At 33.4% G+C, this 70816-nt stretch overlaps 2 protein-coding genes and 2 long non-coding RNA genes across 9 annotated transcripts; 3 read left to right on the top strand and 1 right to left on the bottom strand.

The window, feature by feature from the left end:
• Positions 1 to 18482: 18482 nt before the first annotated feature.
• LOC145958537 (uncharacterized) lies at positions 18483 to 23433 on the bottom strand. Its single transcript, XR_014434348.1, has 3 exons — positions 23378 to 23433; positions 23162 to 23281; positions 18483 to 22150 (listed from the first exon to the last, which is right to left on the bottom strand). It is a non-coding gene; the product is annotated as an uncharacterized LOC145958537 (long non-coding RNA).
• Positions 23434 to 29090: 5657 nt separating this feature from the next.
• On the top strand, positions 29091 to 30318 carry LOC145958534 (uncharacterized). Of its 2 annotated transcripts, XR_014434347.1 has the most exons (4): positions 29091 to 29102; positions 29601 to 29659; positions 30017 to 30085; positions 30181 to 30318. It is a non-coding gene; the product is annotated as an uncharacterized LOC145958534 (long non-coding RNA). The 2 variants fall into 2 exon arrangements; XR_014434346.1 differs by lacking the exon at positions 29091 to 29102 and having other exon boundaries at positions 29144 to 29659.
• Positions 30319 to 30589: 271 nt separating this feature from the next.
• Positions 30590 to 32807, top strand: LOC145950777 (uncharacterized). The gene is made up of 6 exons (XM_083062513.1): positions 30590 to 30748; positions 30790 to 30936; positions 31377 to 31430; positions 31805 to 31867; positions 31980 to 32078; positions 32361 to 32807. The coding sequence occupies exons 1-6, from the start codon at positions 30590 to 30592 to the stop codon at positions 32472 to 32474; spliced, it is 636 nt and encodes a 211-aa protein (XP_082918639.1). The 3' UTR covers positions 32475 to 32807.
• A 142-nt stretch (positions 32808 to 32949) lies between these two features.
• LOC109793904 (receptor-like protein EIX2) lies at positions 32950 to 47756 on the top strand. 5 transcript variants are annotated; one of them, XM_083076032.1, is made up of 3 exons: positions 44024 to 44142; positions 44250 to 47056; positions 47527 to 47756. In XM_083076032.1, the coding sequence occupies exon 2, from the start codon at positions 44357 to 44359 to the stop codon at positions 47045 to 47047; it is 2691 nt and encodes an 896-aa protein (XP_082932158.1). In that variant the 5' UTR covers positions 44024 to 44142; positions 44250 to 44356; the 3' UTR covers positions 47048 to 47056; positions 47527 to 47756. The 5 variants fall into 5 exon arrangements, with proteins under 5 accessions (XP_082932154.1, XP_082932150.1, XP_029126279.2 ...); XM_083076028.1 differs by having other exon boundaries at positions 32950 to 47056; positions 47578 to 47756; XM_083076024.1 differs by having other exon boundaries at positions 32950 to 47056; positions 47575 to 47756.
• The last annotated feature ends 23060 nt before the right edge of the window (positions 47757 to 70816 follow it).

The raw sequence follows: 70816 nt of genomic DNA, 5'->3' as shown, positions 1-70816 counted from the left end.
GGGTTCCTACGGGAAACCATATGAGAAACAGGAAAAATAGGAATGTTTTCTGTTTTACTTTCTGATTCTTTCGTTATGTTCCTTATTGGATGTGATGTATGAATATGTGATTGATTTTGAAAATGAATATATGTTTTAATATGAATTATAGTACTCTGTGGGTTCTTGAGAGAACCCTATGAAAAATAGACAAAATATGAATGTTTTCTGTTTTGCTTTTTGAATGCTCTGTTGCGTTAGCGTAAATATGTATTTAATTTAAAAATTTGATATGTTTTGATATAAAATAGAGTGATCTGTGGGTTCCTGTGCGAAACCTATAAGGAATAATTATGAATAAGACTGTGTAAAATATGAACAAATGACATGAGACATGATGTGAATGAGAATGTGCTAATGTGAACACTATGACTATGAGAATGTGAAATGTGATAAGACATGAAATTCCTTGACAAGTAAAGAGTCCATGAGTTTGTGAACGTGTGACATGCATCATGCGAATATATGAGCTAACAAGGTGTACCTTAGGGTCACTGGTGATGTAACATGCTAACAAGGTGTACCTTAGGGTCACTGGTGATGTAACAAGCTAACAAGGTCTACCTTAGGGTCACTGGTGATGTAACATGCTAACAAGGTATACCTTAGGGTCACTGGTGATGTAACAAGCTAACAAGGTGTACCTTAGGGTCACTGGTGATATAACATGCTAACAAGGTTTACCTCATGATGATATGATGAGATGATATGATGAGAAATGTGATCATGAGATACGTGACTGGCGCCACATGCATACATTTATGAGTCGAGTCCATGACATCCTTGCATAATGAATGATTGTGCATGTATTATATGTAAAAATTGAATTTGTACCTAAATAATGTGTAGCTATGACTGTGCTTGTATGATTTGTGTGTGTGTTGCCTAACTGTTATTTTTACACTTAGAATCGAGTGAGATGTTTCTCACTCCCTTGTTGTCCTTTGTATGTGTTTAAAATTGTGTTGCAGGTGATCATCAACATGAGAATGTTGGTGATGAGGCTTAGGCTTCAGTTGGGCATGCTCTGATAGGATATGTGACATCGGGGCATAGCTAAGCGTAATTAGGACTTCATTATTGTATTTTGTTTTGGAAGAACTCATGTTTCATTTTTTACGCATTTGATCATGTTTTAAGTTGATGAATGTGAATTCTCTACTCTCATGTTATTGGAATTGTTGTTTTAATTCTAAAGATTTTTTTTAACCCAATAAGATATTTCTTTTAATTATTATATATTTATGTTGGGGTAGAGGGTGTCACACTTTCCAAGCTTAATACCAAGTATTCTTTTAACCAAACCTCTCTAGGCTCAAAGATAAGTATTCTTTCAAACAACCCTCACTAGGCTCAACATTAAGTTCTTTCACACAAGTCTCTCCTAACTCAACCCTTACAACAAAGGTAACAAATGATTACAATATAATTTTATCTTTTCTAGACGTGGTGTAATAAGCAATATTGAAAACATAAGTAATCTATAAAGAAGTATATACGAGATTTATTATAATAAGTGTTTCTTTGTAGTTTTATGCTCTGTATATTTTAGTATGCTTCTTTATGCAATTTTCTTGATGAGTATTACTTCTCTATGTTTTTTCGTTGTTCGTTGTCTCTATCTCTATATCTCTTTTCTATAGTTTGATTTGTTCCTTTCATATTAGCTTCAAAAAAGATCACAGTTATGACAGTTTTGAGTTCAACTCACAATTTTCTTCATGAGTTATTTTGTCTGTCTTCTTTGTTCATTTAAAAAATTACCATTGTTGCATTTAATGCGAGAATTAAATGTGTTTTAGTAAGGTTTGTATCTCTTATCTAATCTAGTAGGTTACTTATTATCATTTTTTCTAAAATGGGTATGGTAGAAGTAATGTTAGCATAGAGCAGTTGAAATCGGCATATAGAAGTCTTTTGTAAAGCCTTTTTCTACTTTATCTGTGATATTCAGGATTTTTCCTTTTTGCTTCTAACAAATAATTTGTCTTTTCCTCTAATAAATTTTGAGATTCGCAACATTTCTTTCTAGTTTGATTTGATAAGGAATAAAACATTAAATGAAATTTAATGTTAGTTTCACTTAGAAGTATATGTTTAATGCATAAACAGACAGACTGTATGCTTCATTTGATTTTCTTCATCTTATAGACAATATATATTTTTCACATGTCGTCTGATATAGAATATCTTTGTAGATATTTATCTTAAAATAAAATATTTTGTTTGTTATTATTAAAACTTGAGGGATCCATGATCATCTTTTGACTTAACATTAGGGTTTAAATATATTCGAGGGTTATTGAATTAACTATATGATATATGAAATTGAATGGAAATTGGTAAAATTTACTTGGAGAATGTCAGTGAAATCAATCTCTAACTGTCCTTATTATCTAAATTTAAAATTATTCATTAATTTATTGCACGATTCTTACCTTCATATTTTTATAATTTTTTATGTATTACTCTAAAAAAATTTAAATCTATTCAAGTCATCTATCTATTCATGTCATCTATTTAGTACCAAAAATTAAATTAAACAATTATTTCTCAAGTCTCTATGAATTTGATAAATTGGATTTTTGTCCAATTTGCTATTTATGATAATTTGTATACTTATTAAATGCGCAACAAGGTGTAATACCAAAAGAGGTTGGATATTTGCTTGTATTTGTTTCTTTGAATTTATCAAGAAACAACATGAATTGAGAAAATCCTTTTGAGAAATTTGCTAGAATTTATTGATTACTTGTGGAGATTTTGTTTTGTAGGATATATAAATAGAGACAGAAAAATGGGTAAATAGAGAAGAAAATCATAGACTTGAGCACGTTTGGAAGAAAAAAGATAAAAATGGGACAAACTTAAATTCACTCAAGCATTGGAACAAAAGCTTGAGTGGATTAATCTGAGGCACAAAATCAATTGTATTTTTTTCCCAAAATTTAGCTCAAGAAAAATCTCAATGTTCAAGCATTTAAACAAAAGCTCAAGAAATTTTTCAATGCTTGAGCAAAAATTAGTTTCTTTACCTTGAAAATTTTTTTTTTGGCTCAAGCGAATCACTGTCGAAACTAAAAAAAAATTCTGATCTTGCTCATAGATGATTTGGACCTTCATTTGAAAATATCATTAGTTAAGAAATGTCCAAAAACCAGACTCATTCCTAATCAATGATTTTTTTAAAATGTTCAAAGGAGTCGTCACTGATGTTTTACTCAAAACATCAGAACAAGAAAAGATTTTTAAAATTACCAAAATGGTCCTCATACCTAGAATTGGGTTCGGTGTTGGTTACATGTAGGAAAGGTATCAGACACCCTACAACGTCCTATATCGATAACTTATGATGATATTAGCATAATAAAAAATAATAATTTAAATATTTAATCCCCTTATTAATGATTATTTACATGTTATTTTAAATTAAAATTGCTTATAAAATAGGGGTATTGACCCCACACATTTAAAAAGTCGTATATCTACATGATTACTATTTATTTATAATGATTATCATATGAATAAAGTATTAAAGAAAAAAGAAAGAATTTAATGAAAGTACCTCCAAAGAAAATTTTTATAGAATTTCTTTAATGGTGGTTTGTGGGCGCTTTTGAAATATAAAATGCATATATGCAACAATAAGTAAGGAGGAATAGCTTTCCACCTACAATGGTGCTTTCCTTCTTTAGTGTAGAAACTATTAGCAAAATAACTCAATCATATGCCTTTATTATTGCAAAAAAATCGTCTTCACTGCTGGTTGCTTACCTATTCGGTATACAAACCATTAAAAAACACAAAAGAAAAGACCTCACAATCATAAGTTTTTCAATTTCATTTTTCTATCATCAAGTTAAGGTTTCATACCGTAGAGTTTACCTTTAAATAAATCTACCTTTAAATGTTTCTCTTATTGCATGCTTGACTTGACAAAGGGCGTAGAAATTAAGCCCTAGGTCAGAAACTTGTTATCTCCCTTCGCAAGTGTATCAAATCGTATAAGTAGTTTAATAAAAGTATGAGTATCGTTTCCCAAGGGACTTGGGCAACACTTTACAAATTCACTTGTTATACTAACTACCGAAAAGAAATAAGAGTTTGATTTGCTGCAGTAAATAATGTAAGCAAATAATAAGAATTCTTTTTGGTATTTTTGTAAACACTTGGGGTGCAAAACTTGATTCTAAAGCAATATTAATAAATGTTGGAGTTTGACTTCACTAAACCTTCCTCCCATGGTTATCACTAAGCTCACAATAGTTATCATTTAGGATTTATCAATCACTCTCAAAAAGAACCAACCCTAATCTCTTACAAGTTGGTGTCTAAGTTGCTAACTTAAACTATCAATCTCTTGCATAGTTTAACCAAGAAACCAACTTTAAAAAATAGAGCTTAAGAAATACCAATGGCTTTTACTCTATCTCTAGTAGTAAGCACTATTAGCTGCTCTATTTCATTTCAAAGGTTCAAAATCATTTCTCAATCTCTTAAAAACCTCAAGTTCAAGTTAAGGGTGGTCAAGTCATAACAAGCATTATACACAAAAATAGAGCAATAAAATTGAATAACAACTGAGATTGATTACTTAGAGTTTGCACATGAGAATGAATTTAGTTACATTAAACCCCAACAAGGGTGAGATTAGCTACACATAGACATGTAGAACTCTACAAAATGATGAAGAAAGGAAAAAGCTTAATCTTAAAGGTTCTAGAGCTCTCCAACCGCCACACAGACTCCAAGAATGATTCCTCATCTTTTTCTCCTTGAAAATATCTCTTTTAGGTCATAAAAGCTTTTGCCTTATGTGAATAATGACATGTCAGCATAATTCACACTAAGCATGAGATGCCATTCTAAGCTTGAAGAATAGGTTTGTAAAGAAGTGATTTTCTAGAACTCTCGCGCTCAGCTTGAGGATTGAAGTTTGTTTCAGTGACTCTCTGCCAAGCTAAGTCTAAGCGTGGATCTAAGGCTTAGCCTAGAGACTTAACCAAAAATTTCTTCTACTTTGAGTTCACCACTTTTTCCTTTGTTTCCTTTCTTCTTTCTTAGCTTTCTCCTAAACTACAAAATAACAACCAAATACTTGTAAGTTACCTAAAAGCACGATTCAAAGACAAAATGTGATCACCTACCAATTTAGATATGTTTTGAGTTAAAAAAAAGATCTAAAGCAAAGAAAATTGATATAAGTGCTCCAAATTAGGCCATAAACTTAATGTAATCATAGCACTTATCACAACACTTATACTAACTACTTAGACCATGTTGTAGGGTTTTCAATACATAGGAAATCATAATTAATTAGTAGTGTTTGTTCTTTCACTTTTATCATAGCAGAAATTTCATATCTGCAAAATTATAATGGGCAATTACTTTCTAAAAATGTTGTTTGCAATGTTATTGTGCATTTGGCATACTAAACAATTCATTCATGGATTCAACTCTCCATCTCATATTCATTGAGAAAGAGAGATGAGCACTCCTAAGCTTCAAAAAAAGCCTTCGATATGACTTTGGCATGCTATCTATGGGAGGGAAGATGAAAATAATAGTTTGTTACACATAGAAAGGCATTCACTACAACTATGAAACAAGTCATGTCAACGTCTTCATCTTTGTGGTTCAGAAATGCATTATTTGATAGGTACAATCAATATCACTTCATTGATTCACTTACAAAAAATTGAACATGTGGATCTTAGCCATAATTCTTTTATATGATTATCTATGGTTAATTTTGTATATTGATGTTTATTGATATTATTTGAGTAATCCATGGATTCCTATGAGAACATTAAGAAGATGAATTTGGATAATTATGAGAAGATATTATGAGTATGGAATTATGTAAAAATGAGATTGAATTTGTGTAATTGATTGTATAAGAAACATAAATCATGAGAGAGAACAATTGTAAATAAGTTATAATGTGAGTCAATTGTTAATGACTAAGGTGTTTGATGATAGTGATGTCTAAGGAATCAATTTGTGGTATTAATAACGTTGCTAAATTAGTTAAGTTATTAATGTATGCTTAATTTGATAATGATCTCTTAGTGATTATGGCTAAGGTTTCATATTTGGTCAGATGATTTCATAATATGATCGTTGTGCTAATTGATATATATGATTGAGTATGATGAGTGAATATGAAATTGTGATGTGATGATGAATGAATGTTGCAAATGGAACAATTTTGGCAAATTGTGTATATGGTAACAGGTATGTATGATTAATAACTATTTTGAGTATGACAAATCTTACGTGTGACAAATCATTGAATGGAAAATCGTGGAGCATATGTATACATTGAATCCATAATATGAAAGAGTCTATGAGACATATGTAACGACTCGCCATGGTCTCTACATTTCGTGGAATCGCACTACTATTAGTGAACTAAGAGAAATATTAACATTGGACAACACAAACATATATATAAGAATAAAATAACTAAGTTCTATGTACCATAAATATAACATCATATATGTACAATCATCCAAAATAACATCACCTTAGTGTCGGTCAAGCACAACCAACAACTACCTAAGAAGGTAGCACTGACACTAGGACAAAACTCCTCAACACGCAGGGGTCACCTAAACTCCAAGCTAGCCCTGACCTGCTCCCATAGCAAGTATGATCATGGCAGTTCCACCACATGGAAACAGAAGGGTAAGCTAGAGTTCAAAAATCAATCATACAAGTATAGAACAATAATCTATACTACACAATCATCCAACTATTAGTCATGTTCATAGAGTCACACCATGCACTCTATCCAATACTACTCATGCATAAAATACAATCCACTAATCATGAAGCCAAACACCACACACTTCATCATATTAACAATCATGCAATAAATGTATCTCATGAAAGATATCAATGCATATTAATCATCTAATGCATGGCCAGGCATACACCTAGGAGATTTCCCTAACAGCAGAGCAGTATAAGTGACATCCAATCCTACCGAAACCACCCCAACCATTTTCGCGTCTAATGCGCCCGCTCGGTCATAGCTAAATAGGATATAATCCTCACTCGGGTTTACTCGGATGATGTCACTTACACAATTGGAAGTCCAGATCCACCGTCAGGTATAGCACAGTTGGGTACAGGCTTACCACGACCTTGGCATGCATTACCAAGTCACTTGTGGAGTTCGCCCACTGACTATCTGCAAGGATCCACGCACCTTCCCGAGTACTTGGTTAAGGGAATAACCCTCGACCTCATAGCCCGCTCCAACACTAGCTAAGAACTTAGAGGAGACTCACCCAACCCAGTGGCCTACCTGAACACCACTCTCCCAAATCTAGTGGCCTACCTGAGCATCACTCTCATATATTAGTGGCCTATCCAAGCAACACTCTCAAGAAACTCTATGTGAGCTCTTCCAGTACGAAAATATTTTTTCTCTCCTCAAGTCCTAGGCTAGACTCATGCCATAAGGCATCACATGTAATTATGCATCACAAATCATACATGGTCTACCCACCATCATGATCAACAATCATACACATGTCATAAGACATCACATGTAATAATGCACCATATATCATACATGGTCTACCCACCATCAGGATCAACAATCATACTCATATGAACATATAATCATGTCTTATCATATTTAACATTCATATATATCATTACCAAGCATACATATGAATCACACCTCAACATACATCATATATCATACATACATGATCTAAAACTTCAACTTTAAACATGCATAAGCATCAATTTCAATCCAAAAACATCAAACCCACTCACGCCCGGCACAACCAAATCAAGCCCGACCTAACATCCAACCCGAGATCCCTAAGCTCTTCTACGCTCGTCGCGCTCAACTTGCACTCGACCTAATCCCATTCAGAAAGTTCAAAAACTCATCCGAACCAACATATCCAGCCACAAGCAAACACAAAACACAATGCACAAGTTCTATACAACATAAAACCAACATGCATCCACCTGATGCATCAAAATCACCAAAAACTCCATTTTTCTCAAAACCCCGAAAATGAGATTTTCTTCAATCCATCTATGGATTCTCAACATTCATGCATCAATTGAGTTTCTAAACTCACATGCAACCTAAACAACAAACATTCTAGCTTCCCTCACCTGAAGATTGACTCAAAATAGTCAATAACTGAGGAGAAGTAGAATTCTCTTCTGAAGCTCTACCCGGAACTTCAATCCTCACAAGCAAGCTTCCTAGTCTGAATTTCAAGAAAAAGACAGAAGATATTAGTGATCTAGAGGAGAAAAAGAATCATATAGAGAAATTTGGGAGAGAAAGGAGCTCACAGACCTAGAGTCCTTCTCTCAAAAACTTCTCTCTAAAAACCTCACTTTCTACTCAACCACACAACCCCTATTTATAGAAGTTCAAGAGTGGCCAGAACGGCCCATTTCGAATCCGGAACGGCCCGTTCTACACCCCTTCATCATGTGCAATAATCACATGCACAACGGCCCATTTTGAAACCAGAACAACAAGTTCTGGGATTCATCCAAAACGGCCCGTACTCCATCCAGAACGGCCCGTACTCCTTCCAAAACGTCCCGTTCTCCATCCAAAATGGCCCGTTCTCAACTATGATTTATAGGTCAATTTAGTAGTTTGAAACGGCCCGTTCCAGTTTGGGAACGGCCCTTTCTAGGCTACTAAATCACCTATATTGGGCTTTTGGGCCTTCTAAAATAACTTACTGCGTTACAACATGCATCACATGCATGTAAATCGACAAATTGTTAACATGCTCTACATATATATTGATATTGGTACCACATGTATCCAAATCAAGAGTTCGTGTCCATTCCATTCCATACTAGCATGTGTCTGAATTATTTATGATTGATACGTTATTAACAAGTAATTATGTTGGTAGTGAGGATAAATGAATATTTGTGATAGTTTATCATTAATCTCATTATATTGTATGATTGAAGTGGGGTTTAGCTATTTGTTTTTTATTCAATGCCATGAGCTAGAATGAGAAGTTTCTCACTCCCATTGTTTTCATGTCTTGATTGTATGAATGTTGTTATAGGTAATGCTCATCAGGATCTTTATGATAGCGGTGACAAGGCATAATCCTTGTTTTATGAGTGCTTTGATAAGACATGTGACATTGAGGCTTAGATTAGAAATAATATGTTTATTAGTTTTTATGATAGGATTCAAGTTTAGTTTTTTATTTCCACTTAACAGGGAGTCTGTTTCATAGTTTGTTATGCGATACTCTTTACCATATGTTAGAGATTTCATTTGGATAATTTGTGTATGGATTTGGATTAATATTTATAAATATATGTTTTAAGAAATTTTAAATTTATCTATGTATGTGAGGTAGAGGGTGTAGCAATTCTTAGTTATAACTATTGTTGATTGGTTGCCAATAAATTTCTCAACCACTCAATGTTCGTACCAGTCATCTCTAGAGCTACAAACTCTAATTCCATAGTTGATCTAGCAATAATAGATTGCGTAATTGATCTCCATGTAATTACACCATCACCAAGTGTAAACACATAGCCACTAGTGGATTTTGTCTCATCCGAATCAAAAATCCAATTAGCATCATTGTACCCTTCTAGTGCAGTAGAAAATCCACTATACTTATACCATAATGGGTACCTCTCAAGTATTTCAAGAGTCTTGTAAGTGCTTTCAATGGTCTTGATTGGGTCTATTAATATATTTACTTAATCTACCTATTATATAAGTAATATAATGTCAAGTTTACAGAAATGAATAAGATGCAGTAGACTCCTAATTTTTTGGGCATAATAAGATTGAGCAACAAGGTCTCCTCTATTTTTCTTTAAGTGAGAGTTAGCATTATAAGGGGTACTCACTGACTTCGAGTCATAATAATCAAACTTGAGAATTTTCTCAACATAGTGTTCTTGGGATAGTAATATACTATCTCTCTTCCTTATGTTTTTAACTCCTAAGATTACATTTGTTTCTCCCATGTCTTTCATATTTAAATTAGATGCCAAAAATGATTTAGTACTTAAAACTATATCAATGAATGAATATAAAATTATCATGTTATCCACATATAAGCATATTACGACACAATTGTCATTCACATATTTGGTGTACACACATTTATCAACATCACTAGGTTTAAAACCATCACTTAGCAAAAAATCCTTAAAATTTTCATGCCATTATTTCGTTGCTTATTTTAGACCATAAAGAGATTTAAGAATTTTACACACTTTGTTTTCATTGCTAGGAATCACATGCCCTTTAGGTTGAGAATATATATCCCTTCCTCTAGGTTACAATTTAAGAAAGTCATTTTCACATCCATTTGGTGAATTACTAGCTTATAGATAGTCGCTAAGGCTATCAAAACATGAATAGAGGAAATCATAGCAACTAGAGAAAAAATGTCAAAGTAATCTATGTTCAGTTTTGGACTAAACCCTTTAGGCAACAATCTAGCTTTATACTTGTCTATAGATCTATCAAGTTTGTACTTTTTCTTAAAGATCCACTTACAATTAATAAGTTTTGCTCCTTTTGGTAAATAGTCCCTATCCCTTTCCCACAAACACATTATTCTTAGTCACAACAATTTTGTCAAACTCAAAGTAAACTTTAACCCCAACTTTATTGAATAGTGCTATAGAAACTCGGTTAACTCTAATAGTGGGCACATGTAACACACCACTGGAAGCTAGTGTTTTCCCAAATGTGAGTTTTCGAAGTACCTTTTCTTTCCCAAGCTCCAAAGTAGTACTAGAGTTATCAAGGTAAACATATTCTTCTACATTTTTTTTACAAAAGTGTAGAAGGTAAATGCACTTTTGTTAGCATAGTATGTATGGTAGCTCCAAAATCAACTAGCCACTTGCTCATATTGGTCATAACATTAACTTGAGAAATGACCATAACAATAATATCATCTCCTTCAACTAGGTTAGCCCTAGATAGGTTTAGGAGGATTATCATTTCTCATCATTTTATATATACAATGAGATGCATAATGTCTTGGCTTTCCACACACATAACAATTTCCTTTTTTTCTTAAGGAGAGGTTAAATGCAACATTTTGTGGGACATTATTATGAGATTTATTTTTTCTATTGTGATCAAATTTGTTATCATACCTTTTTTGAGTTGGTGGTTATCTTTCACAATATTTGCTTTTATAGATAGTGCCTTCAATATTGCAATAGCACTTTCCTTCTTGTGGGCTTCTTGTATATCATGATATGAGTGATCAAGTTTGATAGCAATATCTGCTTGTTGTTTATGAGTGATAAGTAGTTTAGATACAAACTCATCTTCCAATGTAATATTTTTAGCCTTTAAATCCTCAAGTGGTCTGTGGTACTCATTGATTAGAACTTTGATGTATTTTTCTTTGATTATTGTCCAACGATAATAGTTGTTAATGATGAACATTTTCCTTACCATGTCCTTAATAGTATATTTGAGGATCAACAGTATATTTGATGATGCAAGTTCCTAAATATCTTTTCTTTCCTTGTAGGAGTAGTACACATCAAACAAACCATTAGACAACGTACTCAATAAAGTGTGACAACATACCTTATTGGCTTGATTCTAATCTTTAATCTATATTTGTTGTTGCCTCATAAAATGGTTTTGGAGCAGTAAAGGTGAACATAACTCCATGCATGTCAAGTAACATAAGAACACATTCTTGTTAGGGTCGAAAGTTCTGACCAAAAAAGACTTTGATTTTGGAGGCACCATGCAAAGGCTCGACATACATCGAAGTAGTGTGAGAAGGAGTAGCGGGTGGGTTGAGGATCATGTTGTTAGCCATGATAAGTCCTTTAGATTGTAGTAAAAATAGATCACAAATAAATTTCCTATAGTGTACTAAACATCGTTTTAAAGGATTTATTCACAATATCTATGCAAGTCTCCTATGATACTACAAAATTAACAAGAAAAAAATTTAGAACCTAGAGCGAAAAAGAGAGAGATATACAAGAGAGAGAAGAGGGACATCTTTGCTCGATGTCTATTTCCCTTCAGCAAAGACACTATTTATAGGGGTTGGGGCATAAGGTAAAAAAAACATTTAAAAAGAATAATGGGTAATAAAGCGCTAACAACCAGAAAATAAAAGTCATTAAAATGAGACATTAGGAGTAATTAATTTTAGAAGAAATTAAAATCGTTACTCTCCTGAAGACCCTTAATTTTTGAAATTATTTAAAAATAATATTAAAAATGACCTTAAAATTTGTGAGAAGCCCATGTATCTCGGGCATAGGGGGCAAATCAACTATTTTGCAATACAATAGACCCACTTGGTCCATGTACATGGGCACAAGCCTCACCACTCTTGTTAGCCTCTTTGTATGTCTATATATTACAATTCGATATGTAAACTATTTTTCAAAGACAATACTAGTCAATATAAGACTTCTTCCTTTTGTAATACCTTGTATAGAACACTTAGACATGTTCATTCAACAACTAGTATGCAACAACATATTACATAATGTTTTCACAACATCGTTTGAAAGAGACTCACATTTTAATAATAAAAACTCAATGAGACACTTGATGTCTTTATATAAGTTTTTTAAAATAAATAGAAATAACATACAATAAATAACACTTAGTAGTTTGTAATAAGAGGATGAAATTTATTTGAAGTAATTATAAGGATAAAATAATTTTAAAAGTATGGTGAAAAGTCTTGTATTGGTTTGTAGAATATGTCATTGGTCCTATATGGTTAGTTCAGCATCTCAGAAAGAGCTATCAACAAAGAATTTTGATAAACGAGAAGTTGTGATTTTTGATGGGGTTATTTTATGATATTTGTTTGAGAGGATATTTTATAAGACTTATTTTTTTTTATCAGAGGAGCATAATATAATTTTATTCATGAGTCTCTATTTATAGAGAAATTTGTTATACAAAATCAAATATTAATATTATCCTATTCTAAAATAAGGAAACAAATCCTAAAATAATCAGAACAGATTAAATCTAAATATTTGAAATATAAATAAAATATTCTTATAAAAAACTAACTTAATCTTCTAAAGATATTTAGATATATTCCCAACACTCCTCCTTGACTGAATATCTTTATCACCTAATTTGAGTTTCAAGATCTGCCTTTTCTCTTTTTGATTGGTTTCTTCTTTTTGTGATTTTTGTTGTAATTCTTCTTGAGGGGGACTACTTTAACATTTGTCTCGAACTTCTCCTTTGAAGGTGATTTTTCATCATCTTCATTCTCCTCTTGATCATCAAACTTCTTTTGAAGACATGCATCTTTGTGTTCTTCACTTGTATCTTCATTTATAATTGACTCCTCCTTCTCCAAATTTAAAGCAAAACTTTTGCCTTTCATATGAACATTGAACAATTCTTTGTTGTGTATATCTTTAATCACACAATTTTTATCTTCAAATAACACTTTATAGCCTTTTCCTAATAATTGAGAAACACTCAACAAATTTTGGTTAATATCAGGAACGTATAAAACATCAGATATTAATTTAAAACCTGAATGACTCTTAATGGCAAGTGTTGCTTTGCCTTTTACTGCAAGGTGTGCTCCATTCCCCATTTGAACTTTAGAAATATCAGTTTTGTTGAGTTCTTTGAAGAGTTCTCGATCATAGGTCATATGATTTGTACAACCACTATCAATAATCCAAGCTTTTGAAGGTTTTTTGGTCATAAAGCATGACATTGAAAGTTGTTCTTCTTCTCCCTCTTCTTGTTGATCTTCAACAATGTTGGCTTCTTCTTGTTGCTCATGAGATTTGCATACATGTTTTAGGTGTCCTAATTTTCCACAATTGTCACATTTTACATCAGGTCTCCACCAACATCTTTGTTGTGGATGATTAGTCTTTTTGCAATAAGGACATGGTGGAAAAATTTGAGTGTTATTATGTTGACTATTCTCTTGAAACAATTCCTTCTTCTTGTTTTTGCCACTATTTTTGTTCTTCCATTTTGGCTAAATATGCACCCTCCACAGATCCTTCTTCTCTCATAAGCCTCCTTTGTTCTAATGCTTGCAATGCATGTAACACCTCTGCCAAAGTGATCTTACTCAGATCCTTTGTGTTCTCCAAAGCTGCTATTGAAGCTTCATATCTTTCAAGTATAGTTACTAGAATTTTTTCAACAATTCTAGAATCAAGAAATTGCGTTCCTAGTAATCTACCTTATTAGCAATGCCAAGCAGTTTGTCAGAATATTGTTTGATTGTCTCTGTCTCCTTCATTTTTTGTATTTCAAATTCTCTCATTAAATTTAATACTTGCATGCTTCGAATCCTTTCATCTCCAGCATATTCTTCCTTTAGATAATCCCAAATTGCTTTTTCCGATTTGAGAGTCATGATTCTTGTGAAAACATTTTGTGAAACACAAGCAAAGAGACAACTTTTTGCCTTTGCCTTCTTGATTTTCTTTTCCTTGTGAATTTTCATTTGGGCTACGGTAGGATTGTCTGGCAACGCGGAAACATCATAATCTTCTTCTACAGCTTCCCAGAGATCTAAACCTTCTAGGTATGCCTCCATTCTCACCGCCCAAAGATCGTAACTTTCTCCATCAAAAATAGGTGGGAAAATTTGTGAAAAGTTTGTTTCTGCTTCCATCTCCAAGATCGTAACCTTAGCTCTAGATACCAATGATGGGGTTATTTTATGATATTTGTTTAAGAGGATATTTTATAAGACTTATTTTTTTTTATCAGAGGAGCATAATATAATTTTATTCATGAGTCTCTATTTATAGAGAAATTTGTTATACAAAATCAAATATTAATATTATCCTATTCTAAAATAAGGAAACAAATCCTAAAATAATCAGAACAGATTAAATCTAAATATTTGAAATATAAATAAAATATTCTTATAAAAAACTAACTTAATCTTCTAAAGATATTTAGACATATTCCCAACAATTTTGCACTAACATTATTAGTTACAAATCATGTGACATTCTCACAACTTGTTACGTATTACTAAATTGACCAAATAAGTAAATCTAATATAGATACTTAAGTACCAAAACGTGTTCTTTTATTTTAGGTTTGAAATACTTAATTAATAGAACATGTGTCCAAAATAACAGGTACATGTGAGTAGAATAAACAACCTCAAATATAAAATTACTACACTTGTTAATAAATTTTAATATTATTATCTTAGTATAAAAAAGCAAACAATTTGCATAATTTTTTTTAAATGAAGGGAGCCCATCCCATTTCTAATTAATGTTGTCACAACTAGGCATGACAATCTAACCCGTCCTCGTGGGTACCCGCCCGAACCCGCCCCAATTTGGACGGGAGAAACCCGTGTTTATCGGGTTCAAGTTTGGGTTTGGGTTTTCCCCGATTGATAAAATCGCGTCCCCACCCTCGCCCCCATACCGGTCCCCGCCCCCGCCTCGCTTAATAATATAATTAAAAAATTATTTTTATATATATATAAACCAAAATTAGAAATATTTATATGTAAAAATTTATATTATTTTTCTTTTCTTTTATTTTTTTTAAATTGATCATATTTATTTAAAAGAAAAAAAGAAGAAAAAAAAGAAAAAAAAATAAGAGCAAGGGCGGAGGCGGGGCAAGGAAACCCGAACCCCACCGGGGACGGGGATGGGGACCTAGATTTTACCCCCGGTAAGTATCAAGGGCGGGGGCAAGGGCGGTTTAAATTTGCGGGGGCGGGAGCGGAGAACGTAAAACCTTCCCCCGCCCCGTTCCGTTGCCATGCCTAGTCACAACAAAACATTGTAAAAATATTAGTAAATGTAAACAAATCGTAAAGATTAAATTAAAATGGTATAGCGGACATAAAAATTGATAAAATTTTGTTAATAAATTCAAATGCGCAGTACCTTTTAATTTTGATATTTTGTGGCATTTATCTCTCTATTTGGTTTATATATTTTAAACTCGACAGTGATTAGCTAATATATCCGTCAAGTAGTCCAAGTAACAATGAAATTTCTACCATGACTCTCTGAAATTTCTTTTAAAATATTGTTACTTGCTTGGGATGGAATTGTTTAGTTAAAAGAAATGTTGTGATGACCCAATAGTCAGTCAACCAAGACCACGACTTGTTGCCTATGGCTTTGTGCATCAACATATTGCTCTTTAGGTAAAATTGATGTGAATGCATGGGAGAGCTTGTGTTTTGGGGCTAGAAATTGGGAAATTTAGTTTAACATCACATCATGAGTTGAAATTTGTGAATTTGTCTTTTTCATTTATATATTATTCAATATATCTAATTCCTATTGAAGTGTAACTCATTTTACATTTAAATTCTAATAAAAAAGAAAATTATGGATCCTCAAACTTACATATGTGACGTGTAAAATTTGCTTCACTCATATTCATATAGTAGAGAGAAAATGTAACCTCTCAATATTGATGATAATAACCTATGTCAAGTGTTGATTTATCAATATTCGCAATATGTAAATGAATATTTAGCTTTTCGGTTTTCAAGCTTGCTTTGAGGAATGTGTAGAAAACTATGTAACATGCTTCGCGGGTAGAGTATTAAGCCAGAGTCTAAAGTCATCCATTAATGGAACATTAAGAGAGGGACAAATGATTTTTATAAAATAGTTAGTAATATTTTAAAATAATATGGTATTACAATATAAATTATTTATTATATATTAAATTTAAAATATAATTCAAGCAAAAGAAATATATTTAAATTTTAATTATACAAAATAAAAAATTTATCTTATGTATTTCAAACGCTAAATTACAGTCACCACTTATTTTTAAGGAGAAAAATAATCTTCATACAAGGAAGTGGTTTTGAAATAATTTCAATCATCAATACACTAATGTGCCACATTAGTTATTAATTAAAAGTATTCGTGGCTAACAAATGGAATAATAATGTATAAAATTTAAAAAATTGAGTTACAAAATGTACAATCTTAAAAATTAATAATGATATTTGAAAAAAATATATAAAAAAAAGTAACAGAAAATGCAGTTAAATATATTTTAGAGTTGATAGCAATATTTAGAAGATGTATCGATCAACTGGCCCATGAGTGGAAAACAGGAAAAGTAATGGGCTGATGATAAACACACCTCCACTCTCGTATAAACATACTCCCTTTTTAAAAAAATATATATAAAATGTCTAAATTACTCTTAAAAAAAATAAAATTACTAAATTTACACCTTCCTTCTCCGTACTCCCGTACTCCCGTTCCCCGCACCCCACACCCCACACCCCCCTTCCCCACACCCCACACCCCCCTTCCACTTGTAATTTGTGGCGGTTATTTTGGCAGTTTTTGGCGGTTAAAAACCGCCACAAATTGCATTACCCGCGTCATTAATAACCGCCGGATCTACGATCGCCAAAAACAGTTTGGGTAGACATTTTGTAAACGCTGGCTTTGGGCGCAAGAAAATTCAATCTCTTTGTGGCGGTTTGAAACCCCCACAAAATGCATTTTTATTTGACATGTTCTGACGGTCGGAAAGCGCCACAAAATTGCAGTTCTATTTGACATGTTTGTCATTTTGTGGCGGTTTTACACCGCCACAAAATTCATTTTAATTCTGTCCAATTCAAAGTTTCTGACGATTTTAAAACCGCCACAAAAATACTATTATATTTACTTGTTTACATTTGATGGCTATTTTAGATTGCCAAAAAATATACTTTTTATTTTTAAATCGTCAAAAATACACTTTATTTTACAATAATTTTTTATTTTTGAAATTATTTTAAAAGTGCATTTTTATTATAAATTGGCAAATAATATTCTATATATTTTAGGTATTTATCAAATTATTATTGAAAATTAACACTAACCATATTAATCATTAAAAATTAATGACTATTATATTGTTATTTAATTCAAGTAACTTATATATAAATAAAAATTTTACTTGTCAAATTCTAGGATCACTTATTTTAGTAAATTTTACCTATAATTATAATAATATTTATGTGTTTTGTATGTTTCTTGTTCAAATATAATTACATAAAGAAACATTAAATTAACAACTTTTAACATTATTAAAAAAATCAAGACAAAATCTAGCCATAGGTCTAGCATGACATATTTTTTATTATTAAGACATTAACATCCATCAATTCTAAAACATATCCAACATATTAAGTAACTCAAAATCAAATTCTTTTCAACCAAATATTAACTATAAAAAATTGATTATTCTTTTCAACCAAATATGCATACAGATAGGTCTAACATGAATAGAAATGCAATCTTTGTCCCAGCATGTAGGCAAATAATGTGCCCTGGGATAACTTGAGGTATCAATGAGAATAAAATCTAAAACTGGAGGAAAAAGAAATGCAATTCTACAAGGATCAGATTTAAATTCCTAATAATTAAGGGGTTAGTTAGTTAGATTAATCCCAAAATCATCATGTTATTAGCTGAAAGATCAACCAGGCTATTTTAATTTTACTTTCATTTACTAATTAAGGCATAATGTTGGCCAATCACATAGTTGATAATGAAAGACCATTGTTTTGAGAAATACTCATCATCTAGCAGTGCCAACAATAACTCTAGCCTAGCACTAGTTGAGCAACTATTTGATTGCAAACACCAAGGAACAAATATATTCTTGAATATTTGCATAAAGTCTTTAGTTTCCCCTACTTTATCCCCATCATATGAAAGCTGCCTAGAAACGTGACTTTTGCTCTTAATAAAGACTTCTTCAACAATCATCTCTGGTCCAAATATTGAAACAACAATTGACAGAAGTCTCACAGTATCTGGTGAATCCTTATATTTAAGAAACAAGGTGAGTCTGAAAAAATATGGTAGAAAATATCATTTCCTTTTAAAGTAATCATTTGAAATTAATATGGTTTAACAATACCAAAATCCTATGAAATTTTAGATTCTATTTTTCAGCAGGATAATCAAGAACAGTGGTGACATCATAACTGATTCCCATATATTGCTGTTTCACTTATTTATATTTTAATTGTTCATAGAATCAATCTTTTTGATGACCCAAAAAATATAATCTATTTTGTTTACCACTTGTGTCTAGATTTTAAAAATAACTTATGTTCAAAAGACCTAAAAAAAAATCTACAAAGTAACAACAGAGCACATCAAACCCAAATTCATTTAACCTTTATAAAGAGATAAATTCTATGCATAGATAAAATATAAACAAGTATACCAGAAAACTATTACAAAGTGAGAAAAAGTAGGAATAGAAACTCTGTTCTAAAGAACTGTACCTAAGTTTTGCCCTAAACATTTATCCCCAGAGAGAGAAAGTATCAAACAGTTGGCAGCCAATTCAATTATTTATCACGTAATTTTGCCCATATAAACAACATGATATTCATGGAACATTACAATCTTTATGGAAATGAGTGGTTAACAAACCAAACAGAACCCCAAAGTACTGCATAAAGATTACAATTTCAATTTCTTTTAAGAATAAAAAGACACTATGCAGGGCAAAAGAACAAGATTACATGAAACAAAATGAGTACAGAAAAGAGTACAAAGAGAAAACTTGAATTTATAAAATCAATTCATCACCCCCCCACCCCCAACCGATCAAGTAATCAATAAGAAATTTCCATTCATGAACAGAAATGCATAATTATAATTCTTATATTAATTATAATTATATCAATAATGAGCAGAGTCAGAATCAATAATTGGTGTTACACGGGAAGACTGCAATAGCTGATCTAGGTAAGGCATATCATCAGTTCCAAAAAATTTCCATGGTTGCCCCTTCCTTAGATTCAATGTCTCCTACAAGTAGAGCTGCTGCACCTATTTCTAAGAAACTATGTGCTGTCATGTCTTGATTATTGACAGCACGATCACTGCATTAAATCATGTTAAATAACAAAGTCAAATTTTGGAGCACAATAAGATGGAAGAAAACTAACAGGTAAAGTACCCAACCACGTGGAGGTAATTCTCCGTGCACGCGAATTTTGTGAGCGCAATCGCCGCCTCCCTCAGCACCTCCGGTTCCCTCTCGTTCAGAAGCCTCACCAAGGGCCCACAATAGCCACTTTCTTGACACTAAACCGTGAGCTTACAGTTTATAACAAAATAAAAAAGGAAGAAGATATTACAAAAACTAAAAAGGCTAGAAGAGGAGGTAGAGAGGTCGGATAAGAAAGTGATGAAGAAGAAAAGAAGAAAGAGATAGAAAAGAAAGAAGACGGAGGGTGCGGGAAAAAGAAAGAAGAAGAGGGGTGTGTGGAAGAGAAAGAACAGGGGGTGCGAGGCAGCCTAATACTGAAACCACATTCACCTATTTCTAAATTAGTTATATTAGTAATAAGTGGAATTTTTAAGGGGAGATAGGAGTTGAGAAGAGTATGTCATTTGGTGATATAGAATTAAGACTATGATATAGTATGTCATTAACAATTAGATGATAAAGACACGTATAATTTAGACATACCTTTTGGGTCACCTTCTTAATAGTAGTCTCACTAGTACGTGACATCTTTAGAAATGGAGCAATGCCCAGATTACACAATCACAAGAAAATCTGCATGTATTAATAAAAAACAATTAAGACTTTAATAGACATTATAACATTATAACTAATTGTCTTTTGTTTTATGTATCGATATAGACATGGTACAAGGGATAGTTCCAATAAGCCTTGCTCTAGTGTTACATTTTTGGTTCTGTCAAGTGATTTTTTTTTTAATGGATTTACATGGTTAAGTCCACATTTATCTCTTATGGGTAGTAGCAGCAAAGCAACCAACTTCAAACATATCAAACTTCTAGATTATAATTTATATGTTTTTTATCTAAATTAAAAAAAGTAAAAGATTAATGATGAAAAGTTTATCTAAAACCAAAATCATTATTTTTATAAGTTTCACAAAGGCGTTTTAAAAAATAAACAATTATTTTGCTCCAAATAATGGATACAAACATGCCAGCAGACGATAGATTATGTATATATGTACTATTCTACTTATCTTTCGTTTGTTTTGTTTTGATCCAACTCATCATCTATCAAAAGTAGATCAATATCTTTATAGGCCCTCCTCCTTCAACCTCTCAGTAAATTATGTTGTACTTATTATTGCAAAGAGCATGGAGAAGACCAGATCAACATTGCAAATATAAACCAACAACTATCATGAAGGAAAGGATCACCTATTTTCTATTAGTACTAATAGCATGGAGGCCTAAGAGTACTAGTCCTTAGACCCACAACTTTATTTTTTAGTTTAGGAAATTAGATGTTACCACATCTTAATTATAGTGAAGCTATCAACGTGGTTTCATAGAGTTGCTAAATAATTATGGTTTGTTTTTTAAGTATTTGATTAGTGTATATAGTTGAAAGTTTGCTGAAAAATAATAACTTTTTAAATAAATCTTATTACTTCCGACTAATTTGTCTTTATTTTTTGACTAAAAGATATCCTGAGGTCACCTAAAAAATCTTAGAATATTTTTATTTTGACACAAGAAAATCTTAGATTAAGAAAAGACATGTCCATTTGTAAAGACTACCGACTTTAACAAAGATTTTATAATGAAACAAATAAAATTATAGAACTTTATAATAGAATGAAAGAAAGTTATCATATTATGTCAACAAGAATTATAGAACTTTATAACATAAAATTATAGAACTATGGAATTACATAGCATAACAAAATAAAAAATGGTATATGTTTGAATCGAATCGAGCTCCATGTGTCCAGACCCCCAAATCCATATCATCAAATTTGCAAATTTAAAATCCAAACTAAACCAATGGTCTAAACCAACCTCAAATCCATATCATCAAATTTGCAAATTTAAAATCCAAACTAAACCAATGGTCTAAACCAACCTAACCCAATTCAGGTTGTCGGGTTGACCTGGACACTGGACTCATGAACCCCCCTATTTGGAATAACTTCAAATAAAATCTTAACCAAATTGTTATGATAAAAGTGCAAAGTGGGGAAATGTGTAGAACAATTACCAGTTCCTGTTGCAGTTGTCGCATTTGTTTGGCAGCGACATCTCTTTCTTCCCTCAGATTTTGTAAAGCCTGGCTCTTCAGAAAAGGAAATTTAGTTTAAGCATGATTGGCTAATCTAAACAATAGAAATGGGCATGTAGAGAAGTTTAACTCTCGCAGTAAATGCTATAATGTACGAAATGGTTAACAATGAACGAATAACGTGCAAATGTGCAACATTGGTCACTGTTTTAGAGATGATCAATCAAACAAAGAAGACAGATCTGAAGCAACTACTACCCATTGATTTTGCTGACAGCCTGTTAGACTCGTTATTCATTATAAATATGAATGTAACTAAAAGCAGTCAATATAACTTTCTTAACCTAAAAAAAATGAGTGGGGGTCACAAATACAAAAGTAATTACTTCAAATTCAGTCTGTAAGTATAAGCTATAAACAGTCCCACAAGCGGTCAAAATTATGTATCTTTCACAAGATCATCAATCTTTGCCAAACTAACTTGAGACCTGAGCATAATTTTTCTTCCACACTGCTGTCATGGGCAAATTTGTAGTGTGCATAATCTGCTAGATGTTTTATGCAATTTAAAAACTGAGGAAAAACATCTATAAATTTATATAAAGTAAAAATGGAACAGAGGAAACCAGATACCAGATCTATTATAAACAGTTGATTTTTGATGCAGCACATGTTTAAATTTTCCATCAGAAGGGTCGTACATCAGGAGTTTCAATGTTTAACTGATTTCCATTTTTATTTTGTCTTTACTAATCAATCACATTTTTCTAGCTTTGTCAATATGTTGTTTCCTCCAAATGCAGCAAGTACTGCCCACATGAGTAGTTTGTCCATCAACAAGATGGAACTAATGCTGTCACAAAACCAAAGAATGATGCCAGCAACTGAAGCGACTCAGAAAACGCCTTAATCAGATTTCTCAAGCTTTTCCGTTTCAAATGCTATGTGAAGTTACAATATATGGCATCGTGGCTAAGTACGTAAAATTATGAAATTCAAAACAAAGAATAAACATGGAATTTCACACTGATTTCCACGAAGGGTAGGGGAAGAGAAGAGACTCACAGAAGAGGATTGAGTGGAGTTTTTTCCATCATCTTCAGAGCTTCCTTCAGGTGAGGTCGGAGTGATATATGAAACTCTTAATTTCAATTCCTCTATTAAATTACCACTCTCCTTATTAAACTGCAAGTCAAATTATCAGTATCTGTGATCAATTTTTTTTTTCCTTTTCAAATTATACAGTTGATCCTGTGTAAAGGACAGTGTAGACTCTCTTACAGTATCTGTGGGGAGATCATCGACATCAGTATTTGCAATGACTATTGTTCTCTGTAAGATTGTAGTTCCAATGGGTCTACAAGCTGCCAAGTACCATCATATTCATCACAACTACTAGCCTAAGAACCGCATTTAAATTACTCTAACTCGTGCAGCTTCTCACCATGTTCTGTCAAAAAATTCCAACAATGAGTGGGAAATACCTTGAGTTCTTATTTGTTTAATTCAGTCTTAGATGTGCTTACCAAAGACATAAAAAGATTATCCTTAATTGAATACTTTTTGTAGATTTGATTGAGGAATCAAGGAACAAGCTTAACTGTCAACTTAGGCTTTGGAGACAGACTTTTTCGCTTGAGTAGGAGAACCACAGATTATATGTATTGCAAATTAGTAGGAATCAAGAGGAAAATGGCATAGAAGTAAAAATGGGAGAAGATGTCGCACCATAGGCTTCTAAGGTCAAATGTCTAGGATAAATATTACAAAATGATGGAGAATTTTATGAAGATGCACATATAAGATACAAGTTGGATGGTTAAAATGGATAAAGGCATAAGGGGTTATTTGTAATCACAAAGTACCCATTATGCTCAAAGGGAATTTTATTGTATTGTTATATGTCTAGCTACACTATATGGTAGTGAATGTTAGGCTTTAAAGGGACAAGAAGAGAAAAAAGTGAGAGTAGCAAAAGCAAGAATGTTAAGATGAATGTATAGTCACACAAGAAAGGATAGGATACAAAATAATTTTATTCAAGGAGATATTAGGGTGACACTAATTGAGGAAATGAAAACAAAAAATTAGTTAAGGTGGTTTCAACATGAGCAAAGATCACTCAAAGCACTAGTGGTGAAAGTAGATTACATGGTTTTTTGCAATGTAAAAAAGGAAACAGAGCAAGAAAGACATTGAAAGAGATTGTTACGAGGAATCTTAGTGAATAATATCATTGAGAAATTGGTCTTTAATTGACCTCAATGGTGTCATGAAATTGATGTAATCAATCTCATTGAGTGGAATAAGTAGGCAAGTTGAAGCAGGTATAACAATGTTAGTTTTAAAGCAAAATGTCAAATAAAAAAAAGGTCAAGTAAATACTTTTAAACAATATTTCTTTTAGAGGCAAGCAGAAAATACAACATTTTTATTTACAAGTTTTTGACATCAGCCAATAAGGTGTTATGATTGTGCAAAATCAAAAAATAAGGGAAAGAAAATGTGTCAATCACATAATTTAAACCAAATCAAATAAAGGTTGTGTTGTTATTTTATCTTAGAATGCTAATCCCTATCATCCATGAAACAGAATCTTCTTCTTTCTCGAAATGATGAGAAGTCAGTGTTGAAGATTGCTGACTTTGGATTTGCAAGGTAGCATAATTATTTATACTTCATTCATCTATATTAAGACCCAAAAAAAAATGTTGAAGGTGCTATTTATGATTAATTGCCTGGGAAACTAGTCTCACTATATTATTCATTAGCTGCATTACGATCAATGTGATTGAGAAGTGGAAGATGACACAATGGTTACTTTCTAAGGGTATTTGAGAGACCATTATCTCTCCCAACAACCAAATTGTTATTGCCAAAATACAAGCTAACTAACTACAGTTAATGCTCTGTTGTATTGAATAATGTCAATTGATTCCTTGCTTCCAACCTATTCCTCCACTTGTAGATCTTATTTGTTGCAAGTATTATAATAAAATCAGTACCTTCACAATAAATAGAATAGTTTTCACCAAGGCCATCCAGAATTGGTTGTGTAATTTTCTCAACTTCTTCCTGCCATTAATGTCAGAAAAAAGTTTTTTTTTATATATAAAAAGCTTGTTCGTTTTGGGATAATGCAGTAAATCAAGCAAACCAAAGTCTAACCTTATTAGGATATCTCAAATCATCGATACTCCACGGGAGAAGCTACAACCAAATCCCTGGCAATATAAACTCATAATTAATATTCAAATAAGTATAATCTAAAATTTAAAATCTAATTCTGATACTTAGTTTAACTCAATGGTTATAACTATATTTACAATTTAGGCAAAAAAGTATGCAGCTTAAACAAAATAAGAGGACACAGAAAAGCTAAAAACATAGAATTTCCAAATAGCCTCTTGGAACAAATTAATTGACAAGCAAAGGAATCATAGCAGTAATATTTTACTTCATTGATTCACCACATAACCTAACACTTTTTGTGTGTATTCCTCATATTTCTATTCTAGTCCCAGATTTCCCGATTTCATAATGAGGTTTCCACTACTAGAAAAATTAATATTTGTGACGAATTTTGTGACGGAAAAAATAGCATCGCTAATAGTGACGGATTTTGTGAGGGAATTTTAAGTTTTGTGACGGACTAGAATTTATTGACTTTTGTGACGGATTTTGTGACGGAATATATTCCGTCTCTAAAAATCCGTCACAAATTTCGTCACTGAATAAAAAAAAAAATTTGTGACGGATTTTGTGACGGAAAAATTTTCGTCTCTAAAAATCCGTCACAAATTTCATCGCTAAATAAATAAAAAAATTTGTGACGGATTTTGTGACGGAATGAACTTCGTCTCTAAAAAATCCATCACAAATTTCGTCACTAAAATGAAATAATTTAGTGACGGATTTTTCCCTCTCAAAATTCCGTCACAAATAGGTTAAAATATTTTGTGAAAAATTTGTGACAAATTGTTTCCTCTCAAAATATTAAATTTTATTTATGAAACTTTTATATTTAAGAATTATGCATAATTAAAGAAAATATGTTAAATTTTTTTAAGAAAATAATAAAATTAAAAATATTTTATTTCATTAAAGGACTAAAAAAATTATGAAATTCATTTAATTAAATAAAAAATTGTCAATTTTCAACATAAGAAACTAAGACATTCATTAAAAATATTTAAACAAAAACTTGTGAAATTAAAAAAAAAATATTAATTTAATTTTGGCTTAATTACATTTTTGATCACTCAAGTATTGTAATTGTACAATTTTGATCCCTAAGATTTTAATTGGATAATTTTAGTCCCTAAAGGATTGTAATTGTGCAATTTTAGTCGTTTAATTTTTAATTGAACAATTATAGTCCCTCAAAAATCATAATTGTGCAATTTGAATCTCTCCCATTAAAAATTTAATAATTTTAAAATTTTAATATATATATATATATATAATAATAATTTAAAATTATACAATTATTTGCTTATTTAAGTTAACATATACTATAATTTTTATTAATGTAACAAATGATATATATTTATTATTACTAAATAAATAAAATTTATATATTATTAATAATTTAATATTGCTAATAAATTAATATCAATAATATTTTTAGTATATTTATAGATAAATTGATAATTTGATAAATATAACTTAGTATATATTAATATACTTTTACAAAAATATAAATATAGTTTGTTTGTTTCTCTCAGGGTTCTCTTAAGAACCTACATAGTATTCTAATCCATACAATAAACATCTTACTCATATAATTGTCTCTTACAATTGCATTCTCTTATGGTGTGTTTGGATGAAGAATTTTACAAATTCAAGAAATTTTAAATTCTTGGTATTTGAATTACTTTGATTTCAATTTCTATCATTCTTAAAATATTTTGTTTGGATAATTAAGTCAATTCAAATATCTCAAATTTTAAATTATTAGGTTAGATATGATAATTTGATTCCATCATGATAAAATTAATTTTAAAAATATATTTATATGTTGAGATTTTTAAAATAAATTTTATAAAAATAAATATTAGCTAATTTTTAAATATTTAATAATTTTAAAAATTAATATAAGACAATATTTACTAGAAAATCTTGTTTTTAATTTTAATGTGTGCAAAATATTTTCATATGACAAAGAAAAAGTTTCCAAGACAATAAATTTCAAACAAATAGTCAATTTATCTGCTAGAATTGAGGATTTAGACAATTTTATAATTTGCCACACAATCTATTATATTTTTCATTTATTTCATTCATTGTCAATATAAATTTAATTATAACATTATTTCCAATTAAATTATTTTTATTTTCACTATTTTTTTCTTAAATTGTTATATGCATTATAATTTGTCACATACTATATTATATATTTTCATTTATAGTAAAAAATATGAATTTAAATTTTAACAAAAATATTCTTTTTTAGAATTTGTTTGACCTTTCTAGATTTGTTTTGATTTCAATTTCAATGTTTACTTAAATGAGTGATAAGTATCCTCGATTTCCATATTTCTTTTAGAATTAGGCTATAAATATAACAAAAAATTTAGAATTAGATTGATTTTCTGGATTTTATCTTCTGAATTTATTTATCTTGATTTCATTTTCAATTTTTATATAATCGGGTGATAAATATGAATAAAAAATTATATATAGTTAGCTTTAATTTTTCTAAATTTATGTGTTGTTATATATATATATATATTAATTTCTTTTTTTTTATATTTTAAATTTCACAATGAAGATAAAAACATATTTAACAATTACTTTGATCTCTTGACTTGATTATGTGAATTTAATTTATTTAATTGAATGATCAATATTAAAATATTTTAAGAACTAACTCTAATCTTTTCAAATCACTCGGTTGTTATTTGAGAATAATAATCAATACTACCAGAGAGTTGTTATATGGTATACTTAAGAGTGATTTTTTTTTAAATCTGTTGATCTAGATTGTGTTTGAGAGAAGACATTTAAGTAGCTTATTAAGTTATTTTAACTAGTTTACAAGCTAATTCGATTAAATAAGCTTGTTTAGTATGGGTGTTTATAATTTATTTTTATAAATTAATTGAAATAACTCAGTTTGTAAGTCTTTTTTTTATTCTTTTTACTTTTTTATCCTTATTATTTTTTTGAAATTATTTTTTATTCTTTTTAATTTAAAAACTACTTTATCTTTCCTGTCATTTTCTCATCCTCGTTATAAGAATTATTTCTTGACATTTTATAATTATCAATTATCCTACAAAAAACTTCCAATTCAATTAGCTAGTTCACAAACTTATAATTTTTCAGTTCTTAACTAATAAGTTTTCAGCTCTTAACTAATAATTTTTCAGTTCTTAACTAATAAGTTCTTAAATTATAATTTAAAAACTTCCTGTCATTTGAATTATGGGCCTAATTGCAAAACTAATCAAATTTCTGTTTTGACCTTCGCTCGGTTATTTGGCTCTATCTAGAGCTACAGGACTCCGAATTGAGCAATCTTGATGGCGTTGGAAAGTTAAGAGAAAAAGCTACAAATGTCTCACTAATGTGCATCTCCTAATTCGAAGCCTAAGATGGTCAAAATGGAGCCCAAAAATGACCCACGGAATCTGGAAACGTTTTGGGCCTTATTTTGCAATGTTCAAATCAGTTTGGGCCCAATTTGACCCAAGCCTTCTAGAAGGGCAAAAGGGTAATTTAAGAAACCCTAAAAGAGGGGAGAAGGGAGCCCTCTTCAACGAAAATAATTTCCCTCGCGCGCGCCCCTGAAGCTGAAACCCTAAAAAGTCTCGCGCGCCCCTGGGATAAGCTCATGACCTTCCGCGGGCACCACATCCGGCCTTACGTGGTGGGAGACTAGTGCTTCCCGCTTCTACTGCAAGAAGGTTCTCGAATCCTACACTGAAGTCTCCGACATCGACGCCATCATCGAGCAATCCAACGAACCCCTCCCCGCCGCCTCCACCACCCTCATAAGCCTGTCAGTCTTTCTCCTCTTCCTTCCGCCAATGCTCTGTAACGTTTCTCATCTTGTTTCATTTGTTTAGTGCTGGAACACATGTATCTTTTAAGGGTGTTTGGGTGGAACACGTTTCTTTGCACTAAATTTATCATGTGATAAAAATTATGCTATTGGCTTCTCTTTGGTCTTTTTCTGCTTCTGCCCAGCACTGTTTCGATGGAATGGAATGCCATCTCCAATGTGTAGAGAGATTGGGCCACCTTGTTTTATTCATTATTCTTTTTATATTTATTTTCCTTTTTTTAATGCTTTGGATGATACCTTTCCTCCTTTGTTGTACTTTCCTTTTCCCCCCTCATTAATAGTTTCTTTTGTTTAAAAATAATTATTTACCAAAAAAATAGTATGCCTCGATAAGTGCATGGTCTTGCTGTGATAGATATTCTGGAATTTAAATTTGTTTTTACTTTTCGTGTTTGCATTTTGAATTTCTTTTAAGATAGCCATCTTCTGCAGGAATGTCCTTATGAAAGAATCACAAGAGGTGCAATTACAACAAAGGTCAATTGAAGAAGGTTTTCCTTTGATTTAATATTACAGTGATTATTTTTTAGCCTATAATTATACTCTATCTAGTTTAACATAGAATCATGTACTGGCGGATCTTGTACGGGCATATTTTTGTGATATCTATTATCTAAGTTGATAGAAAAATGTTAAATTGCTATTATGTTCTTGATTAATTTTTTTATTATAATATGCAACTCACTACCAAACATTAAGTTAATTTTTAATGAAAAGAGAATAGACAAAGAAAATGGGGGAAAGTGCCTTGTTTAGCATGTATTTCAAATCAAATAGTCATACATATCCGTTGTTGTTCTCTGTGGATATAAGGTACTGATATTTTGGGTTTGGGTCATCTTTTGCAGAACCTCATCCAAGAATTGTCAAATCTCCAGTATTTTTGAAGTCATGCTCAAAGACTATTGTCCTTGTTTGTACATTCCTTACCTTCATTAAAATAGTTTGACTGTGTGTGGCCTTCATCTCACCCCCCCCCCCCCCCCGCCCCCTCCCCTTTTTTCCTCTTTAGGTGGCCAGTGCAGGATATGGCTTGTACCACACTGTTGCAGCTGATATTTTTGAAACTGTAAGGTCCAGGAATGGATTAACAGTTGCCATAGTTTTGAAGCCATTTAGATTTGAAGGGCTTAGACGACAAGATGAGGTATCTTTGATGCTTTGATTTATATACTTTGTTATTGTAATGATGTAAGAAATCACAACTACAAAACAATAATCTTTCATGTTTTTTAAACATTTCCACGTGCAATATGATAAATATTTATGTGGGTTTAACATCTTATCAATTATGATTACTTAGGAAAATTCCATTGAAGGTTATTGGCTATCTTAATTTTTTTAACTTTATGATTGCCTAAGATTCCTTGACTAATGTTAATGTGTTGCTATTAAATCATTTTTTAGATCATTTAGTCTGTATGAGATGTTTATCTGGTGCCATAAATTCTCAGGTGAAAGTCTTGATGCAGAAACTTAAGGAGAACACCAATTTACTTATTGGTGAGTTATGCTTCATATGCTTGCTTGTTAAAAATATTACTGACAAACTTCTTATCTGGCTCATTGGTCCAGGAATGGTTATTGTTGTCTTTTAACTGAAGGAAATGAATTTGTGTAGGTTGTAGAGACCGCATTGGCTTTGCAAGAAGCAGGGTGCTTTGCTGTTGTTCTGGAATGTGTGCCTGCACCTGTTGCTGCCGCAGCAACAGCAGCCCTTCAAATTCCTACTATTGGAATTGGGGCTGGACCATTTTGCAGTGGACAGGTCAGTTGGCCTGATTGCTCTTTTGGCTAAAGGATGAGTGCGGCCTACATTGGTGGCAGTGGCACCAATTTTGTATAGCTAAATATGCATGATCATTGTTTTATTTGTTTCATCAAATTGTTGTTTTGGACTTTCTGTTTCGTGATTAATTGTTTCTCTTGAATGATATTGCCACTTTCATATGTATGCGTGTAGAAATTATTGAGTTTTGAGAATATTTTAAGATTGATCTTGAGTCTCTTTAGTCTTTACTGCTTATAGCAAGGGATGGAATTCTAATGTGGTTACCCCTTAGTCATTATTCAGATAATTGAACAAAGCATTGCTTGTGAGTTTCAATTCTACTTTACACTTGTTCTTCTGGTGAAGAGACGAAAGAAATCTTTTCTAGGTAAAGCTTAAAGCAGAAGATTTCTAATTTAGTTTCATTGTTCGTGCAGGTTCTGGTTTACCATGATCTGCTTGGTATGCTTCAACACCCCCACCATGCAAAGGTATTTGTAGCATACCTTAACCTTGTTCTTCTTTCAAACATCATAGGATTCATTGCTAATTTTGAGGTGACGTATCTTTTTCAGGTTACTCTAAAATTCTATGTTAGTCTGACTACATTCCCTCAAGCTTTTTTGATAAAGTTTGGCATCATATTGTCATCAATATGGTGCTTTTTGGTCTTGCTATTTAATTTTTTTAGATATCTGATTTACCATTAAAAATATTAATGAGCAATAGTTACAATTCCACAATGATAAATCAAGAGTTAATAACAAGCCTGCTTTGGTTCCCCCTGTCAAGCTCTTTTGCTTGTGGAATTGTTATTGACATTAGGTTAAATATAAACATTGATTTATTAGTTGCTTCTCTTCAGAGAGTAGTAGATGAGAGGACAGCTAAAGCCACAGAACTTGAGCAGAAGGTGGCACTTCTTGAGGTACATGAATAAATAGTTAACGTTTTTTCCTTTTTGAATGTGAAGGCTGATTAGTGATTACTATTCTGAAAGAAAAATCTGCTAAAATGTTTTTGGTAACATCTATTATCAGGTTGAATGTGCAACTTTAAATCAAGAACTACAAGACATGGAAGCCCGTGTGCGCCGGGAACAAAAAAAGTCACCAGAAGAGGCAAATCAAGTAAAACAGGTATTTAAACAGATTATTGAGAAGAAAGTAGGCCATTTTTTTAACTTTATTAGGTTTCCTTATATTTCATACTGTCTACAAAGTTTATCGATAAGTGTATAGCATATTTAGAGTCAATGTCGTTTGTTGTTTATTGCCACCAATTCAAAGCACTTTCGATTTTCTGTATAAATATAACTAGAGCACATATTTTGATTATTTTCTATCTTTTATGCATATTAAATGTCATTGTTTAGAAGTAGACCGTTCCCATTATTGATACGTTTGGTTTCTCTGTTTCAGGCTGAAATGCAAAAAATGAGAGTTGAAATGGCTGCCATGAAGAGGGATGCTGAGCATTACTCACGTCAGGTAATAATTATGTGTTCCTTTAATATTCTCTTGAATAAAATTTAAATTCACCAGTTGGATATAGAAATAAATAAAACCTCCGTGTTTCTTTGTGGGCAAAACTTAGACTTAATGGTCATACTGCTGCATTTCCAGTGAAATTTTCAAGTAACGTCCTCGTGTACTGCATCATTTTCTGTAGTTTTTATCATATAAGCTGTCTTGTTTCTAATTTTGGGGTTAAATAACAGTAAAAACACTTGGTAAAACCATTTCTTTGCCTAAATGTGTGCCTTGTGGATTTTGATCTCTAAATGATGAAAAGTATCATGGCTATGGATATACTCCAATGAAGCTTTATTGTCATAGTTACACTGATAGAGGTCATTCATTTAAGCACATCATTAATCTTGGGAACTCCTCTTGATGTCTGTATTGTTCTTTTATCTTCATTTTAAATGATATCATGCATTTTCATAAAAAAGACTTGATATTTTTGTTTTGATTGATATTGTTTCAATAATAGTCTCTGGTAATCGATTACAATAAATGGGTAATCGATTACCAGAGAACCTTTTATATAAATAACTTTCGAACATATGATTTCCATTGTCTGGTAATCGATTACATGTATAGGTAATCGATTACCAGAGTTTTAAAACAATAGTTTTCTCAAATTCAGTAATCAAACAGTTAGCGAGGGATTCATCCCAGTTAGTGATGGATAAAATCCGTCGAAAATAGCGAGGGATTTAATCCCTCTCAAATAGCGAGGGATTTTACATACCTCTCAATCCCTCTCAAATTGCGAGGGATTTTACATACCTCTCAATCCCTCTCAAATTGCGAGGGATTTAATCCCTCACAAATTGCGACGGATTTTTATTAATTTCTAAACATTTATTGTTACAAATTTGTGACGGAAATTATATTGTTTGTGACGCCTTAATTCCGTCACTAATTGTGACGGAGAAAATAATCCGTCACTAAATATTTTGTGACGCCAAATTTTGTGACGGAATCATTTCCGTCACAAATTCCGTCACTAACTTATTTGTGACGGATTTTATGAAGTTTAGTGACGGATTTTTTCCTTCTCTAATTTTAATTTTTCTAGTAGTGTTCCATCTCATAAGCAAAACGCATAACTAGGTATGTTCGTAAATCAATCGTTAAAAAAGAGTCTTGAGAAGAATGAATTTAAATAAATGAAAGTATAAAAAGTGGGGAAGAATGAAAGCAAGAAACAGAGCAGAGAATACCTAACAGAGAAGAAGGTGTGGCGAGGGAGTGTTGGAACGGAAGGTTCAAAACAAATTAAAAGCGCTGTGTTATTAGCATTCTTCCAATATTTTAAGGGAGGTGTAGGGTGTGAGGGTGCGGGAAAGGGGTGTAGGGTGTGGGGGTGCGGGGAGGGGGTAGGGTGCGGAGAAGGGGGTGCGGGGTGCGGGGAAGGGGTGTAAATTTAGAAATTTTATTTTTTTTAAGGGTAATTTAGACATTTTATATATTTTTTTTTAAAAAGGAGGTGTGTTTATATGAGAGTGGAGGTGTGTTTATCATCTGCCAAAGTAATGCAGAGAAGACTCAGTTTTCCCAATTAAAGCCAAAATCATTAACGCGGCTTGGGTATAATCTCTTTCAACAATAATTATTCAAGATTTTATTAAATTATTATTCAAACATGTATAATATATGATAATTTTTTTATTTTATATAACTTACAATAAATAAATATTTCATGAAAATATAAACTATTTTATTATTAAAATATTGGTTTGAAGAAATAGTTTTAGACATATAACTATTCTTTTTACATCTTGGACAAATAAGTTATATTTTAGATTCATGAAAAATATTTTATACTATAATAAGGAAACTATTTTCAATCTGTTTTAGTTGTTGAAAATAAAGTAATAGTATCAATAAATATTTAATAATTATGAATAAATGTATTTATCCATTAAAGTTTCATTGTAATTAAGGACTTTTACATCTAAAATGTTCTTATTGCTTCTTATACCGATTTAAAATATAAAAATATGTGATAAAGAAATATGCGTCATTTTCATACATCCAAAGGCATAGAAATTAAGTTTTTCACCAAGTAATTTGATTTGGATAACAATCTTCAAAAGTCTGTTAGTAAATATTCATTTTCTTTCATTTTTACAGCTTTAAACTTTCTCTTTAGGTTCAACACTTGCATTTTTTTTGTTCTTTGACTCCCTTGGAACTCCTCTTGCAGCTTATCTCATGCCTCTTTGCTATCTTAAGAGTCAGAATCTTGATAAATACATCATCATGTAGTTTTGCTTGTATAATGGCAAGAGTTCTTTCTTCTTTTGTCATTTCATCATTGTGACTCCTCAATTGAGCTACTGTTGGATTTTTTTGGTGAAATGAAGGTGAATTACTTCCATTATTTTCCACTATAACTCACAAACTTTGAGCTCTAAGATAAGTCCTCATTTTCGTAGCCCACAAGTGATAGTTTTCACCAGCAAATATAGGAGGTGGAGATAAAGAATTACTACTAGAAGCCATTTTTGTGTTTGAAGGTTTTTTTTGTTGGTTTCCTCTCTCTCTCTCTCTCTCTCTTTTCTCTCTCACAGACCCTTAAAGATCAATGAAACTCTTGATACCATGTCGAAAAAAGAATATGAAAAAAAAAGAGGTATGACTAAACAAAATATAGAGGTTCAGATTAGAAAATCTGCAACATCATAAAAAAAGGTAAAAAAATTGATATGATACATTTGAATTATGAACTCGATTTTTCACACTTTGAAAGTGTTTACAACAAGTGGTTAAATACTAAAACTAACTAACCCTTGATTGAGTAAAGCAAACAACAAAATATAACAAAACTAACAAAGCAAATATCACTTGGTTGTACAACTTACTTTTTCTGAACATAAGCAACCTTTAGTCAAACTTACAAACAAAATAGAAAATTACAAAGACTTTAAAATATTTAATTATGAAAGTGAAAAAATCTCAACTACCAACAAAATCAACTGACTATTTACTTGTAACGATTAAAGTGAACATAGTGAAGTGTCATGGGTGGTTTAAAGGCTAGTAGGTACATATTTCTAATAATTTATTTCTTTGAACTTCATAGTATTTTTTTTTTCTTTTTCTGTAGTTAGTATACATCTTGGCATGAATATTGTTAGAGCCTATTTAATTCTTTATCCTTGTTAATGCTAACTCCAAGAACAAGAAGCACTTTTTACTTCATTATATCTCTTGTATGTTTCTCCAACACACACATATTCGATTCTCCTGTTTCTATAGTTCATGACTTGAGTAATGGTATTAACTTCTCCAAGAAATGAATATTTTTCAGAGAAATTTTCTTGTTTTAAAATGACTTCTCCAAAATTTAAAACTCTTAAAAAAAATGCCTACAAATTAATAGTGGAGATAAAATTTCCCAATTTTCCTTACTTTTAAAGATCATATAAATAGCAAACAAAGAGAGAGAGAGAGAGAGGGAAAAGAGGAGACGAAGAATATGAGATAGAGAGAAAAAAAAAATTCAGGAGAAAGAAAGGAGCTTTGAAGGAGGTTTTGGAAGGTTGATATCCTTTGGGAACAAGGATTTTTGCTTCACCATTATCTTCTTATTTCCTCTTGTATTCTACCTCTTTGTATCATCCAAAGCCCTCATCATAAGTGGTTGATTTCTCTTGAATTGGGTTAGACTGTAACTACCAACACTAGTGTAATCCTTTGAATCATAAATACATATATATATTAAATGTGAATTTTGTAAATCCAACCGTTAAATTGAAAGTTCACATCACTTTATACGTGTATATCAAATTTTGTTAAAATAAACAACAACTGGAAGGTAATCCAAGTGTTCATATTTTAGTGTATTTTGAAATGAATATATTAAATCAATTTTGTTTTATAAAAATGAAGTATCAAATCATCTTGGATTAATATAAAATTTTGTATATATAATCTATAAGAGATATGAACTTTCAATCAAACAATTGGATTTACCAAATTCACATTTAATATAAAGTTATTGAGCAGTGTAATACTTTGTAAAAGTCACATTTAATATATATATATATATATATAGACACACACACACACACACACACACACACACATATATATATATATATGAAGGAGTTATAATTTCAATGGTGTAAATTTTACTAAGTGTTACACTGCTCAATAACTTTATATTAAATGTGAATTTTGTAAATTCAACCGTTAAATTGAAAATCTTTTACTCTTAAATCATATATACAAAATGTTATATTAATCGAAGATGATTTCTTATAAAACAAAATTAAATCTGTCGGAAAATTTATATTTTCGATGAGAAAATTTTTGTAGGAAAAGCTATATAATTGAAAGAATATTTCAAACAAATTTATATTTGTCGAAAATGTAAGAATTAGTTTTAAATTTGATATGAAAATATTATGATATAATTAGATAAGATTTTAAGTTAGTATTTTATTAATGGTTGATAATTAAAAAATAAAACATAGATAAATACATTTTTTGAATTTTATATGTTTGATTTAAGATAAATTACAAAACAACTCTTGGTAAAATTATTCCGCTCAATAACTCATGGTGTGTGTTGAATTTCATCGATGCAATTAATTGTTAAATTTAAAGTTATTAAATTTTACTAATAATTAATATAAAAAGATAATTAGTTTTGGAATAAATTATTTGCTAATTATCAATATAATTGAAACATTAATTATTTTAAATTATTTAACTAAAATCTTATTGACAATTTACTATATGATCTTAATATTTTTCTATAATTAATATCTGATTTTAAATTTGATATGAAAATATTATATATAACTAGATAAGATTTTAAGTTAGTATTTTATTAAAAGTTGATAATTAGAAGAAAAAAAATAAGGATAAATACTTTTTTTGAATTTTATATGTTTGATTTAAGGTAAATAAATATATTAAATTAATTAATAATTTATTTAAAATATTAAAATTTAATTTATAAGTATGTAATAAATAAATATTTATAATTTTATAAATTATATTATCATTATAAATTATAAAATTAAATAATTTAAATTATAATTTTAAATAGAAATAAGTAGATGTTAATTATAAAAGTAAGTACATATAAGTAAAGAATAATTAAATATATTATTATTATTATTATTATTATTATTTGTAATATAAAATTATTATATATTATTATTATAGTACAAATATGAGATTGTATATTTGAGGATGACTTAAGTGAATTAATTTTTACAAGTTATACTGACAACATACATATACATTTCGGTAGCTTACTCATTAGAACTTCACAGTTAAGAGTGCTTGACCTGGAGTAGTACATGGATGGGTGACCTTCTGGGAAGTTTTCTAGAAATTGCACAAGTAAGGATAAAACACGCTAAACAGTGAAATATTGTGAAATAGAACCCTTGAGAGGCCAAATATGAGGATTGTTACATTAATAAATTTATTAAAATTAAAAAAAACATTATAATTTCTGACAGAAAGTTCCGTCAGAAATTTTTGATTGAAATTTCTAATAGATTTTTCTGTCGAAAATATCTGACGGATATTTCTGACAGATATTTCCATCGGAAATTTCTGACAGAATTTTCTGACGAAATTTTTCGTCAGAAATTTCCGTCAAAAAATTATTTCTAATGGATTGAAACCCGTCAGAAAAAGAAAAATCCGTCGGAAATTTTCAAAATTTTTTATCGGAAATCAGCATTTTTTTTATAGTTAATAAAAGATTAAAACGAGACATTAGGATTAATTAATTTTAGAAGAAATTAAAATTGTTACTCTCTTGAAGACCCTTAATTTTGTGGTTATTTAAAAATAATATAAAAAATGACTTTAAAATTTGTGACAAGCCCATGTATCTCGAGTATATAGGGGGGCAAATAAACTATTTTGCAATACAATAGACCCACGTGGTTCATGTACATGTGGGCGCAAGTCTCACCACTCTTATTAGCCTTTTTGTATGTCTATATTACAACTTCATATATAAGCCATTTTTCAAAAGCAATACTAGCCAATGTAAGACTTATTCCTTTTGTAATACCTTATATATAATATAACTATACACTAGTGAAAAATGGCTTTTAAAATTAGTTATTTTTAACTTTTAAAACCGGTTCCACAACCGATTTTGAAAGAGTCGATTTTAAAAGTTAGACATTTAAAATCGGTTAAACAACTGATTTTAAAAGTTAACTTTTAAGATCGGTTATTTTATAACCGATCTTAAAAGTCCGGGCGGCGAAAAAAAATTAAACTGGAACGGGCCGTTCCAGGCTAGTTAACTTGTAGAATGGGCCGTTTTCCATGGAGAACGGGCCGTTCTCCTTGCAGCACGACCTTTTCTCCATGGAGAACGACCCGTTCCCTTGTAGAACGTCCCGTTCTCCTTGCAGAACGGCCCGTTCCAGGTTTGAAATTTCCCAAACTGAACCTACAACGAAAATAGAGACGAGAAAAGCATGAGAAAACGAAAAGAGACACAAGAAGAACATGAGAAGACGAAAATAAAAACGAAAACGACAACAAAATTTACCTTATTGGAGACTTTAAAAAATGAGAGCGTTAGAGAGTAAAAAAGGAATAGAGAGAAAGATTAAAGAGAATGAGAATGGAGAGGAATATAAAAGATTTCTGACGATACTTTTAAAATTGGTTATTTAAGAACCGATTTTGTATACTACATACAAAATCGGTTCTGAAATAACCGATTTTAAAAGTAACACTTTTAAAATCGATTCTTAAATAACCAATCTTAAAAGTAACACTTTTAAAATCGGTCGTAAAACTTTTAAAATCGGTCGCTTTTAAGATCGGTTATTTTATGACCGATCTTAAAAGTGCCACTTTTAAGATCGGTTCTTTTGTAACCGATCTTAAAAGTTACAAAATAACCAATCTTAAAAGTACTTTTAAGATCAATTACTTTGTACCGATCTTAAAACTCCGATTTTAAATCTAATTTTTACACTAGTGATACCATACCATTTTTTAATAATTTTTCATAAAATATAAATTCAACTGACATAACTATTATATTTGATCTATTACTAATTGGATAAAGTATACAAAATTGCATACAATTAAAAAATGATTTGATAATTTATCATATCACTTTATTTTACCTATAAAATAATATTAAAAATACGTGTAAATAACTATTATTAAATAACATATTTAGAAGAGTCCAAATCATTTGAAATTCAAAATGTATGATCATGAGTGTAATATCCTCAAATACAATAGTTGAATCATTTAAATCTTCATTTTATAAAAAAATATTGAATATCATTTCACCAATTCAGCACTATGGTGTCATCTTTATTTTATATGTAAATATATAAATATATGCATACTAAACACACAAAAAATAATAAGGTCCCTTGGTATAGTAGACGCAAATTTGTTTGTTAAAATAAAATTTTGGTCCTTTATTTTAAATTTATATTAGGTTTCAGTTTGATATCTTAAGTTTAATAGTTAACTTTAATTCCTTAGAATATTTTTATTGGTAAAATTAGTCCTTCCGTTGTGCAACAATTCAAACACACCAGAATTATAAGAATATAGTGATTTGTACATGTGTGAGATTGTGTAGTTTATGATACAGAAAGAAAAAAATTTATATTACATATACTAATAAGATGCATCTACTTTTTGATATCTCTTAAAAAATACTTTCACAGTTAAGTGTATTTGACTTGGAACAATTTAAGGACGAGTCACCTTCTTGGAAGTTTTTCAAAAATGTATGATCAATGAGGACAAAACATTGTGAAAAGTCTTGTATTGGTTTGTGGGATATGTCACTGATCCTATATGGGTAGTTGAGCATCTTAAAAAGGACTACCCATAAAGAATTTTGATAAACAAAGAGTTGTGATTTTGCACTAACAATATTAGTTACAAATCATGTGAAATTCTCACAACTTGTTACGTATTACTAAATTGACCAAATTAGTGAAAAAATTGACAAAAGAACCAACTAAATCTAAGAGCATCGGGAGTTTCTAATACGTTTCTTAATGCCATCTCATCGTTCTTTATTAAAATTTTGCACTGGAAATGATCCAAGTGGCACAGTGGGTTCCTTAAACCCTAGCAATATTGCTTACAGAAGCTCTGTTTCTAAAAAAAAGAAAGAGAGAAAAAATTCATTCTCAAAATAGATTTGTTGAAGAGAAAAATGTAGATTTTATCTCCCTAAAATAATACAAAATTATCAAATGAAAATGAAGATGAGAAGGAACTAGCCTGCCTTCGTCCACCTCTGCACATGCCTCTTTGTGCACCGCCAGTCCTTGAGCCGGCCTCGAGTTTGCCTCCGTGTGCATGCCAGTCCTTGAGCTCGCCTCTGCACGCACCACTCCATTTCCTTATTTCCCCGTCCTCCCCGCAACGAAAGTGGAAAATGAAGCAAAAATGTGCGCCTCTCCCTAATTTCACTTAAATATGTAATTTGTTTATTTTTAATATATAATATTCCTATATGCATTAAAATAAATGTGTAAAATTTTTAATTAATTTTTTATCTATATTTGAATATTATATTTTGTTAAATTAATATTTAATTATTATACTTAAATTATTACTAAATTATAAAATGTGATGTGTAAATAAAAAAATTATAAAAGTGTGGATGTTTATAAGAATCTAAAAATTTAATATAAATTGCTTAAAGTTAATATGGCACAATAAATCCATATAAAATGATCTAAGAACTCCTTTGTGATTCTTATAAGAACCCACATTGGAGATGTTCTAATATAGATACTTAAAGACTAAAACGTGTTCTTTTATTTTAGGTATTAAATACTTAATTAATAGAACATGTGTCCAAAATAACGGGTACATGTGGAGTTGAATAAACAATCTCAAACATAAAATTACTAAACTTGTTAATAAATTTTAATATTATTATCTTAGTATAAAAAAGCAAACACTTTGCATAATTTTTTTTTTAAATGAGGGGAGCCCATCCCATTTCTAATTAATGTTGTCATCACAAAAAATTGTAAAAATATTAGCAAATGTAAAACAAATTGTAAAGATTAAATTAAAATGGTGAAAAATATGTTTACCAGACATAAAAAATGATAAAATGATAAAATTTTGCTAATAAATTCAAATGCGCAGTACCTTTTAATTTTGATATTTTGTGGCATTTATCTCTCTATTTGGTTTATATATTTTAAACTCGACTCGATGATTAGCTAATATATCCGTCAAGTAGTCCAAGTAGTGTGGAAAAATAACAATGAAGGAGAAGACTGAATAGTTTTTCTACCATGACTCTCTGAAATTTCTTTTAAAATTATTATTGTTATTTGCTTGGCATGGAATTGTTTAGTTAAAAGAATGTAGTGGATGACCCAATAGTCAGTCAACCAAGACCACGACTTGTTGCCTATGGCTTTTGTGCATCAACTTATTGCTCTTTCGGTGAAATTGATATGAATGCATGGGAGAGCTTGTGTTTTGGGGCTAGAAATTTGAAAATGAGTTTAACATCACATAGTAGAAAGTTATGAATTTGTTTTTTTCACTTATATATTATAACATGTGTAACTCTAATTAAAGTGTAACTCATTTCACATTTGAATTCTAATAAAAAAAAATTTATGGATCCTCAAACTTGCACATGACGTGCACAATTTGCTTCACTCATATTCATAGTAGAGAGAAAATGTAACCTCTCAATATTGATGATAATAACCTATGTCAAGTGTTGATTTATCAATATTCGCAATATGTAAATGAATATTTAGCTTTTCGGTTTTCAAGCTTGCTTTGAGGAATGTGTAGAAAACTATGTAACATGCTTCGCGGGGTAGAATATTAAGCCAGAGTCTAAAGTCATCCATTAATGGAACATTAAGAGAGGGACAAATGATTTCTTTAAGTAAATTTCTTCACAAAGCACTTTAAGAGAGAAAAACAAAATAATTTTTATATAAAGCAAAATTATTCATAAGTTAATTTGAAATTCACTTTTACTGACTTTTCCAAAATTTCATTTTTAATTCAAGCATAAGTTAATTTATTTTTTACTAATGGCATAAGCTAGATTTAGTTTATCAAAAATTTATTTAACTTTTTTCTATTTTTTCAGAAGTCATTCTTTCAAATAAAAATTTTAAAAAAAATGTTGTATTAATTGTTGTCCAATTTTTATTATACATGTATCATTATTTTATTTAAAATACTTGTTGTAAATTAAAATGACTATATTGTATGAAACTCTTTTTAGAGATTCAAAAAAAATATTTTTAGTTGTCTTTTTTGACAAAGAATGTTTTTAGAAAATTTACTTAATTTTTTATATTTTTAATTTATCACTTTTATTTTTCTTTAAATTAAATTTCAGTATCTTAAAATAGTTAGTAATATTTTAAAATAATATGGTATTACAATATAAATTATTTATTATTAAATTTAAAATATAATTCAAGAAAAAGAAATATATATTTAAATTTTAATTATACAAAATAAAAAATTTATCTTTTGTATTTCAAACGCTAAATTACAGTCACCACTTATTTTCAATGAGAAAAATAATCTTCATTCAAGGAAGTGGTTTTGAAATGATTTCAATCATCAATACATTAATGTGCCACATTAGTTATTAATTAACAGTATTAGTGGTTAACTAATGGAATAATATTGTATAAAATTTAAAAAATTGAATTACAAAATGTACAATCTTAAAAATTAATAATGAAATTTGTAAAATATATATAAAAAAGTAACAGAAAATGCAGTTAAAGATATTTTTAATTTGATTGCAATATTTAGTTGATGTATCGATTAACTGGCCCATGAGTGGAAAACAAAAAAGTAATACAGAGAAGACTCAGCTTTTCCGATTAAAGCCAAAATCATAAACGCGGCATGGGTACAATCTCTTTCAACAATAATTCTTCAAGATTTTATTAAATTATTATTCAAACATGTATAATATATGATAATTTTTTTATTTTATATAACTTACAATAAATAAATATTTCGCGAAAATACAAACTATTTTATAATTAAAATATTGGATTGAATAAATATTTTTAGACATATAACTATTCCTTTTACATTTTGAACAAATAAGTTATATTTTAGATTCATGAAAATATTTTATACTGTAATAAGAAAACTATTTTCAATCTGTTTTAGTTGTTGAAAATAAAGTAATAGTATCAATAAATATTTAGTACTCAAGTCTTGTTGCTCTGTTTTGAATGCACACCACAAATCATAATTCTTAGCTATTGCTCTTTCTCGTAATGGGCAATTACTTTCTGAAAATGCTGTTTGCAATGTTAGTGTGCATTTGGCATACTCAACAATCCATTCATGGATTCAGCTCTCCATCACACGTGAAATGCATTGAGAAAGAGAGACAAGCACTCCTCAGCTTCAAACATGCTCTTCGATATGACTCTGGCATGCTGTCTACGTGGAGGGAAGATGAAGATAACAGAGATTGTTGCACATGGAAAGGCATTCACTGCAACAATGAAACAGGTCAGGTACACGTGCTTCATCTTCGTGGTTCAGAAACGCATTGTTTGATAGGTACAATCAATATCACTTCATTGATTCACTTACAAAATATTGAACACGTGGATCTCAGCCATAATGATTTTATATGGAGTTTCGGTGATCAGCAACTCATGAGCTCCTTCACTAACTTAAGGTATCTTAATTTATCATCGTCGGGATTTAAAGGAATTATTCCTTATGAACTGGGGAATCTCTCAGAGTTAGAGTATCTTGATCTAAGTGCCAATGATCTTTATCTAGATGGACAAGTGCATTCTCAACTTGGAAATCTCTCAAAGTTGAAGTATCTTGATCTTTGGGGAAATTCATTTTCTGGAGCAATCCCTTTTCAAGTCGGGAATCTTCCTATGTTGCAAACTCTTAGACTTGGCGGTAAGTTTGACCTTAAAATTAACGATGCAAAGTGGCTATCTTCTCTCTCTTCATTAACAACTCTTGGCCTTTATGATCTTGGCTCCTCTCATTCTTGGAAACAAATGATCCGTGAGACTATTCCAAACTTAACAGAGTTGAAGCTAGTTGGTTGTAGTCTTACAGATGAAGATATTTCATTTTTGTTTCCTTCTCATTCCAACCTTTCCACTTCTCTTTCCATCCTTGACCTCTCTGGGAATAAGCTCACATCATCAACATTTCAATTGTTGTTCAACTATAGCCTTAATCTCCGACAGCTATATCTTTCTGGTAATGATATTGATTTGTCATCTTCTTTCTATCCAAACTTTCCCTCGCTAGTTATCCTTGATCTCTCTGGAAATAATCTGACATCATTAATATCTCAAGGATTTTTCAACTTCAGCTCCAAACTACGAGAACTTTATCTACATGGATGCGGTCTTACTGATAAAAGTTTTCTTGTGTCATCTGCTTCCTATAAAAATTCTTCATCTTCTCTTGTCACCCTTGTGCTTTCCTATAATTCACTGAAATCATCCGCTATATTTGACTGGATTTTCAACTTTACCACCAATCTTCATAGCCTTTACCTTGATGAAAACTTGTTAGAAGGTCTCATTCCAGATGGATTTGGGAAAGTAATGAAGTCTCTTGAAGTTCTTCACCTTGAAGCTAACAAACTGCAAGGCGAGATTCCAGCTTCTCTTTCGAATATATTCACATTGCAGGAATTATACCTAAAAGATAACAACTTGAGTGGAGAAATTTCAAGCTTCATTCACAATTCTACACAGTACAAGAGACACTTGTTACAGACTCTAGATTTATCTTTTAACCGGATTACTGCCCTGCCTCCTAATTTTTCAATTTTGACATCTTTGAGGAGATTAGATATTTCCTATAACCAGTTAAGCGGAGAAATACCAAAAAGCATTGGGTTGCTTTATCAACTGGAGTACCTTCACCTAGAGGGGAATCACTTGGAAGGTGATATCAATGAATTGCATCTCACAAATTTGTCTAAATTGCAGGAGTTAGACTTAACAGACAACTCTTTGTATCTAAAGTTTGCTTCTTCCTGGGTTCCATCTTTCCAATTATTTAATTTGGGACTAGCTTCTTGCAAGTTGGGTCCTAGATTCCCAAATTGGCTCCACACTCAAAGGCACTTAAGCTTTCTAGATATTTCTGATGCTGGGATTGATGATTTTGTACCAGAGTGGTTTTGGAGCAAGTTACAGCATATAACTGGGCTGAATATGTCTTGCAACAGTCTTAAAGGTACAATTCCAAATTTACCAATCAAGCTTACTGATGATTATTATGCTATAATTCTAGGATCAAATCAACTTAAAGGTGAAATTCCAACTTTTTTATCACAAGCTTCTGCATTGGATCTATCCAAAAATAAGATTTCGGATTTAAATTCATTCTTGTGCACGAAAAGCGCAACCATAGCAATGTTTACTTTGGATTTATCAAATAATCAAATAACGGGACAACTGCCCAACTGTTGGAAACATCTAAAATATTCATTAGCATATCTTGATTTAAGCAATAATAAATTGTCAGGGAAGATTCCAAAGTCCATCGGTACTCTTGTTAATTTGCAAGGTTTGGTCCTACGAAACAACAGCTTAACTGGAGGCCTACCATTCACATTGAAGAACTGCACTAATTTAGACATATTAGATGTGAGTGACAACTTTTTGTTTGGTCCAATACCCTTGTGGATAGGAGAAAATCTACAAAACTTGAAAATCTTGAGCTTGAGAGTAAATGGCTTCTTCAAAAGTGTTCCTGTAAACCTATGTTATTTGAGGCAAATTCATCTCTTGGACCTTTCAAGAAATAATTTGTCTGGAGGAATTCCTACATGTCTGGGGAATTTTGCTGCAATGATGGAAAGGGAAATAACAAGTGAAATTGTAAAGGGTCGAAAAATAACATCTACAGAGACAAATATTGATATTTACGACTCTAACGTGTTATTCACGTGGAAAAGTCAGGATTATGTGTTTTGGAATCCTGAGAATCTTTTAAAAAGCATCGATCTCTCGAGTAATGACTTAACGGGTGCAATACCAAAAGAGATTGGATATTTACTTGGATTGATTTCTCTGAATCTATCAAGAAACAAATTAGATGGAGAAATTCCTACCGAGATCGGAAATTTAAGTTGGCTAGAATTTCTGGACTTGTCAAGAAATCATTTCTTTGGCAAAATTCCATTTACTCTTTCCAAAATTGATAGCCTTGGTGTGTTAGACTTATCAAACAATGATCTCAATGGAAGAATCCCATGGGAAGGACATTTGGAAACATTTGATGCCTCTAGTTTTGAAGGAAATCTTGAGCTTTGTGGTGAACCACTCAACAAAAGCTGCCCTGGAGACAAGACAACAGCAAAGCCTGAAGAATCAGCAGTCGATGGTGAAGAAGATAATTCAGTTTTCAATGAAGCATTATACATGAGTTTGGGGTTAGGATTCTTTGCAGGCTTTTGGGGATTATTAGGGCCAATAATACTTTGGAAACCATGGAGAATTGCTTATCTGAGGTTCTTAAACAGAGTGACAGACTATGTACTTGTAACAGTTGAACTGAATATAGCCAAGTGTTGTAGATGGTCGGAAAGCTAGCACTAGCAGGTAAGAAACTCCCTTAACTTCTCTCCTCTATTAGTTAAAAAATAAATCATTAACTCCTTTTGACGTGGAATGGGAGAATAATTTTCAATTATTCATCTTTGCATGAATTTGATAGTGTTAGAATTTACTTATTATACATTCTTTAGTCATTCTATTGCTGATTCCAAGATGTTCTGTTTTACTTCATTATTACACACATACATTTTTGCTTTATCAACTCCCTTGTTTCTTTACTTCGTGCTTTTGCAAATGTAGCTATTTTTCTAAAGATGATTACTTTTGTAGCTGTAAAGGATTTATAGAGGGTGTTCTGTTTAGAGAAATTTTCTTGTTTTCAGATGACATCTCTAATATTTAAACCTTGTAATGGTTACAGTACTTATGTATATTTTTGTACTCCAATGGCTAGTATAGATTTTTAGTTTAATTTATTTTGTTACTAAAACTTAGTCTTCAATTTTCTCCAGCAGGATTAATATATGTAATCTGAATGATATTACAAAATTTGCAGATTGTAGCAGATTAGCTTCAATCTGGGATGAAAGCTTCATGGATTGTTAGATGTGTAAGATATATAGTATTGATGTTTCTGGTGTAATGTAATGTAAAATTGTTGTTTCAAGAAACTTGCAGATTTGGTTTTTTTTTTTTTTTTTTTTTGTATGATCTATTTGTAATGTAATGTAATTTTATTTTATTTAAGTCATGACTATCAATTCCTATATATTAAACAAGAATTTTTAATTTGTGTGAGAGAGTTTTTAGAGACTTCTTCAACAAAAGAATTTGTAAAAAAAAATTTTAATTATAATTTCTGATCTGATTCAGTTTTTGTTTATTATAATTATTTATTAAACTAATATTAATATTTTAAAATAAATTTTTTATAAATAACAATTTTTTGTTATGATAAAAATTTATTATAAATTTAATATATTATATGTTTGTAAAATATTTATTATTTGTAATAAAATTTTTAATAAATAACATAATTTATTATATGTTTGTAAAATATTTATGTAAATCTTTATCAATTTATTAATATATTATACTATTTATTCATTTTTTTAATGACAAAAGATTAATTTTAACCTTCCATTTTAAATTTATAAAAAAAAAGTTAAAATGTTTCATTATAGCTAAAGTAATTTAGTAGATAATTAAGTTTGTGAGAGTTTTAGAAATTAACATCATTAAAATTAAGTTAATATGGCTAATAATATTTTTTATTATAATTTTTTTCTAATTCTTTTTACTTTTATTTTATTAATTTAGAAAAGATTATCAAATTTCACACACAAAATATGTATTAGAGTTCGAATTACATTTTTTTTTATATATATTATAGGGATTTTATATTATAGGAATTATGTAATTTTTTTATTTTTTACTGAATTATCTATAAATTAATCTAAAAAGAGATTGGTAAAGTTGCAAAGAATTAATATGTATTCACCGACTATTAAACTTGAGGGCATTATTTTCAACATTATATATTCATATTTTTGTAACTTTATTTATTATTTTTATATCTTTAATTTCAATTATCCTTCAAAGCATCTTATAATTGATGAGTTGATTTTAAAATTAGTAAAAATCTAGAAAAAAAAATGATGATTTTTTTCTTAATGACATAGTGGACTCAGAAAACTGAAATCACAATAAAATTCAATGTCTTACCAATCCCTTATACTCAACATCTAGTTCTTTATAATAGTAAATAGAGGAGTGTCACTACAATATTATACAATCTCATTATCTAATTATAACACTTATTTTTTTTAAATAATTTACACTCTTTAAGATAATTAATTAATTTAGTTAATATTTGTCAATAAGTTAAATCATTTTTTTATAATTATCCATAACATGTCTTAAATTAATTATCTATCATTCCACTTAATCATTTCTTATCAAATTAATTAATATTTGGAAGAGAGATATTTTTATATATTTATTTATCTTTTCCAATCTTAATCAATAAGAGACTGAATTTTTTATCTAGCTATTAGCTTCAAGAATTTATTACTTTTTCCTAAATGAATTCTTAACTAAATAAGAGTATTTTAAAGAATATGTAATTAATGCAATTGATAATTAGAAAAGGATATTAAATAAATAAAGGGACAAGCAAAAAAAGTGAAAAATATCTAATATATAGAGATGGAAGTAGCAGTGAGGTGGTTGTGCCAACTCAATTTCCAAATCTAGGGGACCTAGTATAGAAAAAATAGTTAACAAATAAAGTTTTTGAGTCATGTTGAGCATTGTGCTAAAAAGCCCCCAAGATACAACAAGAACATCTTAGAATAGAATTGAGGTTGTAGAACTAATAAGAAGAAAATTTAGAACCTAGAGTAAAAATACACAACATATACGAGAGAGAGAGAGAGAGAGAAGAGAGAGAGCTTTGTTGGGTATGTATTTCCCTTTCAATACAAACATCTGTTTATAGGGGGTTAGGGCATCAGGCAAAAATTAAAAAAAAAATCATTTAAAGAAAATAATGGGTAATTAAGCACCGATGGTCAAAAAATAAAAACCATTAAGATGAGATAACATGAGTAATCAATTTCAGAAGATGCTAGAATCATTACTCTTGTGAAAAAAGGGACTTAAAAATTTGTGAGAGCTCATGTATCTCGCACCCACGGGGAAAATAAGATGATTTGCACTACAATAGTCCCACTTTACCCATGTACATGCGCGAGTCTCACCATTTTTGCTAGTCTCTTTGAATGCCTATATCACAAATTGATATATAAAAGATTCTCTAAAAGCAATACTAGCCAACGTGAGACTTCTTCCTTTTGTAACCCCTTATATAAACAATCCCCACATATTACAAAAAGTAAGGAAAACATTTTAAACAAGAAAGATAAAAACTCTAGGTTCTTTTTATAGGATGTAATGCATCAAATCTGGTGTTTTAAGTTGTTGAACTATACTTTAAACTAATAAAACATAACATATAATGTTTTGACTGCAACAAACTATTGAGCCCGACCCTAAACTTTTGACATGTGTTAGAGGTTAACCAATCACAATACACCCCACAATTCTTGTCATTATCACTATGTTGGGCTTTTAGGCCATGCACCTGCCTGGTGGTATTCATGAGTGTTTTAGAGATCTCATTAGATCTCATACAAGAGACCACACTTGACACTCATGAAGGTAATTTTATCAAATGTATACTATAATTCATAGACCACTCATAAAGGATACAAAATTCATTCAAAGTTTGATTTTGTTAAGCTTTCTCATATTCGCATAAAACTTAACTATAAAACTTATACTCTCACTAATGCAATATCTAGCACTTTCTCACATCATAAGGAGGGACCAAAATGGATTTATGATCAATTTTAGTGCTAGCAAAACTAACAAAATTACTTGTTTTTCCTATTAAGTCTTCTTTTCGGGATCTCCAATTACAAAGGTTAGATTACCATCATTATTTGTTTTCAACTGGCTTAAGTCCCATTCCACTCAACATTTCTAAGATCATTTTCCTTTCTAAGTTTTGTCAAAGGATCTACTAAATTTCCTTCTAACTTCACAACATCAGTGGAACTTATTTCATCTTTTAGTAGTTGCTTTACCATATGATGTCTCTATTATATATGTCTATTTTTCCCATTGTATAAGATTTATTCTTCGTTATAACTATTGTTGGTTGGTTTTCAAAATGTATTAACACTGATAGGGTTGGTTTCTTTCCTAAAGGAATGATTACTAATAAGTTTCTCAACCACTTAACCTCAGTATCAATCATATCTATAGCTACAAACTTTGACTCCATAGTTGATTTAGAAATAATAGATTAATTGACTAATCTCCATGTAATTGCACCATCACGAAGTGGAAACACAGCGACTAGTAGATTTTGTCTCATCTGAATCAGAAATCCATATATTGTACCCTTCTAATACAACAAAAAATTCACTATACTCAATACCATAATATGTATATTTACTCAGTCTACCTACTGCATAAGCAACATTAAGTCTAGAGAAATTCATAAGATGTAGTAGACTCCCAATTATTTGGGCATAATGAGATTGAGCAACAAGGTCTTGTGGGGAAAAGACACACACTAGAAGGAGATTTGAATAATGTGTGTCAAAAAGTCACGTTTGTGTAGTAAAAATAAAAACACTTATTAGATGAAGCACTAGAGAAGAGTTAGAAGAAGCAACAAAGATTTTTATATTGGTTCATGTCAACCACCGAGATTACATCCAATTCTCAATCTAACCAGATTGAGTTGCACTAACTTTCACATAATCACGAGTATTCTTTTACCAAGCCACTTTTGACTCAAATATCTAAGTAGTCTTTGACTTGCCTCTTTAAGCAACTACTCAAGTATTCTTTGAACAACAAGTCTCTCCAAGCTTAGCACCAGGTATTCATTCAACCAAGCCTCTTTAGGCTTAACACTAAGTATTCTTTCACATAAGTCTCTCTAGGCTTAATACTAAGTATTCTTTCACACAAGTATCTCTATACTCAACACTAAGTATTCTTTCACACAAGCCTCTTCAAGCTCAAACCTTACAATAAGGCAATGAATGATTATAGAATTGTTTCATCTCTTCTAGACATGATGCAATCAACAATGCACTAGTACAAAAATCACTTTTAAAATTGGGGTTTTAAAATCGGCTCTTAAGCAACCGATGTTAAAAGTGATGCGGTGGCAATTTTGTAAATAATGACATTACTTTTTAAATCGGATACCTTTTAACCAATTTTAAAAGGTCTCTGATGCAACTTTTAAAATCGATTTTAAAAGCTACTGCATCAATTGATAATGCAACCGATTTGATTCTGCAAAAAACCATTAAGACTGAGTTTGCAAATTGCACAGTAATCACCGTGGCCCACAGGATACCAACCATGATGGATTGCAGTATGGTTCTTGCCATCAGTGATGGTCAGTTGCATATTGAGTGCCTTTATTTAATTCAGTTAAACATGCACTTTGTTTGACTAAGCCATAACTCTATTGTCATTTTCTATTGTTGACCTCATAACATTTTGCTGGTAAGTGGGAAAGTTGAGAGTAAAAATATTGGTTCATCCATATGTTCCTGATTATTTGGTTAGACACACAACAAAATATTAAGAAAAATGAAGTAGTTGATTCAGCATTTTCACTTTAGTGACAAAAATGTGAACATGTAAAATCTATGTACTTAATGTCACAAATTAACTATTATCACAAATAAAGGGTGAAGAAGACATTTTATCATTTTCTTGTTCTCTTTTAATGAAATGAAATGTGTGATTGTATTTATAGGAAAGCTGGCAGAGTATGATGAGCTAATGACCTTGATGAAGAATGAAAAATCATTGTTTGGGCAGCTTGTCAAGGAATACTAGTCTCATTTTCAATTTGCAGAATCACATTAAAGGCAAGAATTTGTTTTTATGCCAACATCTTTTCTCTATCTCTGCCACACCAGAAAGAGTCAAGAAGCCAACAAAGTGTAACTAGAAGTTATATGTAAAATGTACTATGTTATGAAATGAAAGAGGAATTTAAAGAAAAGGTGCAAGAGGGTTCATATATACATGATTGTAGTCAATAAATAAGTGAGGGTATTCATATAAATTGACTTGAATATGTAGTTGTTTTTTATAGGATAGAATCCCACATAGAAAAACTGGGAAGGAACCTTATAGGTTATGCAAAAGGTATCTTCCAAACTTTAAGTACTTGAGAGCGTGGAGTGTCCAACCAAAGTGTTGTTACTTGATCCTAATTAAGAAAAGAAAAATAAGACCTAAGACTTCTGATTGCATGTTTGTTGGTTATGTAGAACATAGTGTTGCCTATAGGTTTCCTCAAAAGTAATGCCATCAAATGCAATATTATCTTAGAAACTAACAATGCTGAATTCTTTGAGGACATATTTTCTTTAAAGGTTAGAATAAATGCTAGTACTAGAGAATATCATGATGATAGTTTTAAACAACCTAGTTAAGCATGTAGTGAAGATATATGTTAAGTATTAGAAGGAGTGTGAGACAAAGGAAAGATAACTCTTTTAGAGATGATTTCTATACTTACCTTGTTAATGGTGATCGTTTAAGTTATCTTGAGGCTATTAGTTCTCTAGATGTAGATCTTTGAAAACAAGTCATTAAGATTGAGATTAATTCCATCAAAAAGAACAATACTAGGATTTTAGTAGATTTACATAAAGGAGCAAAAACCTTTTGAGTGTAGGTGGATCTTTAAGAAAAAGTATAACCCTAAATGGATCTATAGACAAGTGCAAAGCTAGGTTGGTAACTAAATGGTTAACTCAGAAAACAAACATAGATTACTTTGACACTTTTGCTCTAATTACCAAAATTTCCTCTATTTTTGTTTTGATAGCCTTAGTGTCTATATATAAGTTAGTAATTCAGCAATTGGATGCGAACATGACTTTCTTAAATGTTGACCTAGAGAAAGAGATATATATATATATATATATATATATATATATATATATATATATATATATATATATATATATATATATATATATATATCCCAACCTAAAAGGTGAGTGTTTCTTGGTGATGAAAACAAAATGTGCAAACTTCTTAAATCCATGTCGCAACCCAAAAATTTCCGATCTCGCGACTAATGGTTTAGACATCCTTTTGAAAATCTCAACAATTAAGGAATGCCCGAACGCCAGACTAATCCTTAATCAATGGTTTTGAAAATAAGTTCATGGAGTCGCCACCAATATTTTACTCAAAACATTGGAAAAAGAAAAGATTTTTAAAATTCCAATAATGGCCTTGATAACTAGAATTGGGTTCGGGGGTCGGTTACGTGTAGGGAAGGTATTAAGCACCCCTACAACGCCCTAAATCGGTACCCTATGATGAAGATAACGTAATAAAAATTAATAGTTTAGATATTTAATCCCCTTTACTAATGATTATTTACATGAAAATTAAATTACACGGTGAACCCCTAAGATATCTACATAATTGCGTTTATTATATTAATATGTAAAATAAAAGAAGAGAAAGATAGAATAAGAGATTGATGAGTAATACCTCGTAACAAGCTTTATTGGATCTTCAACTATGGAGGTTTTAGGTGCTTTGTGAAAACCTTTCACACTACAATATGCCTCACAAAACTCAAGAAATACAATAGGAGAGAGAGAGAGAAATTTCAAGCTCTAGGGAGTCTTAGATGAAATTTTTGAGGTCCCCTGAACTGTGCCCAAGATTTCATATTTATAGGCATCAAATGTGGGCCGGAACGACCCATTCTGGATTCAAAACGACCCCGTTCCGGATCCGAATGTTAAGTGTTAACTTTGCACCCTAGAACGACCCATTCTGAAATCAGAACGGCCCGTTCTAGAAAACCAGAACGGCCCGTTCTGAAATGAGAATGCCCTGTTCCGGGGTACAAATTAATACTAAATTCCCTTTCCAGAATGGACCATTGCAACTAGGTTTGTTAGGCCTTTCTAACCTTTTGGAATGTCCGTTTTGGTTTAGGAATGGCACGTTCCAGATCAAGGTTTTAAGGCCCTTTGATTGATTTGGAACGACCCGTTCTGGTCTAGAACGCCCTGTTCCAACTTATAATTCTTAGGCCATTTAGGAGCCTCGTAACAGCCCATTCCAATTCAAGAACGGCCCATTCCAGACTTTGGAACGGCCCATTCTGATTTTGGAATAGCCCATTCTGGGCCACTAAAAATAGTTAATTTGGGCTTTTGGGCCCTCTGATGTCCTATCTTGTTGTTTGTATGCCTCTGGACAAAATTAGGTGTCTACAGTCCCTTAATGGTCTAAAACAAGTACCAAAACAATGACATGAAATGTTTAATGTTGTTGTTCTAATTGATGATTTTAAATCTAGTGATGTTGATAGGTGCGTGTACACAAAATCTATAAATGGTGATTGTGTCATAATATGTTTATACGTGGCTGACATGTTAACTTTTGGTACATGCATTAATGTAGTTTTAAAATTTAAATCTTTTTTGGTCTCTGAATTTGATATTAAAGACATGGGAGCAACAATGTAATCTTGGGAATAATAAGAAAGGGAGATAGTATATTACTATCCGAAGAACACTATGTTGAAAAATTTCTTAAGTTTGATTATTATGACTCTAAGTCAATTAACACCTCTTATGATGCTAACTCTCAATTAAAGAAAAATAGAAGAGACCTTACTACCCAATATTCAAATGCCCAAATCATTAGGAGCCTACTACATCTTATGAATTTCTATAGACCTGATATAACATATGTAGTAGGTAGATTAATTGAGCAAATACACTCAAAATCCTAATGAGTGTCATTGGGATGCACTTGCAAGACCGATGAGATACTTGGAAGGTACCATGGATTATGGTATTGTATATAGTGGATTCCTATTGTACTAGAAGGGTATAATGATACTAATTGGATTTTAGACTCAGATGAAACAAATGCACTTAGTTGTTACGTGTTTACACTTTGTGGAGGAACGGTGTAATTAGAGTTTGTTAGTCCAAAAATGGCTAGCACTAAGTTGAGTGGTTGAAAAATTTCTTAGAAAATATCCTTTGAGAATAAAACCAACTCCATCAATGTCAATGCATTATGATTGCCAATCGACAATAGTTATAGCTAAGAACAAAACTTACAATGGGAAAAATATGCACATATAATTGAGATATTACGTGATAAAGACATTGCCAAAGGATGGAACAATTTTCATCGATTAGAGAAAATAGAAGGAAAGTTAGCAGGTTCTTGTTAAGTCTCAATTACACTTCTTTTTAGATAGTAATTATTGAACAATTTCACTTGCTCCATGCACTCTTGCAATATAATTTTTCTCTTTTGATTTAATTTTGTGCAGATATAGCTAACCCAAAAATTATTTGACAATACCTTGATACACCTCTTTCTTTGTGCAGGTATTAAGTTTAGGAGTTGAGGTTGAAGACTCATAGGATTGGAAATTTAAGGAGCAGGAGAAGAGTACCCGCACTGGGCGCAAGACTAACCGCGCCGGGCTTGTACAAGACAGAGAGCAACACACTTTGTAACTCAGCACTGTGTCAAGCGCAAAAGTCTTCACGTCGGCCGTGCCTCGAGACAGAGAGCAACCAAACTCTCTAGAAGACATCGCGACGGGCGCAAGAATATCTACACTGGGCGTGGCTTGAGACAGAGAGCATTTAAACTCTCTAGAAGACCCTATGCTGGGCCCGAAGCATAACACGCCGGGTGTGGTAACCCTAACCTAACTCACCCAGCTTGTATTTGATCAAACCTTCGAGGATTCTCCCCTCATTCACACATTGGGAAACTTCTACGAGCTGTGGAAGGGATTCTCGGTGCTTAGGATCGTTCGTGTGTGGGTCTTTCCTTCGGTTCTTCCACCTTCTCTTCCATCTCTATTTTTGTTTTGCCCTCATTGTTTTGAGCAGTTTTACCCATTATTTTGTGGGGTTAGATGTAACCAATTTAACTCTTATGTAATCTTCACGTTATCAATGATATATATATATATATATATATGTTGTTTCATTCATTATTGTGTTATGTTTCTATTCTTAATGCTTACTTTGGATTGATTCTCCTTGTAGACCCCTAAAATTGTCCGGGTCGGAAATAAGACTCAAAGACTCTCGAAGACCGAAGGAAAGTCAGCCGGAAGGACTCCTGGAAGACCCTAGGATGATTCTTTGTAGGTCTAGAAGTCTTAGAGTAGCTTAGAATAAGGGTGTGCGAGGATTGGAGCTCAATACACCCTCCCAGAGGTTCAGTACGGCCGTACTGAGCCATTTGAACTATAATACGGCCGTAGTGAACTCAATACGGCCGTACTGAAGTTTTTGAACTTCAGTACGGCCGTACCAAATTCAATACGGCCGTACTATAGTTCAAAAACTCAGTACGGGCCGTATTGACCCTCTAGGCCGTACTGCGCCTCAATCCTATAAATAGGACGTCATTGGCACGTCCTCCCACACTTTTGGAGCATTCCTCCACCCTCTGATTGAGTATTCTTGGGTTTTTGAGCTATTCTCTGCCCTAGAAATCTCCCCGAGAACTGATCCGACGAAGTTCTTGAGTTCATGAGCCATTAGCTTGAGACTCGAACAAGTCGAAGGGAAATCTCTTTGATTTCCATAGTAAACATTATTTTTTTAGGGAAAGGAGCGAGCGAAAGTGTAGTGGGAAGGAGCGCCAAAAAGCCTCCTAACTTCTTTTTTGAATATATAAAAGCACGCTTCAAAGGTTTCCTCCCAAATCCTTTCTTTTACCGCTTTTTTGATTGTTGCATTGCAAGTTTATAGCTTTCATCATGTAGATAGTTTACTTATAATCGTTCTAATAAATAGGGGTAATTTAGTAATTTTACGCTATTGTTTATGAAATAATCCGTCATAGGGAACCCGAAAGGGGCGTTGTGGGGTGCTAACACCTTCCGCACACGTAATCGACTCCCTTACCCAACTCTGGTTGTGATGGCCGAAGTTGATTTGCGAAAATCAATTGCCTTATATCTTTTTCCAATGTTTTGAGTAAAACATTGGTGGCGACTCCAAGAACCCCTTTTTGCGAAAACCACTAATCCATAGAGGGTCCCGTTTGGGATTAACATGGATTGGTGAGAATCATTTAACAAAATTGTTAGTTCGATGAGGTCTCAGTTTGAGAATAAGTCGTTCTAACAATCCGTCATTTTTCAAAACTAAAAGAAGAGTCCAACCATCGTCGCGAATGCCAATGTCCGTTTCGGCAGGTGGCGACAGATGGCGACTCCACTGGGGAATTTCTCGAGAGTCAGTCCCATTTAGTGATGGATTATTTCTAAAATGATAGTTTAAAATTACTTCATTACCCCTCGCTTGTATGATAATATGTTTTTCCTAATTGGCTATAATAACTGTTGGATGTTTAAATTTTCGCAATTGTTTGAAATATAAACTGCACACGAACCTTTGCACACAATAGTTCCCTCTATACCCGGGGGCATGAGTGGAAAGTGTTGAAAATTCCGTTGAAGTACTTTTATTTACAATTATAGATTAGGTTACTTCCTTCAACGGACTCAAACACGGCAAGTGTACCGGCCGTACAAGTAGTAAAAATATCGTATCCACAGGGATTAGAAGGTAAACTAAGCATTCATTGGCTACTTGTGACTTGAGAACAATCCCAATAAATATGAATATGAATTTAAGAACAAAACTACTGGAATTGTTAAAACACAAATAAATGAATTAGAAATGAAATGGGGTGAGAAATGGTAAAATGGACACTTGAAGTTGTGGGGGTTTGATTTCACCAAACAAACACTAGCGAATCCTATGTCTCTTGTTACATTCATTGTTCAGTCAACCATAAATTTACTCAGACCTAATTCCTTAGAGAAAGAGCCTAGGTGCAAAATATTGAATATCAATCCCTTGAGTACTCAATACCTCCACCCGCATTACCGGTTAGGATTTTAAGACTACTAATGGGTCAAGCCCTATCCCTAGGTACAATTCCCACTAGGTATATGTTCATAACTAGTTTCAAGGATATTTCCCAATACTCAATGAAATCTTAAATCATGCAAAGGGTGATCAAGCCAAAGCAAGCATTAAGCATGGAATCATACACAACAAGGAATGAAACAAAACATATATATCATTAAACACAAAGGGATTACAATAGAGTTTGTTGGTTACATCAAAACCCCAATACAATGGATAGAACCTCTCAAAACAAAGAGGGGAAAACTAAAATAGAGATGGAAGAGGAAAGGAAGAACCGAAGGAATGATCCACCGTGGGAGGCTTCCGAAGCCTGAGAATCCCTCCTGCAGAGCTCCTGGAGGCGCCCCTGGGCGAATTCGGGAGAAAACCCTCGAAATTTTCCTTTTATGCAGCCCGAGGAGACAGATTAGGGTTATTGCGCCCGGCGCGTTACACTTCGCGCCCGGCGCGGGCTTCCCCTGATGCTCAATGTGCTCGCGGCCTTGAATTGCGCCCGGCGCAATTCTAAATTGCGCCCGGCGCGAGGTTTCCAAAGGCTGAGAGTACTCTATTTTATGCCCGCCCGGCGAGATTAATACGGCGCCTGGCGCGGTTGCCTGCTCTGCTCCTTAATTCTTTTGTTTTCCACTCCTTTAACCCTTTTTTTCCTCAATTCTCTACTTGAATACCTGCATATACAAAAGAAACCAAAATGAGAACAATTATATGCAATGATACAAAGAATGGAAGAATTTGATCATTAAATCTTGTATAAGTCTCATCCAAAAAGAGGTAAAATTGAGACTTAACAACTCCCCCAAACTTAGAACCTTGCTTGTCCTCAAGCAAAAGGTAATTAATCAAGCAGATAACAAGCAATGCATGTGTGTCAAATTCCTTATTCTTGGTTCACTTACAATTTCATTTCACAAGCATGAACCTTAAACGAATTTTCAGCCACAATTATTGCAATGGAACATGACAATGTGCAAACAAAAGTTTCAAAAGAGATCAAAGAACTGAGAAAAGCTAATGACTATCTATGAATGCATCCTCACTAGGAAAGTGTTTCTCTCATATGCACACTAGTGTATAGGGGTGAGTGTTTCTCTCATATCTACTACTCACGCCACAGGATTCAACTTTGCTCTTCGTTTCCAAATGAAACCAATGGTAATACACATGCAGGCACTTATCACAAGGGCTTTATTAGGGCAATTTAAGGTAATTAGGGTCAAGCATAGCGGTTTCATGGTTTTTCAAGGAATAAGGGTGCTATAGCTTAAGAGAATACTTGAAATTTCTTCAACAATTTCTTTCTCCATACCCCAATGTATCATTTTAGCACATGCCCTCAACCAATTCCAGCCATTAGCCTTTATATGATGCATCTGTACACTTTTGCATCTTATTTCAAATATTTTTTTTTTTTTTTTTTTTTTTTTTTTTTTTTTTACTGACCACATACTTCTTCTTTCTCAAATTTCTTCATTCTTCAACTCCCCCAAACTTATTTGATGTCATCAATATACTCTCTTAACCAAAACAAGGATTTAAGGTTAATTTTTCAAAGTTGGGATAAGTGGAAGGTTGAGTGTTTAAGCTTAGGAAGATATGGGTCAAAAGAAAAATAAATATGGCTTTTTGGCTTAGATGGTTATCAAAATATAGAAATGCCTTGATCATGTAAATACACTACACTAGCAAACCACCCGGGAAACTCAAGCAAAGTCTATCATGCAACATAAGTGTAGTTTCTCTCATCAGTATTTAGGCTCAGACCTCACTCGGTTGGCATCCACAGATTATCACACTCAGCTCAGTCTATGATCAACATTGAAACCCGTATGCAACTAATCATGAACTAAAGCTCTAATATGACTTGAAAATGTCTAAAGTACACACACCATAAACATTAAGCAAACCTCAATCCAAAATTGATCACATACAAAACAAGTATTCAACAAGATTAAAAACCATGCTCTAGCAGGATATTCAAAAAGATGTACCAACCAGAGTAATCCAAAAACAATTAAAATACTGAAAATAACAACAGAAAAATAAATTGCAAACAGAGGTGAACTAAGGTGAGCTTCATCTATTTCCATCAAATTTGGTCATCTTCCTCAGTAAGTGCTCAACCGCATCTGCATCAGCAGCTCCACTCCCCCACATTTAGAAGCCTGGTCCCCAGGACAACCAGTATATGCCTGCAAGTCCTAGTAACCCGAAGTTGTGAAAGAGTATAATCATGAAGAACATGGTGAGCATAGTATACAATGATGACCATACAATTATATCAAAAATGAAGAACAACCTTAGACCAAAATTAACCACAAAGAAACATGCTTGAAAACAGAGAAATATAGGTTCAGGAGAGTGCTCGCGCCGAGCGCAGCACAAACTTGCGCCGGGCGCCATATCAGTAAAAGGCCAACGAGGTTCAAATTCTGATACCGCGCCGGGCGCAGCACAAACTCGCGCCGGGCGTGGTACTCTGAAATGGTTACATTTTGCCTAAATTTGCTTTGAAGGGAGCCTTGTAACCAACCAGAACCAGAATTACCTCATATCTCACACTCCAAACAAAGTATAGCCTATATTTACTCATTTCAAACATGATTCACACACTTAACAAATAACACAAACAATACATAACACAAACAACATATAACACAAAACATATTTACATATAAACAAACAAGTCACAAATAGCTATAAATACTCAATTTGCCATTCTAATCCCCGGCAACGGCGCCAAAAACTTGTTGAAAATTCCGTTGAAGTACTTTTATTTACAATTATAGATTAGGTTACTTCCTTCAACGGACTCAAACACGGCAAGTGTACCGGCCGTACAAGTAGTAAAAATATCGTATCCACAGGGATTAGAAGGTAAACTAAGCATTCATTGGCTACTTGTGACTTGAGAACAATCCCAATAAATATGAATATGAATTTAAGAACAAAACTACTGGAATTGTTAAAACACAAATAAATGAATTAGAAATGAAATGGGGTGAGAAATGGTAAAATGGACACTTGAAGTTGTGGGGGTTTGATTTCACCAAACAAACACTAGCGAATCCTATGTCTCTTGTTACATTCATTGTTCAGTCAACCATAAATTTACTCAGACCTAATTCCTTAGAGAAAGAGCCTAGGTGCAAAATATTGAATATCAATCCCTTGAGTACTCAATACCTCCACCCGCATTACCGGTTAGGATTTTAAGACTACTAATGGGTCAAGCCCTATCCCTAGGTACAATTCCCACTAGGTATATGTTCATAACTAGTTTCAAGGATATTTCCCAATACTCAATGAAATCTTAAATCATGCAAAGGGTGATCAAGTCAAAGCAAGCATTAAGCATGGAATCATACACAACAAGGAATGAAACAAAACATATATATCATTAAACACAAAGGGATTACAATAGAGTTTGTTGGTTACATCAAAACCCCAATACAATGGATAGAACCTCTCAAAACAAAGAGGGGAAAACTAAAATAGAGATGGAAGAGGAAAGGAAGAACCGAAGGAATGATCCACCGTGGGAGGCTTCCGAAGCCTGAGAATCCCTCCTGCAGAGCTCCTGGAGGCGCCCCTGGGCGAATTCGGGAGAAAACCCTCGAAATTTTCCTTTTATGCAGCCCGAGGAGACAGATTAGGGTTATTGCGCCCGGCGCGTTACACTTCGCGCCCGGCGCGGGCTTCCCCTGATGCTCAATGTGCTCGCGGCCTTGAATTGCGCCCGGCGCAATTCTAAATTGCGCCCGGCGCGAGGTTTCCAAAGGCTAAGAGTACTCTATTTTATGCCCGCCCGGCGAGATTAATACGGCGCCTGGCGCGGTTGCCTGCTCTGCTCCTTAATTCTTTTGTTTTCCACTCCTTTAACCCTTTTTTTCCTCAATTCTCTACTTGAATACCTGCATATACAAAAGAAACCAAAATGAGAACAATTATATGCAATGATACAAAGAATGGAAGAATTTGATCATTAAATCTTGTATAAGTCTCATCCAAAAAGAGGTAAAATTGAGACTTAACAGAAAGCCATAGGGAGTGGATGTTAGTACGGCCGGTTGTCGAATGGGTCTATAGGTGCCCGTAGACCGTTGTCGGAAAGCATCACTCAAGGTGAAAACCATGAACTCAAGTCTGATAGTGCGTTGGAGCTTTCCATCGACTTACGACGAGAGGGATTGGGTCCCTATAATGGGGGCACCTTGGGGGCCTTAGACCGGTGAGAACAGTTAGAACCTCCTTGAATATGCACTTGTCTGCAGGATACCCCTACCTCGTGATTCGCTCGTGACTGTTCGTGGATGAGTGAATTGTTTGTGCATTATTTATGTGACATTGTTTGAGCATACATTGCATTCTTTAAACATACAACATTCCCCTTTTAGAATAAGAATAAATAGGAATAAGAATCTTCCATTACATGGTGTTAACATCTACCTTCATCACATTCATGTAGGTAGTTTCCATTTTCACCCAAAAAATACAAAAAAACAAAACACCCAAAAAAGAAAGAGGGTTATTTACCCAAACCAAGCAATATCATGCATCATCTTAGGAACATCCTGAAAACATGATAATGCTTAGTTGAATAAACACAATGCATGCATATTCAATGCCATCATCTCATATCATGCATTCTTATCGAAGATCAGGGAGGGATCTAGGTTTGCGTTTCATAGTCATTCATTTGCATACATCTCTCCTAGTAATTCATTAATAACATTAATAAAAAAAGGATTAATCGATGCGTATATTCGAAGAATGGATCGCACGCCGTTTGTTATTAAGTGTAAGCCAACAACTGCGCCAAGCGAACGCACATCAACTCCGTTATTGGTAATCAAGACAAATAAAGGGGAAGGTCCGATACCGTTAAAGATCACTGCTCCAAAACCTTTTCCCTACGAATCAAATAAAGCTGTGCCATGGATATACGACATCCATTCTTCTGCCGACAGCGATATCTCTAACATCGCTGGACTTGGGGGCATGACTAGGAGTGGCAGGATCTACATTCCCGAAGATCTTCATGATAAAGCTCCCAAGAATAAAGGAAAGGAAAAAGAAAAAGAGAAAACCGAGGAAAATAAAGAATCCGAGGAGGAGACTGACGAGCTGTTAAAATATATCCGACAGAGCGAGTACTCCATCGTGGATCAACTTCATAGGACGCCAGCAAAGATTACTCTGTTGCCGTTGATCCTAAGCTCCGAACCGCATCGGCAAGCTCTGTTGAAAGTCTTGAACGAGGCATACGTATCGCACACTATCTCCCAATACAAGTTTGAGGGGATTGTTAGTCACATCACGGCTAACGATCACCTCACTTTCACCGATGAAGAAATCCCCGCTGAGGGACCAAATCACAACAAGCCCTTGCACATCTCTGTCAAGTGCAAGGAATATCACATCGCTAAAGTCTTGGTGGATAATGGATCTTCCCTGAACGTGATGCCAAAAAGAACGCTTGATCAAGTGGCAATCAAGGGAATCCAAATGCGCCCGAGCAACATGATCGTCCGAGCTTTCGACGGTTCTAAAAGAGAAGTGGTGGGAGAAATCAATCTTCCAATCCAAATTGGACCCACCATCTTTAATGTCGAATTTCAAGTGATGGACATTACTCCCGCGTACAGCTGTCTCCTCGGCCGACCTTGGATTCATGATGCGAAAGCTGTTCCCTCTACGCTCCACCAGAAAGTCAAATTCATAGTGGGTGACAAGCTGGTGACCGTACAAGCCGAAGATGACATACTCATCAGCAAGCCATCTGCCATACCTTACGTGGATGCAGCAGAGGAAGCTCTAGAGACCGCCTTCCAAGCATTGGAGATTGCCAGTGTCGAAATGTTTCCCCGAGAAATGAAGAAGGTAGCCTACATGCTCACCAAGAACGGATACTTGCCTAGACAAGGACTTGGCAAGGATTCCCAAGGAATTCCCGAGCTGCCCATTATTAAGGATAATCCGGGGAAACAAGGGTTAGGATACAACCCTAATAAGGATCAAAGGACGAAGAGGAACCAAGATCCTTCTCGACGTTCTTTAAGCCAGATCTTTAGGAAGGTCGGTTCACAAGCGTCAAGGCCGGTCGTCGTCATCAAGTGCTCTTCCTCTTCCGATAGGGATGTATAGACCTGATGACTGTTAGAGATCACTCCTCGGGGACAGCCCGACCCCCGAGCCTCGATAGGGCACATGTTTCCGCTAGAATTATAATAAAATCGTTCTTTATTCTTTCTTATTGCTTCTTTTCTTGCTTGCAATAAATTTCTAGGCCACATTATCTTAACCCTGTTTGAATAAGCATGAATGAAGTTGAAATCGTCTTAATAACAATAAACCCGCATCATTTTTATGCGAAAGTGTGTGTGATAACTTGGAGCACAATTCCTTGGCCTCGACAAGTGCCATCATGGATAAAAAAGGAATCCTTTAAAGAACAAAAATCATAAAAACAAAAAAGCTCGGCAGGAAACCCAAAAAGGGGGCTGCGCAAAAATAAGAGCAAAAAACCCGCTAGGAATCCCACGAAAGGGTGACCTAGGCAAAAATTAGGGTTGCAAAAAAAGAACAAAAACAAAGGTCCGCTAAGACGCCACAAAGGGGTGTTTTAGGCAAAAATAAGGACAATCAAAAAGCGAAAATAAATCCACGATGGTACCATGAGCTGAATTCAAAAAGAAAAGTTCAAGGGAAACTATCTAAGTTGTCAAATCACAATGTCAATAACATGACTTTCTTAACTTCATAAGTGTTTAATCAAACAAGCCTAAACACATAAGCCTACCTCGGCCAGCCATTCTTACAAAAACCATTTTCAAAACAATAATAATCCCCTCTAAAACACAAACTTTTGAACAAAAAAATATCTTTCCCTTCTTTTCTCTTGTCCCAAACGATTTTAGAATAATCTAGTGGAAACATGGAGATATAGTGGTCAATAGGAGGGTTGATACGTCTTCTAAAGGAAGGGAAGGATCACTGGGTTGATAACACCAATCTTAATATAACACGCATCATTCCTCGGTTACAGAAATCGGCAACGCACAGCCCATCTAGAGGAATGGCAAAAATCCAAGCAAAGAAACGCATCGGTTAATTCTTTTGAAAAATAAATCAAATAGAATTAGGTGCATCATACCGCATACATGCATACAGATGATAGGTGTACTGGAAGATCACTTACTCTCTGTTTATTTCAAAAAAAAAAAAAAAAAAAACTTCAATACGGCCGTACCCAATTCAATACGCCCGTATTAAAATTAGGGTTATGCACATATTTTTAACTCAATACGGGCGTACTGAGTTGAATACGCCCGTATTGGCCATAATGGTCACACCAATATGGGCGTATTGAATTCAATACGGCCCGTATTGGCCCCTCCTTTTGTACACTAACGGGAAGGTCAGTACGGCCGTACTAAATTCAATAGGGGCCGTACTGACCTACTTTTTTCTATAAATACGTCCCTTCCCCCTCTCATTCTTCACAGTATTCTCATCCCTCTGCATACTTTGACTGTGAGTGTGTCTGAGATCTCTCCAATTCTGAGAAATGGTCGAGTCATCAAGAAAGAGACAGAGGGTCCCCGCACAACTCGAAATGACCGCGCGGCATCAAGAGAGGCTGGAGTTCCTTGAGTCGTTCGTCTTCCAGTCGTCGAGGGTGCTCGACTTCAACATCCTCCGGGCAATGGAATGGGAGGATGAGGTCAGAGGCTACATCAACGCCATAGGATGGGGGTTCCTCCTTGATCCCCACCCTAAGATCTATCCGACTGCGACGAAGGAGTTTCTGGCTACCGTCGGCGTCACAGAGTCGACGAATAGCTACGGCGCGAAGGTCTACTCGGTGGACTTCTGGATGAAGGGAGGATACCACTCCCTGACGTTGGATGAGTTCAACGTCCAGGCTGGCTTCTTTCAGCGAGCCAATCAGCTGGAGTATCGGGACGCCGTCTGCGAGTGCCCCGATAACCTGACCCCGACCGAGATGTGGAGAGAGGTCACGGGTCAGATGGATTACCACGCTGGAGTGAAGGGTACTCGGCTCCCGACTGCGCTCCGGATCTGCCACAAGCTGATCACCGGCTCCATCCACACCAGACTGAAGAGCCCAGAGTCAGTGACGCGGCAGGATCTGCTGGCTCTTTACTGCATGGCCACCGGACAGAGGGCCAACCCCGGATTCTTTTTCCTCGAGCATATAAAGAATCTAGGGGCAAGAGAGGGTAGCGACGCTCGGCGAGGATACATTTTGGTCTCCACGCTCCTTTCACGACTCGCCGAGACTTGGGGGTGCCCCGATGGCGTAGATGCGGGGGAGTTGGCGCCCAAGCCCATCAATGCTGCCACCCTGCTCAACATGAAGATCATTGCCAGGGCAGGGAGGCAATATGTACGAGCGACCACCCACGACACCTTCAGCGAGCTCTTCGAGAACATCGAGCTCCCGGGTGATGTGGACCCGCAACTAGAGGCCGACACCTCGCAGCAGGACAGGGCCTATTTTGATGCTCGTTTCGACGCGTTGCAGCAGAGCATCGACGCTCGATTCGACACTACGCAGCACAGTATCGACGCCTCAGACAGGATTTTGACAGCCTGTCAGTCTGGCTGCATCGTCGCTTCCCAGACCCTCCACAGGATCCGCCGGCAGAGGAGTGAAGACCGCCCCTTTTTTCTTACTTTTTGTTTATTTGATTGATCGGGCTGTGCCCCACTTTTCATTATCATTGTACAAATTTAATTTCATTTAATGAAATTTTCCACTTTGAATTCAAAATTCTTTAGCACTTTAATTTCTGTACAGAAAAAGCCGAAATCGACAAAAAAGGCAAAAAATTTAGAAAATCCAGCAAATTGTACAGAATAACTGAGCCTGGAGAGGCTTGCCGAAATAATACTCCCCAGAGACATCTCAGCTTGCACTCTTGGGCCAAATTCCCAGTGAAAGCTATCAGAGCAAGATCAGCAAGATTCTCCAATGGAAGCGTGATCATCCAAACAAAATATCCGAGTCAAAGGACTTAGACTTCCTCAGTGGAAGATAGCTTTCCAACTCGAGCGACGAGTGAAGCTGAGCCTGAAGAGGATTTCTAAATAATACTCTGGGATACATAAGATCCTCAATCCCCATTCGCCTACTCAGAGGCACTCCTTCAATAAAAGAGAAAATCCGAAAATATCAATAACCGTTCCCCAAGTGGAATTCGAACGTCAAGATAATCCGCCTAACAGAAGAGGCCAATCAAGATCAAAACGACAGAATCCCCCAGCGGATAACAGCCTACGCAGAGGCAACAAAACCAGAAAATAAAAAGAGTCACCCGAATAAGGATAACCGGGATACTCCACCAACGTCGAAAGGACGTCAGCCAATCATAAGGCATCGCTCACCTCAGAAAGAGCATCTTTGTGTCTGCATCCCCAAGGAATCAGAATTTCCCCATTGGGCACCAACTACGCAATGGAAAGTTGGGACACAAGAACCTATGAGTAACTGCACATCCCCTAGACGGATCCCTGCGTTATCCAGCCCTCAACGGCATCAAAATCAAAAACGACCGTCGAAGCAGCATCGTGGACTATGGAGACAAAATCATCACAAATCCCTAGAGAGGGCAAACTCACGCTACCAAAGTGACCAGAAGCACGGAGGTATGCAACCCTGGGGAGGGCAAACCGCAGACCCTGGAGAGGGCAAACTCACGCTACCAAGGTTGTCAGAAACACCGAGGTATGCACGAGCCTGGAGAGGCGACGACTAATACTCAGCTAATGACGTCGTCAGAAACACGGAGGTATGCAGCTACCAACGTTGTCAGAAACACGGAGGCATGCAGACCCTGGAGAGGGCAAACTCACGCTACTGAGGTTGTCAGAAACACCAAAGTATGCACGAGCCTGGAGAGGCGACGACTAATACTCAGCTACCGACGTCGTCAGAAACATGGAGGTATGCAGCTACCGAGGTTGTCAGAAACACCAAGGTATGCATGAGCCTGGAGAGGCGACGACTAATACTCAAGCTACCGACGTCGTCAGAAACACGGAGGTATGTAGCTGCCAACGTCGTCAGAAACACGGAGGCATGCAGACCCTGGAGAGGGCAAACTCACGCTATCGAGGTTGTCAGAAACACCGAGGTATGCACGAGCCTGGAGAGGCGACGACTAATACTCAGCTACCGACGTCGTCAAAAACACGGAGGTATGCAGCTGCCAACGTCGTCAGAAACACGGAGGCATGCAGACCCTGGAGAGGGCAAACTCACGCTACTGAGGTTGTCAGAAACACCGAAGTATGCACGAGCCTGGAGAGGCGACGACTAATACTCAGCTACCGACGTCGTCAGAAACACGGAGGTATGCAGCTACCGAGGTTGTTAGAAACACCGAGGTATGCATGAGCTTGGAGAGGCGACGACTAATACTCAAGCTACCGACGTCGTCAGAAACACGGAGGTATGCAGCTGCCAACGTCGTCAGAAACACGGAGGTATGCAGACCCTGGAGAGGGCAAACTCACGCTACCGAGGTTGTCAGAAACACCGAGGTATGCACGAGCCTGGAGAGGCGACGACTAATACTCAACCTAGAGAGGCTACTCAACAATTTTCCCACCTGAAGACACTACAAGTCGGAAGGGTGGCTTACTCCCCGGACAATTGGGTCAACTCCTTTACTTGTCAACCGGTACACCAAAAAAGTCGTTCGACTAAGTAAAGGGGGGGCAGCTGTAGACCCCTAAAATTGTCCGGGTCGGAAATAAGACTCAAAGACTCTCGAAGACCGAAGGAAAGTCAGCCGGAAGGACTCCTGGAAGACCCTAGGATGATTCTTTGTAGGTCTAGAAGTCTTAGAGTAGCTTAGAATAAGGGTGTGCGAGGATTGGAGCTCAATACACCCTCCTAGAGGTTCAGTACGGCCGTACTGAGCCATTTGAACTGCAATACGGCCATAGTGAACTCAATACGGCCGTACTGAAGTTTTTGAACTTCAGTACGGCCGTACCAAATTCAATACGGCCGTACTGTAGTTCAAAAACTCAGTACGGGCCGTATTGACCTCCCAGGCCGTATTGCGCCTCAATCCTATAAATAGGACGTCATTAGCACGTCCTTCCACACTTTTTTCACACTCTTGGACCCTCGTGCTGAGTATTCTTGGGTTTTTGAGCCATTCTCTGCCTTAGAAATCTCTCCGAGAGCCAATCCGACGAAGTTCTTGAGTCATGAGCCATTAGCTTGAGACTCGAATAAGTCGAAGGGAAATCTCTTTGATTTCCATAGTAAAAATTATCTTTAGGGGAAAGGAGCGAGCGGACGTGTAGTGGGAAGGAGCGCCAAAAAGCCTCCTAACGTTGTTCTGCCCGCTTCGAATGTTTCTTTCCAAATCCTTTCTTTTACCACTTTTATTGCTTTTTGATTGTTGCATTGCACGTTTAGAGCTTTCGTCATGTAAATATTTTACTTATAATAGTTTCTAATAAATAGGGGTAATTTAGTAATTTTATGCTATTATTTATGAAATAATCCATCATAGGGAACCCGAAAGGGGCGTTGTGGGGTGCTAACACCTTCCTCGCACGTAATCGACTCCCTTACCCGACTCTGGTTGTAATGGCCAAAGTTGATTTACGAAAATCAATTGCCTTATATCTTTTTCCAATGTTTTGAGTAAAATATTGGTGCACTACTAGAAAAATTAAAATTAGAGAGGGAAAAAATCCGTCACTAAACTTCAAAAAATCCGTCCCAAATAAGTTAGTGACGGAATTTGTGACGGAAATGATTCCGTCACAAAATTTGGCGTCACAAAATATTTAGTGACGGATTATTTTCTCCGTCACAATTAGTGACGGAATTAAGGCATCACAAACAATATAATTTCCGTCACTAATTTGTAACAATAAATGTTTAGAAATTAATAAAAATTCGTCGCAATTTGTGAGGGATTAAATCCCTCGCAATTTGTGACGGATTAAATCCGTCACAAACTATGATGACTCTAATTAAGTAGAATCCGTCACAATTTGCGAGGGATTAAATCCCTCGCAATTTGTGAGGGATTAAATCCGTCACAAACTGTGATGACTTTAATTGAGTAGAATCCGTCACAATTTGCGAGGGATTAAATCCCTCGCAATTTGTGAGGGATTAAATCCGTCACAAACTGGGATGAATCCCTCACTAACTGTTGATGACTAAATCTGAGGA

This window comes from Cajanus cajan, chromosome 1, assembly GCF_000230855.2.
Source record: "Cajanus cajan strain Asha chromosome 1, NIPB_CcT2T_4, whole genome shotgun sequence".
Taxonomy (NCBI): domain Eukaryota; kingdom Viridiplantae; phylum Streptophyta; class Magnoliopsida; order Fabales; family Fabaceae; genus Cajanus; species Cajanus cajan.
This window is presented reverse-complemented; position numbering and strand designations above follow the sequence as displayed.

What these genes read in the sequence shown, in the direction of transcription:
- LOC145950777 (XM_083062513.1), top strand. Translation starts at nt 30,590, where the DNA reads ATGAGATGTTTATCTGGTGCCATAAATTCTCAGGTGAAAGTCTTGATG. An exon ending in AACACCCCCACCATGCAAAG is followed by an intron (nt 31,431 to 31,804) that starts GTATTTGTAGCA and finishes GCTTCTCTTCAG; the next exon opens with AGAGTAGTAGATGAGAGGAC. An exon ending in AGAAGGTGGCACTTCTTGAG is followed by an intron (nt 31,868 to 31,979) that starts GTACATGAATAA and finishes ATCTATTATCAG; the next exon opens with GTTGAATGTGCAACTTTAAA.
- LOC109793904 (XM_083076028.1), top strand. Translation starts at nt 43,730, where the DNA reads ATGGGCAATTACTTTCTGAAAATGCTGTTTGCAATGTTAGTGTGCATT.